The following is a 72,089-nucleotide window of genomic DNA, read 5'->3' as shown; positions in this document are numbered from 1 at the left end:
GCTAGATTCTTGACTTGTGTTTTTTTTTTTGTTTGTTTGTTTTTGTTTGTTTAATGATCAGTAATATTAGGAAAATCCCTCAGCTCATGATGTATCAGTTTTCCTATTGCTAAAATGAGGTAAGTAAAGTATTTGGAATTAAATACTAACTAATATTAAGATTAATCTGTGCTGAATTCACCATATACATATTAAAGAGAACCAGAACCAGATAAATTAAAGCAGTAAATATATATTTTATTTTAAAAATATATTGTTGCCTGGTGATGTGGTTCAGTGGTTAAGCATTGACCCATGTACCAAAAGGTTGCTGGTTCAACTCCCTGTCATTGCTCATGCCCAGGTTGTGGGCAAAATCCCCAGTAGGGGGCAAGCAGGAGGTGGCCAATAGATGTTCTCTCTCATCCACATTTCTATCTCTCTCTCTCCCTCTCCTTTTCTCTCTCTCCAAAAAATCAATAATGAAAAAAAAAAAAAAAAAAAAATGCCCCTTGTCCTCTTAAAGGAAAAAAAAAAAAAGTTTTTAAATGTATTGGAGGGGAAGAGAGATTCTAGAATAAAATTAAACTCAATTCTGAATACTAGCCTTGTTCCAAATAGAACAGGTAGGAATTTCTTCTCAAGTAGCAAGTGTGGGGGTGGGAGCAATTGGTTCATGGAAAAATACGAAGAGGAGCTATCAAGTCTATGGGGATTTTGATTGAATGACTTAACAGTATTCTTGCTAAAGACAAGTTAGAGTGATGTGATAGCACCTTGAGGACAGTAAGTATTAGGAGTTTGATCAGATATCAAGTGTAAAGAATTCTTACTAAACAGACTTAGTAGGATTCTTGCTAAGACTGGATACTACAGGGTAAGTGTTGTTGGGGACATGACTCAGAGGAGCCTGACCAAAGTTTGGTCAGTCGAAGAATCTTTGTCACATCCTGCAATTAACTTTTGCTTGTTTTAGCAAGTTTCTCTAATCTGGATGATACCTTTTAATTTAGGTGCGCTTTCTTCTCTTGACTATATCAAAGAAAAAATTCTGATTATTGAAGTTCCTTATTACTAACAACCATAGTTACTGTGCTTATGATGCACCAGCAATGGGCTAAGCGTTAATATGTTTGAGGATAGCCCAACCTGTGGCACAATAACAAATCTAAAATCTCACTGTTGTACATAGCAAAGGCTTATTCCTTCTTTATGTTATATGTCCACCATAAATTGGCTGCAATTCTGCCCTGCATCACGTTCACTCTGGTACCACGTGTGTAGACCTCCTCTGTCTGAAGTATTATCAATCTTGTGGAAGAGAAAAAGAGATATAATAGAAAACCACATGATTTCTCAAAATTTCTGCACACCTATGAAGCATCACTTCTACTCCATTATGACAGGCAATAACAAATTGATGTCATTGGCTTGGTATCACTGGGGAGGGGAAATAAATCTTCTTTACCATAGAAGCGTTCAATACTGTAATAAACAATACAGCCTACAAAGTGTGCTTAAATATATTATTTATATAAACTTTAAATCATGCTTGAGTGTAGGTATTTTTCTATTTTAAATATGGGAAAACTAAACTCATATTGGTTTTCAAACCCCGTAATCTTAACTTGTAATAATTTGGTCAAATATTGATAAATTAATTATATTCTTTTCTGGAGATCTCCTGAAAATGAGTAACAATGATATAACAATAGTAATAAAGATAATGATGCTAAGAAAAACACAAAATTAGCAATGATTTTTTTCAAAGACTGGGATGTCTTTGTCTCATTAAAACCTATGCTCTATGTGGCTTCTAAGCATTTAAATGTAGTTTTTTGTTTGTTTGTTTTTTAACGGAAAACTTTTTAATAGTAAATTAATTTTAGGTGGATGGGCTGGGTTTAAAAGGTGAGGGGATTAAACAAGGAAAACAAAACAAAACAAAAAACCTCGTAGGCAGACAAGAGTATAGTCATTACCAGAGAAAAGGGAGTTGGAGGGAGGCAGGAGAGAATGACTTGGGGATAAATGACAGAGACATGACACGGCCTGGTGAGCACACAATACAATGGACAGATGATGTATTATATAGAATTGTACACCTTAAACTTATGTAATTTTATTAACCAATGTAACCCCAATACATTCAATGAAAAAATTCTAATTTTTTTGTTTTATTTTCTTAGCCAAGGAGGTGGAGAAACAGTGAGTTAAAGTCAAAGTCGAGCAAGGAGAAAAGGGGGCGAGTGCAGCGCTCTCACCACAGAGACACTGGGAATTTACCATCGATCAGTTGTTAGAGTGTCTCGGTAGTTGTCTTGTGTTTTACATTCCTTCCAGCTTACTTAATGACTCATTTTGCCTTTTAATCTGCCTTTCTTAGATTATTAACACAGTAACATTGTTTATTGAAGAAAAATTGCAGGGAGGTGAATATTAAACAGTGTTGGTCAGCTCTCACCCACCTTTAGATGCCTAATACCTTGCTGATTCACATCAAGACCTCATTTCATAGTTAACATGGTTCCATGATCTGCATACAATATGGATTCTAAATTTTTTTTACTCTGGGATTCTTCAATGATTTTGAAATTGTTTTAAATGTGTGTGTGTGTGTGTGTGTGTGTGTGTGTGTGTATTTCCATATAGTAAAGCATAAGTTCCATAAGTAAAGCATAAAAATTAAATATATTTCACCTGGCCGGTGTAGCTCAGTGGTTGAGAGTCGACCCATGCACCAAGAGGTTGCTAGCTCTATTCCCATTCAGGACACATGCCCGAGTTGTAGGCCAAATCCCCAGTGGGGGGCATGCAGGAGGCAGCACATTCATGTTCTCTCTCATTGATGTTTCTATTTCTTTCTCTACTCCCTTCCTCTCTCTCAAAAAATTAATAAAGAAAAAAATTTCAATAAAAAAGAAATTAAATATGTTTCATATTCCTGGAGCCAGGACTTTCATATAAGGATGTGTGATCATTGATTTAGAACAAGTAAGATTCATACTAACCGCAAATACCCAGGTAAATGGTAGAGTGTTTAAGAAAACAAAGCACAGTTGAAATTGGTTGCCACTGCTCTATTACTAAATTATATTTACAATTTTCTTCAACCTCTTCTATTCCCACAATTTTACTGTTATTAGTCTAGGAAACAAAAATTTAAGACCCTCTGTTTCTCTCTCTCTCTCTCTCTCTCTCTCTCTCTCTCAGCTATAATACATTCTGTTAAATTTATTTCTTTTACTTTTTAAATTTTATATTTAAAAGACACTTCAATCTCATGTTCAGAGGTTTCATACTCAATTTAGTTTGTCCTTCAAAACTAGATGGAGTGCCATGCCAACACATATGGTAACTCCTGGAACAGTTCACAGTGTGAGCAGCTCACAGATAACCATGAAACCCATACTTTTTGTCAGTATTGTGAAGCAAAAATCAGTGATTGGAAATGAACTTGAGCTTGCACCTAAAAATCTGTGCAAAAACCCGTTTAGTAATTTTATAGAATTTTAGAGGTTACATATTCTGAATGACATTCTAATATATGGTACCCAAATCTTGATTGTATCTCACTAAAAGTAATATTTGAGTCATAGTGTTTTTGTTTGTTTGTTTGTTTTAATGCATGCTAGTTTTATGATTTTTAAATTACACTCCAAAACAAAGTTAAGCTTAATATCTTGTTCTGATAATTTTGCCTATATGCTTTGTTTTATTTTTCTTCAGAAGACAAGAATACTTGAAATTTACATCCTTAATATAGTTTCCAGTTTTCCATGTGTACTCTGTGTATTTATGTAAATAATTTATCAGCCTTTCTTGTTATTAGATATTTGTTGTGAAGTAAGCCAGTAACAAGCTAAATAAATTTTTTACATCTACACTATATGAGATCTCTATGTGAATAGGCTTTGATCTTTCAGAGGGAACACAGGTGATAAGAAACACTGTAGCAAATTTCCAGAGCCTGAAAGCTTTGGGCTGTTAACAATTGCCACTTCAAAGAAACTTTGACAACAAAGATGATGACAGCTAAGAGTGTATCATGAGGAGAGTTTATAGTAAACAAATGCTTCCTTTGATGCAAATTTGGTTTTATAAGGACATTAGTTATTACTAGATGGATTTTCAAAGGCTGCTCTACAAAGTCTGTTTTAGAAATTGCTCTGTGGCATTACTCCAAAGCCTTTGCTTACATATAAAAAATAATTATTTCCCTGGCTGGTTTGGCTTTGTTGGTTGGAGCGTCCATTGTCCAGTAGACGAAAGGTTGGGAGTTTAATTCCTGATCAGGGCATGTGCTTTGGTTGTGGGTTTGGTCCCCAGACATCAACGTTTGTTTGTTTTCTTTTCTCCCTCTCTCTGAATGAATGAATAAATAAATAAATATTTTTTAACTTACAAATGAACACAAAGAGCTATATGTGTCTTCCTCTTCTATGATTTGCAGATAATGTGTCATTCTACCTGAGAGAATCATCTGTTATGGCATAACTGATGTTTTTGGTCATTGGGATAATACACTTAAGAGAAGGTTCTCCACACCTTGGAAAGCTATTCACTACACAGCCGGTTATTTTCCCAGGGCTCACCTGTTCAGCAGAAACCTAGCCCCGCTCACTCTGCAGCTCTCATTCCTTGGTCTGAAGCTTCCCTCGAACAACCTGGGTGCTTGTATGTCCTTGTGTGCTTTTCTGACTTCATTAGTTTTCTCCAATATGAGCTGGTTACCTCAATTGTCTTCTTCCTTTTATCCAGTCAAGTTGGAGATTTATTGGAATTCTCTTTTCAAACTTGGTCTCCTTTAGTACTCATTTAAGCTGTAAGATATGAAAATTAAATTTGCAGATGTCTGCCTGCCATGAGCTAAATTGAATAGAAGCTGTGAGAGAATATCAATCTAAAATGGAACAAGAGAATACGAAAGGGAAAATAACACACATGCACTCTCAGAACAATGAAACTTAAAAACCAAGAGACTGATTTTTTTTTTAAATGTCTGATTTGCAAAACACCAAAACTTACCTCCTGACCAATGATTTTCCAAGACTCTCTCCCTATCCTTAAACCAATGAACCTACTGTTTGGACTCTGGCTGGACTTTCTCCTCTTTGTATTCCTTGCCTATAAATACACTCTACCCCACACCCTAAACAAATTCACCTACAGCTTGCTCCACTATGCCTTTCCAGAATTGCAATTTATCTAAAATTCTCAAATACATTGCATTTTTGCAATTTGAACTTACCTCAGTTTACCTCCTTTATTTAGGTCGACAAAGCTGACAGATCCAGGAATATAATGAGGAAGACTTTTTTCTTAAATTTCTTTAATTTTATGGAAAAGAAACATATTTTGTTTACCCACCTCCTTAAGTATACATTAGATATCTCACTAGGTCTAAAAGATACAAGTGAAACACTATGTTGCTTAAAAGTCACAAAGTAGTTGTTAAGTCTTCCTGGCTTCTTACTATTCGATAACTCTGTCTATAGGATTTCATGGCTGAATTGGCAGGAAGAAAACCATTACAGGTGAATTATCCACCTAATCAGTGTTAACATGTTATTAACATAGATATTACTGTCAAATTTGAAATTATTAGAAAATAGTTGTGGTGAAGGAGGTTTGAATGCCTAAAGATACAATAAAGATAATTGAAAAGAGATGCTAACCTAATTGTAACCTAATATGGGTGAATTCTTTTGAGATGATGTGAATATCTACATTAAATAGACATCTAGTTCTTTACTTTGGCCAAAATACAAATGACACTATTTAGTAGTAGATACAAAGAGAAAGTAATTTACCTCAAATGATTCTGAAACATTGGGTTCTTCTTATCTGTGTTTGTCATTAGCTATGTTTATTGTAAATCCAACCATTTACTTAGTGTATAACAAAATTATCTCTGTTATTTGCTTAAATCTTTATAAATACATGTGCATAATTTTTGTTTGATGCAAAAATATCAGTATGCCTCCTTTGAGTACGAAACCATGATATGAAGATGAGTTAGATATGAATCAAATGATCAATAAATTTATGTTTCTGTTTAAACAAAAATACATAAATACATAAATAAATAAATAGATAGAATAATACACTTAAAAGCCAACCAAGTAAAATATTTAAAGAGAAATATTTATAGTAAATATGTTAAAAAGTAGAATAGTTTTGTGTTACAATAGATATAAATCGGTAAAATCAGTACTAATAAATAAAAAATACTTTAAAAAAAGGAGCAATAAACATTTAATGTAGAAAAAAATCCAAATGTGTATTCAATATATCTATAAATGTTCACTGTCACAATTAATCAAATAACCGTAAATTAAAATATCTTTCACTTTTCAACTTGCAGATTTAAAACAATCGATAAAGAAAAAAATACATATAAACACATATAATAAGGAATCAGAAAAACATTTTCACAGGTTACTAGTATGAGTAAAAATTAGTCATTCTTTTGAGGGAGCAATTTACTAACATCAACAAAAGAGCCTTTAACATGTTTATTAACTTAATCTCACTTTTATTTCATTTTAGAAATTTTATTTGGATAATTTATTCCAAGTAAACTGATAGAGTCAGACATGAAGGCAAATATATATATATGCTACCTTTTTTTTCTTACTTTTTGATGTGTTGTTATTGTGGTAGTAGTGTAATATAAGACATTTATTTTATTAGTTCTGGTTTGAGCATTTAAAAACATCACACAAAGGTATTCATGCTAGTGAGTCAAAAACATTTGGAGAAGCAAAACAGAATGCATACATGAAGGACTAGGGTCAGGACAATGATGGGGCCAGAATTTAGGTAGATAGCCAAGAACCAAGAAGACACATATCACACAGAAATCAGAGCAAAAAGGGGCCAAAGCATGCAGGGCATTGACAGAAAGGGAGGAACAGGTGAAGCCAAGGAGGAGAATAAGCTCGGGGACCCATAATTAAGGAAAGGCACCACAGCTGAGGCGGTTTCTATTGCAGCCTTTCTGAGCTTTAAGTTTCCTGAAAGTAAGAATCGTCTTTTATTCCAATGCCTATTAAAATGCCTGGAAATAATAGGTGTTGAAAAAGTAGAATTGAAGTAATGAACTTTTTAGCCTTTAAGCTCAAGACAGCCTATTATGGGTCTTTCAGCCACTTAATATAAAACAAACAAACAAGGGAAAAAAACAATTTCCAAACCAAAATAAGTGATAATTATACAGATATATATTGTTTGAATGAAAGGCAAAAATGAGCATTTATTAATTTTATGCATGAAGGTAAATATTTTGTATTGATATAGCATCTAAGTGAATATTTTTGTGTTGTGACTTCATTTTTTAAGTTGATCCCCCCCCCCCAGACCCCCTTCCCACCCCTGGCCCCCTCTCTCCCCACCACCTTCACCATACTATTGTCTAAATCCATTAGTTATTCATATATGCATATAGGTTCTTTGGTTTATCCCTTCCTGCCCTCCCTCCCCCTTCCCTCTGAGGTTCATCAGTTTGTTCCTGGCTTCCATGTCTCTGGATCTATTTTGTTCATGACTTCATTTTGAATTATATCTTTATTATGGCACTTGTGCAATATTGTGTGCCTGTGTCTATATGTTTGCCTTTTCTACCACACAGCATGAGCCTCTAGGCTTAGAACATTCACACTCTTCGTCTTTACATTCTTAGCTCAAGGCTGTATGAATACTCCCCACCATTTTAAACTGATCTGAACACTATTGTTTTCTTTTGAACAACCACTCATTTCCTTTCTCAGCCCCGTGCTTGAGGCTGACTTAACTTCACACTTGACTCAAAGACTGGACCTGTGCCCCAGGCCTGAACAGCATGATTATTTCAGGAACAAGCCCATGATTCCACAGTAAACAATTGATAGAGTTCTTAGATGAGAGGCTTTTCTTTTTCTTTTAAAGAAATGTAAGAGTGATATAAGCTATGTTTGCACAACATAGAGAAATTCCGAGTGTGACACAGACAGAGGAGAGAGTAAATGGAAAGAGGAAGAGAGAGATAGAGACTTGATGATGAAGATACTGAGCCCTGTGATAGACCTCTGTCTGCAATCTATCCATGTCTTCTCAGTTGTATGAGCCAGTTCATTTCTTTTTTATACTTTAGTTAGCTTGAGGTACATGTCACCTACAAGTGAGAAAATCCTCAAAAATTCACTAGTAGAAATGAGGAGCAGCTATGAAAATATGATTGAGAACATCTGAATATAAACTCTATACTAGGTAATGTAATTGTATAAACATCAGTTTTCTTGGACATAATAATGAAAGTGTGTCTATGTGAAACAATGGTTTTTAAAAATGTGGTGAAATGGTTAGGAGTAAAGCATCAAAATCTGTCTATTTTATGTTTAAGTAGATTAACAACATAAAATATGTATTTATATGGAAATATAAAACAGACAGAAAATATTTGCAATTAGTGAATCCTGGTGAAGGACGCATGCATATTTGTTAATTACTCTATTAACTTTCAGTAGGTTTGAAATATAATCTGAGAGTAGGGAAACCAAAAAGCAATAATTCCTGAACAACATAATTGCTCTGTAATAAATGTTCAGCAAAATACATTTCTTTCTAATTTTTTCAAAAATTTACAAGTTCCTTTATTTATAAGAAATAATCAAATCTTAGTTAAATCAACATGATCATGATTATTTGAGCCATGCTAGTTTCACAGTGATTATACTATGTCATAATTTCTGTATTTGGGAAGTAGAAGTGAGTTATGTATCTGAAGTAACAGAAAGAATCAACTTGTCAAGTAAGAATCACGCTTCAGAGATTTTACCCAGTAGCAGCTTGATAGCTTTACTAATCATTCGAGGAAATAAGTAACTACAGTCATACCTCAGAGATACTGCAGGTTTGAGTTCAGACAACCACAATAAAATGAATATCTCAATAAAGCAAGTTCCACATTGTTTTGTTTTTCCAGTGCATACAAAAGTTATGTTTACGCTAGACTGTAATCTATTGTATGCAATAGCATTATGTCTAAAAAAGCACATACAGTCATTTAAAATACTTTATTAATAAAAAATGCTAACCATAATCTGAGCCTTCAACAAATCATAATCCTGATGCTGGCGGAAGACCTTAACTTCAATTTGTAAAATAAAGAGATGCAGTAACTGCAAAGCACACTGAAGTGCAGCAATGAGGTATGTGCCTGTGTACAGCTTACATGACTTTTCAAGGGACCCTATGAATCCTCATATTCTAGATTTGTTCACCGTACGCAACCTTAGACAAACCATGTACATCCTGCTAGAAACATTCCATAGCTAAAGACTCTGAAAATAAATATCATTAGTGCATTTGCCAAAAAGTCTTCCAATTAACATGTTTACAAGTTAAGTTTGCCCAGATTACCTTCCCTCTTTTTTCCCCCAGAATAAGCAACATCTCACTTTGAGAGAATAAATTTTAGAGTTATTGGTGACCATGTCTTCCTCATTCGTCACCTCCCCCTCCCATCCCCAAGACTTCTATTTATTACCTATACTGATGACAGTTTACCCACATCCTTGCTTTTGAGTTTGAATTAAGGACCTAATACAAACTCAAATTTTGAGTAAGGGACCTAATTACAGATCTTGCTAAGGATTAGGGGCACATTCACTGTAATGTGTTTGAATATGTTTATATGATAATGTGCAATAATTTTATATACATATATAAAACTGACACATATATAAGCAGACACATATTTCCAGAATCAGTAAAAACATAATTAATAATTATTGTGGTGCATTTGAGGCTTAATATTTTATGTTGTTTGCAAACTAATTAAAATGCCAATTTTGTGACTGCATTTCTTTTTTCTTGCATTTACTATGTTTTAATTGCTTACATCTCAGTAATGTAGAATTAACTTTATTGAATTTAATCTATTTCTTTGGCTACTGTCATGTTGGTTAGTGTCCAGCTTTCTTCCTAGAAATTAGAGAAAAGAAAAGCCACGGGCACCTCCTTCTACCACCATTCACTGTAGAATAGCAATGGCCTGAGAGAATTGCCCTTGCAAATGCCCATTCCATACAACCCTGGCACAGAGAGGAGAGCAGGGGTAAAGCTTGCCAAGGAGTAGACCAGTTCACTCACAGTCCTGAAAGGACCTGAAATGCTGGAGTGAAAGACACCAAAAGCTTAGAGCTAGTTGCTGAGGGTAAGGGAGCATACATTCTTGGAGATAATTCAGCAGCAGATGCAGAGAGCTGAGCAGCACACACCCAAAGATGAAGGGCAGTGAGCTACACTTCATCAAAACCCAACCAGTCCAGCCGGTGTGGCTCAGTGGTTAAGCACTGACCCATGCACCAAGAGGTCACCAGTTCAATTCCTGGTCACAGCACATGCCCAAGTTGTGGGTCAAATCCCCAGTGGGGTGCATGCAGGAGGTGATCAATCGATGTTCTCTCCCATCGATGTGTCTATATCTCTCTTCCTCTCCCTTTCTCCCTCTCTAAAACAAACAAACAAACAAACAAACAAACAAACAAACAAACAGAATAAGCCCTAAGAGAGCAACATTTGCCACCCCAAGATATACCACATTGGCATATTGATTATTTTGAATTAAAGTTACTTAAGAAACAACCAGTGCAAGAAGGATATTCTAACCATCCTTTATCCTTCTGAAATCAGAAAATTAATCTCTCTTGAAAAGTACCCTCCCAGCTTCAAGAAGGAGAGAGACATCCTTATCACCAGAGATAGAAAACTCAGGGTTAAGAAGGCTATGTAAAAAACTTTGCTTATCTTCTTGACTAATTAGTACCCAGGCCTAAGTTTCTTTGTCTTGTCAAATCTTCATACATTGATTTCTTTGCCTAAAAAGTATAAATGCTGCCTGTTTTGATAATTTCTTAAGGTCTTATATCTGTGAGACCTCCATATCTGCAAATTAATTTTTTTTCTATTAATCTGTATTGTGTCAATTTAATTATTAGACCAGCCCAAAAGAACCAAGAAGGTTTGGAGAAATCTTTTCCTCCCAGACAAAACTACCCCTATCCTCAATTCGTAGGTGCTGAAACCAGCTCAAGGACAAAGGCAGAAAAAGGAGAAAACATTGTGAAATGACTATTTACCTTTAAAACACTGAATTATATATCCTGAATTGCTGAAACAATACTCATTTGGAGTGAGAAAGTGCATTAAGTTGACTAGAATATATTGCACACCATCTGAAGAGTTAACGGCTGAGTTAGAGATAAGATTTGAGCAATAAAACAATAGTGCTTTTGCTACACTGTTGAGTCTAATGGACTCCTGTAAATTTTACATCTTCTGAATGTATTTATTTTTACATTTTTGTTGTTGAAAGGACAAATGTTTTGTGCCCTGTAATTGTGCACTGAGCAATGGATACTTGTAGATATAATCAGAAAGTATCTTTTTTTCCCCTGTTGTCTTTTAAAAATGTGCTTAGTGATAAAGTTTTCTCCTTATCCTTGGTTGAAAACTCAAGCAGTCCCATACTCTTATAATATATGGTCTCATAGGTGCATTAACGGTTTTTTTAAATGTACTTTATTCATATTAAAGCAGTTTATTTTTTGTTTTTTAATTCTCATTGGAGGATATTTTTCCATTTATTTTCAGAAAGAGTGGGAGGGAAAGAGAGAGAGAAACATACTGGTTGCCTCCCACATGAGCAAAGTACATGCCCTTGACTGGAATCAAACCCAAGACTCTTTGGTCTGCGGGTCGATGCTTTAACCCAGTGGTTCTCAACCTGTGGGTTGTGACCCCTTTGGGAGTTGAACGACCCTTTCACAGGGGTCGCCTAAGACATAACAGTAGCAAAATTATAGTTATGAAATAGCAACAAAAATAATTTTGCATTTGGGGGTCACTATAACATGAGGAACTGTATTAAAGGGTCGAGGTATTAAGAAAGTTGAAAACCACTGCTAACCACTGAGCCAAACGAGCCAGTGCTCATAGTTGCATTAAGAAACAACATATTTTCAATTCAGTTATTACATATTTCTAGTTCTTATAGTAATCACAATTTATACCTGATTGAAAATTAGATTTATCCTGTCTTTTCAAAGACATGCCATTTGCTGGCCTTTGTAGGAGGAGAGAATGGTATTGTTCTTCCCTTTCTGCTTGCACACCATTTTTTCCACTTAGCAAAAGTTTGTGGCCAGAACAAGGTTGAAGTAGCTTGGGGTAGGAGAGTTAAGGGAGATGCTAAAGTTGTGACCTTTTCTTGTCATAAGCAAGTTCTTCACTTTCAGGGCCTGCCAGATGTCTAGGAGTAAATGTCATTTGCAACAGCAGCATTTTTTATGCATTCACCTGCTAAATCAAGTAGCCATTTCATTTCCCCAGCTCATTATCTCTCTAGACTTCCTAAGTGGGGACACCCACAAGTCTAGTGTGTCCTTATTTGTGTAGTAAAGATGAATCAAGCTCTTTTCTGTTCTTGATTGACTGAAGTTCTACTTACCCCACCTTGTACCACTTGAAGAAGGTCCTCACAGCACAACCTTCTCCAAAGGACTAATCAAAGAATAGACTCTCTTTTATTCAGTCTCTCTCAATCTCTCTCTCTCTCTCTCTCTCTCTCTAAATCCTGACCGAAGATATTTTTTCTATATATCTTCAGATAGAGTGGGAGGGGGAGAGAGATAGAGAGAGAGAGAGAGAGAGAGAGAGAGAGAGAGAGATATCGATGTGAGAGAGACACACTGATTGGTTGCCTCCCACATGACCCCAACCAGAGCCAGGACCAAACCACAACTGAGGTACATGCCCTTGACCTGAATGGAACTAGCTACTCTTTGGCCCACAGGCCAATGCTCTAACTGCTGAGCCAAACCGGCCAGGGCTATTCAGTCTTTTTTGTACCCACCATGTGGATACAGAGGGGCCAAGAGTCAGTAATCAATTTTTGGCTAATCTTCCCCTACAAAAACCCCGGGTTAGTCAATATTGATTGTATTTATGCCTCATCTAAAACTGAAACAGGACAAGTTTGATATTTATATGTTGTCTGCCTATGTATCTATTATCTATCTATCATCTATCTATCTATCTATCTATCTATCTATCTATCTATCTATCAATCTATCATCTATCAATTATTTAACTTCTTTTATTATAGTATATATTGGTAGTTTAGAATAAATGTACTTGCATTCTAAAAACATCTTCTCATTTGCTATGTCCACAATTAAGAATTCAGGAAAGAATGTATTTTTTCATCTATAAAATGAGCAGAATTTGATTCACCATCTTTAAATTTTCTTTTACCTCTGACATTTCACATCCTTTGTCTCCTGTTTCTATCATGGATCCTCCTATGAGCAAATTCTGTTCTAGAAATAAAATTCTATCTTTCACAAAATGGCAAGGCATATGAGTAAGTCTCAGTAATAATCGCAGATAAGCTACACTGGATTTTCTTTAATTTTCTTATTGTATATACAGCCCTCCATAGGAGTGAGTTGCAGATACCCTAGTACATGAAAAGCAATATATGTGTGAATGGGACCTGTAGAGAATTAAAACGAAGAGTAGTGGCTTAGGATGCAAAAGGAGAATTAAAGAAAATGATATAACACTGCAGCAGAGTTATACCATTTAGATTTGTGATAAAATCTCAAAATTATACATTGCAACAAGGAATTATACCTCTATAAAATTCACTTTTTAATACTCTGTATAAAGGAAGCACATAAAAAAGAAAAAAGAGAAACATAAGGAAAGTAAGAAAAGAATCTCACAAGATTGAGTAGCATAAAGATGAACAAACTCCCTTGGCACTTAATAAATAAAGGATGTTCATATCCCTGAATAGCACTAGTCATTTGGACATAAGATAGGGACATGATTGTCTTTTCTGCTCCTTTTATTGAATTGTATGTCTGTATGTTCTGGTAGAATTTTTTAAAATGAGCTGTTTTTCTGCTTACTTATTTCAAACTAAAACCATCCACATAAAATTTTCAAGAACTCCAACCTTTAAATACATACATTTGTGTTTCCTCGTTTGTCTTTTAAACATGAGTGCAATTTTGTGGGCATGTTTTTAAAAACTGAATTTATCCTTTTAATGTTTACTCAGAATTTTCAATTCTGAAAATTATTTTATTCATTCATTTTTTTATATCTGAAGTTTCCTTTGACCATAAATGTCAACAAATCTAGTTCCTGCATTTTTCTATTTGGACTTACACATCTTCATCCTGTTTAGTGTTTTGTACTCTATATTTATTAAAGGTATCTTCTTTTCTATTTTCTGCTTTCAGTCCCTGGCATCATTACTTTACATTGCTTTGAAGTAAATATCATTGTCAACTACAGTCATTAGTTAATGATCCATTGTCTCTTAAAGGCGAGATGAGAAACATAGAGATGCTCCTGCTGAGCAAGTGAGAACTGGATACCTAACACATTATGGAAATGAAATAAAATGAAAAATCCAATTAGATACTCTTAGTAGGGGTCAAACGAAGTACAGGCTTTCATTGGTTGTAACATATTCACAGTGTCAGTGTGACATAGAAGAAAAGTATAATGCATTGTAGAGAAACAGATATTTATGAAGTGAGTCACTAACAATCACTGCATGTTTCTGCCAAACAAAACGTAATTGCTTAATTGAAAGTCAGCTTTCACCCATTAGTCATACTATCTCTATATTGCTCAGCATACTAATTTCAATATTAAAAATGCTCAATAACAATAATAATCTTTGCAGATTTTTCTAGCATGTTTGGTGTGCGAAGATTCACAGATCCTAATACTTAGTATTGAGTTTCTAAAATTAATTTGATGAAGTAAGAAGTCAAGAGCAGAAAAGAACCTTTTAATTGCAATTCAAGCTGAATAGATAATATTGAACACCCATTGTATTACTGAATAGCTGTACTGTTTCCTCATACACATTTATAATCTTATTCACAAACATCTCAAGTTATGATATAATTATTCTTTACAACTTTATTTATACATAATATAACTCTGGATAATGTTGACACAGGCTCTTTAATTTTAGGTCTTTGACTTATTCACACAACTTCCAGAGTTAATAGTATTGAGTAGGCCAGGACAAGTGGAACAGGGAAACTGAGACAGACAGTTAAATAAGCAATTTTCAGCCATCTAGTAAATCCTAACTTCCTTAAACCAAGGGCACTAAAGAGCAATGGTTTGCACTTCTCCTCCTCAACCAGAGGGTAAATAGCTTAAATCACCCTACTCAGGAGATAGATAGCAGAAATCCAAGTAGTGCTCTTTGCCAACCACACCCACAGACAGATGAAGGTAAGGGAATAAATCTCATTTCGGATCATCAGCCTAAAATTGATGAATTTGTTGAGATCCTCCCATAAGACCTCCCTTAAATGCCCAACTTTCAAAACCCCTCAAAGCAAAGCTACCAGTGCTCCACCTCCTGGAGCACATAGGTACCTTCCCCATGTCCCCCACTCCCCTTCTTTGTCCCCTGTCCCCATGTGTCTCCTAAAATCTAAAGGACGCCATGAGGCTTGCACGCAGGGCAGCCACGGTCAGAGGCAGTTCATCCCAGCAAACCCCTGAACCTGTCACCAAGGCCCCTTTTCCTGATGTCTTAGCCAAAGCAGACCAGCCTAAGCTCCTTTCCCCATCCCTTTCTTGTTTCACTGTCCTCAGCTTTAATAAACATCCTCTGAAATCCACTTGGACTCATATTGTGAAATTTTCCCTACACAAAGTCAATACCCCACGCATTACTGGCTGGCACTAGGCTAAACCTCTAGGGCCAGGTCCCCTTCCCTGTAACATTATAACCCTCCACACAAACACCACTGATTATATTAATAGGTGTGATGATTTAAAACAGCAACAGGAGGATGTTTGGTGACAACTTTTTATTATTTGTGTGGTTGTTTTCATATTCTGCTTCTAAAGATTGACTCACATAATCTTCTAGCAGAAATTTATTTCAATTTAAATGTCTTCTTTCTCACTTTTTGTATTAATCTCATCCTTTGTAATAAAAAAGCTAATTAAATTCTGATGTATTTTTTTTCATGCACCTACTAGAATATTATCAATCATACTATATGACTTATCAAAATTTTGTAACTCTAAAACTCATGTTGCATGTGGGTTTATGTATTACAGGAAGTATTTCTATATAGAGTGATTTAATCCTTAGCGAGATCAATTTAAATTCTAATTTTAGAAAGCTTAATCATTAGAAAGGTAGAAAAACAACTGTGACATAGAAGAGAGACCAGAGAAGGAGGCAGAAAATCAGAGGGAAAAATGTCTTGGAAGATAGGAACAATTCAGATGCTACAATTTAGATAGAGAAAAAAGAATTGCGCATTCTGGGCTCCAGAGGAGGAGGGACAGGTTTATGCACTGATCAGTGTAAGCGATTATGCTTGGATAAAGAAGAAACACTGGAAGGTTAATCTAATGTATCAAATTGACTGCTCATAATTTTGGTCAAATATTATTCTGAGTATTGCTGTGATGATATGTCAGGTTAAAATCAACATCTGAATTGGTAGATTGAGTAAAACAACTTGTTCTCCTCAATATGGGTGGGCCTCACCCAAATCTATGGAGAACTGAATAGAACAAGATATGGAGTAAGGGGGAATTTTCTCTCTGCCTGACTGTTTAGAGCTGGGACAGCAGTCTTTCCCGGTACTTACACCATCAGTTCTCTTGGTTCTCAGGCCTGTGAACTTAGACCGAAACACACCAGGGGCTCTGGTGGTCATGTGACCAGGTTCCTTAATATGAGTCTTAATACAGAATTTGGTGCAAAGAGTGTTTTAGAGGAACAGAATTTTAAGGATGAGTTCCATGAATTATTTCTGGGATTTTAAAACTGAACTGCCAATGTTACTAGATTTATAGACATTAATGGTTCTATTCCCAGTAGTAAAGAGAGCACTGATAGTTCATGGCATTTATCATCTATAGAGATACACAAAATATCTTCATTGGATCTGATCAAACACATAAGGATCAAGGAACTGGAGGACTATGTATATGATACTTACAAGGAGTTTTATTTTTATTTTATTTTATATTTTTATTGATTTGAGCAAATGAGAGACACAGAGAGATTTGTTGTTTCACTTATTTAGGCATTAATTGGTTGATTGTTGTGTGGTAAGCAGTTAGACAAACATGAGCAGAGCAAGGATAATGAGTCAGGTACAGAGAAGATCACCAAGACAGAAAGCTCTGGGTGCCTACAAAGGACAATTGTAGGATGGGACCTCATTCCCAGGGTGACCTTTCCTCTCCTAGCATATGGCTGGTCATGTAGTTTGCACCCCTGACCTTTCCTCCCTAGAGATAACATCTAGGCTCCAGTTGTATTTCAGCTCCAAGCTCAGGAAAGCAGCAAAACCAGCCAAATGACCCCAAGGCTGCTTTGATAATGACACCCTGCCCTGATGTTGACCAATCAATCAGTGGAGACTGGACCCTGAAAGGACACACTTGGAAAGCTGCTAAATATTCTATAGAGATCTTCCCCGGGACAGCTCCTAAAATCTCCACCCTTAAAACCCTTAGGATGAAGGACCCAGCACACTCCCTCCCCTGAGAGCATGCCCGAGCCTTTCCCTTCCCCCTTGCCTCCACATCTCCCCTCAGGCCCATTACTTTTACCTTCCTCATTTCTAAGTTCCATGTGCCCATTCTTTACCTTTATAACTTTTTTCCTAAGCCCATTTCTTCTGTGAATTACTTCTCCTACTTCTGTGATTTTATAAATAAATATTCTCTTATAGTTTGAGTCTTGGCTCTGAATTCTTTCTTTCAGGTCCAGTCTGACCCCGCTGGTTTAACACCTGGTGTTGTTCCTGCTGCTCCCAACACTTGTATGTCTGGTATGTCAAAGGTCTGAGCCGGCAGGAGATTACATCCACAACACAAGGCCAATGTAGAGCAAAACTGTTATTATACGCACCTGGGTGTAGACAGGCTATGCCCCAAAAGGGGTCAGCCTTGAATAGCAGTTGGGGTAGGTTATATACTCTACTTCTAGCTTCTGGCAGTTCCTGCCAACGTACACTGCCTGGCCCATTGTCCACTTTGCAGTTGGACTGGTCTGGTATCACATCCTGCATCTTATTGGGTGACTGATTTATTGTCTTGCGGATAAACCGATAATCCATACTCAACAGGAGGCTGAGCAAAGGTCACGCAAGCAACGCATTTTTCACAGTTTCCACCTTTCGCAAGCTTTTACCTTTACCCTTTGAAACATTACTAACCCATTCATTATGTGCCCTGACCACACGGATGGAACCTGAAACCTTCCGGTATCAGGATGACACTCAAACCAACTTAGCTAACCGGCCAGGGCCCTTATCAAGATATTTATTTGTTTTTTATTGCAGCAAAGCAAGCAAGAATTTATTGGCTGCAGCAAATGCACACTCAGGACAGTGGAACAATGACAGGCTTAGCATAGAAAAAGTAACAGAAAGCCTAGGCTAAGCTGGTAAATGGGCTTTAGAGACAGGTTTAAGAGGTTAACTCGGGATGAGCTGCTGATCATTGCAAGTTGCTCCCCTGATTGCAAGTCTCGTGGGGTCCCTTTGAGTTTAGAAGATGCATGGCTGTAGGGGAAGGACAAGAGAAAAGAAATGGTAGAGGGGTGCTCCCCAGAAGGACAGTGCATGTCAAGATTTTTAGAAAATTATTAAATATAATGAGGTTGACTGGACATTTCTAATGTCCCTGGACAAAAGTGGTAAAACAATCAAACAAACAAACAAATAAACAAACAAACAAACAAACGAGCTCAGTGATAAAATGAGCTCAGTAATTTGAATGACCAGCTCAAGAAGGTGTTTATAACCAGTAAGGTCTACTCATGCCGTGAATGAGACCTCTATCTCTTATAGCCTCAGGGCTGAAATGACTAAAATTTAAACCGCAACTGGTTAAGTTATAACGCAAGTTAAATTTCCAGGCTTAGAGGGTATCTTCTATTAAAGTGAGGACATTGATTTAGAAAGAATGGTATCCTATAAATTGGTTTGGGTATGTGTGGAACTGTGATGAAGCTAGTTACAATGAGCTCCTAAATTATGATGAGTCTTCTTTTCCAGTAAAGAGGCTTCTCCATCCCCAATGAAGGTGTCCTTTCCAACCACATTAGAGGAGGTATTAACCCTCCACTGCCTAAGAAAACTTTAATGGCTTCCGTGAGTCTATTGCCACTTAAAACAATGTTGATTTCCCTCAGGACCCACCTCATGCTTCCTCTTTGCTTTAAATATAACTAGATTTTGTCCCAACAGGACTCTACAGTTGAGAAACAAACTGTTGTCCACAAGGAGATGCACTATACTACAAAAGAACTACTTGAGTTTTCTAATTTATATAAGCAGGTAGGGTGTAGGATAATGGTGGAAGGAACGGAGTTGGATCAGATAGAATTTATTGCTATCAGCTCACTAAGAAGAGATTCAGCATTCAATTTTGTAACTTAGGAGTTAAGAAGGATCCCAATAGTTTGTTTGGATGATTGGCTGAACTGTGGACCAAAAGGTATCCCACAGCGAGCCTACTGGTAATGCTAGACCTGCCCTGGGTTTACAAGGGGGATTAAAATGCTTAGAGAGATTGAAATTTTATAGTGGCTTTATACTTTAAGATCTACTCACCTGTCCAGGGAGAGTCCAGGAAAGATGTTTCACCAATACTGTGCAAGATAAATTAGTGAGGGGGGCACAGCATTCTTGAAGAGCTCTGTGATTACTCTTCTATGTAGGTAGAATGGACCTTACAGTGAGAACTGAAGTCACTGAAGTAGAACACTTCAATGCAGTAGGAATAATTGGTTTCCAGCGGGGCAGGGGTCATGTAGTGATACTCAACCACCAAAGGCAAAATAGGTTTAGACAGAGAAGTAAAAGTACCAATCAGAATAGTCTGACTTGCATAGACTTATGGTGTTGGCTAGTTGATCATAATATTCCTAGAAGCAAAAGAGATAGGAAGCCTGCTAGATTCTTACCTGAACTGTAGAAGGTACTAAATTTTAAATTGATTTGTATAAGCAGAAAAAAATTTAGGTCAAGTGAACAAAAGTTTAATTTGAATTATGAAAACAAGGAGCAGAGAACAAGGATGAATGGCATTGTTGCTGATGATGCAATGAATCCAGAGCCAAAAGGATGTGCACAAAGGCAAAGGAAAAGTAAGATGCTGCATAACACATCCATTGTTTCATAAAACCTTACGAAACATGAACCAAGATAAACTGGAAATTAAAGCAAGAAACGGAACGTCCAAACATTGCAGTGCTTGCTGTTGGTGAACTAAATGGACCGGGGTGGGTCATTTTCAGTTCGGCAACTACAAAACATCCTACTCTGGAAATGACAAACTCAGAAGAAAAAGAGTGGCTTTAATACTGAGGCAAAATGTGGCTCAGGTAGTTAAGAACTGCAATGCCAGTTCTGATCGGATAATACATATCAGACTTCTAGGAAAACCTATTAGCATAATCATCATTCAGGTCTATGCTCCAACTACAGAGGCTGAAGAAAATGACATTAACATTTTTGTACAAGTATTCAAAAAATCATTGATCACACACCAAACAGGACATGCTGATAATTATAGGGGACTGGAATACAAATGTAAAAATAAAGCAAAATCAAACATCATTTGAAAATGTGTACTATGGGTCTGAATCAAGCAGGAGATGGGCTAACAGATTTCTGTGATGTGAACAATTTGTCTATTGCAAACACATGTTTCGAACAACCAAACAGACAACTGTACACATGGTCATCACCAGATGGCTAATATGGAAACCAAATAGTCTATGTAATTGGAAGCTGGAGATGGAGAAGCTGTATCCTCTCTGCCAAAACAAGACCAGGAGCAGATTGTGGCACTGACCACAAACTACTCATATCAGACATTACAGTAAAGCTAAAGAAGAACACTAAAATAATTGTAGTGCCAAAATATGATAAAATGACGTTTCTGATGGATTTAAAGTACACATGAAAACATCTGGACTGTTAAACTTAGCTGACTAAGAACCAGAAGGACTGTGGATCACAATTAGAAATAGTATTAGGGAAGAAGATGAAATAGTAATGCCATAGGTAAAAAGGCAGGAAACATAGAGATGGCTCAGTGGTTGAGCGTCGACCCATGCACCAAGAGGTCACTGGTTCTATTCCCGGTCAGGGCACATGCCCCGTTTGTGGGCCTGGTCCCCAGTGGGGGCCAATCGATGTTCTCTCTCATTGATGTTTCTATATTTCCCTCTCCCTTCCTATCTCTCTAAAATCGGTAAAGAAAAACAATTTTTTTTTAAGTTGTTAGAGACAGACAAGAAGCAAAAGCAAAAAGTTGACAAAAGCAGGACTCAAATCCTGAACCCAGTTTTTCAATGACTATTACATGGAGATAAAGAAAATTGCACTCAATGTAAAGAGATAAAACATAATGACATAAAAGACAAGAAACATAGTTCTCTACCAGAAAATTCAAGAAATAAGAGGGCATTAAAATCAGGACTATGAATGTTGAACGCCTACAGAGGTAGAAACATTCTCCTGAAAATCTATACCAAATGAACAAAAAATTGACACACCTTTAAAGACAATTCCTATGACAAAGAATCTATAATTCTAGAATGAAAAGTGAAAGCTGCCCTGAAAATATTGGAAAGAAATAAGTCACCAGGGGAGATGGGATACGATAGAATTATTTCAAACTGCAGAAACTGAACTTGTCAAAATTCTAACAAGAATATGTCCATAAATATGGAAAACAAAACAATGGCCTACAGACTGGAAATGTTCAATATGCATCCCAGTATTCAAGACAGAAGATGCCAAAGGGTGCAAAATTATAAGGTCATTGCATTTCCCATGTAAGTAAATTGATGCTCAAGGTGCCACAACAAAGGTTTCTGCCTTATATGATGCATTTGGCAGATATACAACTTTAACATACATGCTCAAAACATTGAAGTTGTTAGGTTTTTCTTACCTTGGTTCAGTGATCAATTCAAACGGAGATTGCAGCTAAGAAAGCAAGACAAGGCAGAGACTTGGAAAGGTAGCAATTGAAGATATTTTATCATAGATGATTTTACATGTAATTAATATTTTAAAACTACAAATGTGAAGATGTATACATCAGATTTCTACAATTTTAACTTTCTTTGATTTTCTTTTTTTTTAAATACTGATATTTGTTTTGTTTTCTCATTTTTGGTTGTACTTACTCAGTTTTTCTCTTTTTTATTGCACTTGCCAAAGTTTTAAAATTTTGTTAATTAAAAAGATTTTTTTTTTTTAATTTAAACTTTTAAAATTTATTGATTGGTTTTCTTTCCTTTATTATGCATATTTTGAGTTTACTTTTATTTTGGGATATAATTTCTTATGTATTTTGGCTAATGCTTACTTTATTTCTTATTTACTATTGAAAACATTTAGGCTATTATATCACTTTTCAGTAGAGTTTTGCTTTCTTCTATACATTTAATAGATACTGGTTTTCATCATTTTAAGTTCCAAAAAGTCATATATATTATATATTGATAAGCTGTGAAATTTTAACTCTATTTTCCCCTTTATATGATCTTCTAAAAATTAAGAGTGTAGTACAAAGGTATTAAAAAATATTAGATGCCAATTTATTTTTATAGTTATGAAAATAAATTATTTTTTATATATTATAAAACTATAATAACTAGCAAGCAATATAAGGCGGTTTATAGATCGCTATATACTGCTCTGCTATATAGTTTGGAAGGTTCTGTCATCATGGACATATATAATATTTATGGGAGGGATATATAACTTTCACATAAATTTTAAAGGAATGCATAACCTAAAATAGATCAATAATAGCTTTTCCGTCTTGTATTTCTGGCTATGCCAGCCCCCTAAAACTGAGAAATTTCTTAATTCATCTCTCTCTAATATTATTTCTGAAAACCTTTCCTTTCATATGCAGTATTTTTGGTTTATATAGTTTAGTGCCATTTGATTATTAAATGTTCATTTTATATTGTATATATTATGAATATCGAAAGACCATTTCTCTGCCCGAGTTACCAAAAAAACATTATACTGAACAGAGTTAAACAGGCAAAAAATCCTTTATTCAAGACAATTACAATGCTAGAGAGAGACAGAATTCGAGTCTCTTGAAATAAAGTCAGGAGAGTTTTACATGCCGCGGTGAGCTGGTGGGAAGGTGCGCTGGATGCCAGGGGAGAAGGGCTGTTCAGTGTCTGCATTTGCTACCTGCAGCCTATTGAAGTTAAACTCTTACCTTCCCACAGAGACTGGAAGATAGGGAGGCCATCTCTCCTATAATTATATTTCAAAAGAATAGCTCCCAGGTCCTTGAGAAAGATATCTCTGGGTTATAAAACTGGCAAGAGGCTGGGAGATTTCCATCTCAGACAGGTAGAGAAAGAATTTACAATTGAAAATTTTCTTAAGTAAATGCTCTAAGAAAATGGAGTTCAAGGGCCTGGGGTCAGAAAGAAGTTTCTTTAAGTTTAATCAGGCTGAGAATTTAAAGCTCTTTTGGTCAATGTCTCCTTTTCTTCCTCAAAAAAACAGGTTCTTTTAGGAGTCAGGTATTATTTCCGATCTGGTAGCAACCACCCTACCACTGGCAGAAACCCCAGTTTATGGAGAATGTCTTGCTTTTGGTTTCTAGAGTGTTTGCAGGCTTTTGCTTAGTTTTATGTTCCAAAGCTCCTTCCAAGGGAAATGTGGCAGCACAAGGATAGGCCAATTGTGTTGTCATTCGATTTGGTAGAATCCCATTGGATGTCAACTAGAAAGACCCTCTTGTTTTACAAATGAGGAAATTGAAACTTAGAGACTATCAGAGCTGGCCTGAGATTCCAAAGCCAGTTAGGAAAGGAGCTAGAATGTTAATTTTTGTCAAATGCCTTTAGTGATAATAGCTTCCTTCTATTGCTGCTTTAAGCCAGCACTCAATATTAGCTCAACTTATGTTTCCTTCACTTTTTCTCGTCTTCCTGGACTGTATTGTGATATTTGATTGATTATTTTATACAGATTGAAATATGCTGCTATGAAAAATCATCCTTATCAAATTTTACCTTTTTTACATTCAGTGCAAATTAAACTACTTGTTTTGCTATGAAAATATCCTTGTTCTTTTGCCTAAAAATCAGTAGTTATGAGAAGTTTTACATTATTTGGAAAATGGGTGGCTTAACAAGAAATGTTGAATTTTTACATATAAAGATTTTAACTTACTGTCATTAGTAGCAAAAACATTGTACTTTTTTGAAAATATATTTGAGGAGCCTTTTAATAAAGTGCGATTTTAAAAATAACTTTACATTATACATGCATATTGTACCCCTTACTTACACAAGACTTAAATTATGCTATTATAATAGGCATGCTTAACAGTATAAAATTATGTATATAATCAAAGATATTAGGTATTGCTGCCAGAGAAAATTGTATTCTTTCACAGAGTCACAAGAAAAGCATTTTGGGAAACTCACACATGGGGGATGAGGTTTAGTGGTAAGGTTCATTGGGGTGGAAATGGGAGGCTTCCCCTGAATTCCCAGTATCTCATCTCCATCTGTCCCAATGTGGGAACATTCCAATATCATCTTCATTAAGCCCAAAACAAAGGCCAAGTTCCATAGATCTGGTCCACTGGTTCTAAAGCATAATCCAGTCCAGGCTTTATCACCATCCAGCTACCTCAGCTTGTTTTCCAGACTCTGGCAGAGCTTGGAGTCCATGCAGCCACCAGCAAAGGGGGCTGCTTGTCCCATGTGGCTGCTATGGAGAGAAGGTGGGATGAATGGGGCCAACATGCATGTTTCAGTGGGCGAGAGAGAGATCTCTTTTAGCTGGGATATTATCTGGCCTTGGGAAGGACCAGGTGCTTTTTCCATAGACCCAATGGACTTTCCAAGCTTGGGAGGGCTCTTGATGGATCCACCCCCAACCAATCTATTGGGGTTGTATCTCTTACCCAATTCAATACTTTCCTCAGGCTAGACTGACAGGCTTTATGGTCACCATTTCGGCTTCCATTGAGCATGTCCTCACCTCCCCCTTTGTGTTCTATCTCTTGCCCCAGTGATCTTCAGGGAACACACGGGTGGGTCCCTGGAGAGTGTGTGAAGCTGTAACTCCTAGGAAAGTAAGCAGGCTCACTCTCCCCAATTAATTATGCTTAATAATGTCTAATTTTCTTTGCCCCCTTCCTTTATTAATATTTAGCTACTTACACCAACATTATCACAGAAAATATAGCAATACATTTCTAGAACAAGAAAGAATATTTGAAAATATTCTTTTTTAAATGCCAACCATTATCAAACGTTATACTTGGAATTCCTTTTAAAATAAAAACATTAGGTGTAAGTAAATGTTTTCAGAATATATATTTATCTGTTTTATTGATTTTAGAGAGAGAGGCAGGAAGAGGGATGAAAAGAGAGAGAGAGAAACATCAATGTGAGAAACATCGATCCCACGCAATCCTCCACCTAGGACCAAACCTGAAACCTGGGTATGTGCCTGACCAGAAATCAAGCCATCACCCATGACCTTTCGGTGTATGGGACAACGCTCCAACCAACTGAGCCACACTGGCCAGGGCAGAACATAGATTTATTTAAAGGAAAATATTAAGTACTTGTTGATTCTTTACTAAGTTGTGGAAAAACAAGCAGCTTGAAAGGATTTGCTTTTTATACTGCTAGGGTTGTAAACTTTTTTATTTCCCTCTTGTCTTGTCTTAAATTTGTGAACCACCATGAAATGGCATTTGTATTACTGATAGTGAGATTTTATAAGAGTTTTGATCTCTGAACGCATGCTTGTTAACATTATGATTACTTTTATCCTATTTTAAATAGGGTGAATATTAACTCCATTATCCAAAGTGTTGGGTATATCTCAGACTGAAAAATAAAATAAGGTTGGATAGACTATTCATTTTCATCTAAGAAAACCCCACCCTGAATTAGCTTTCATATGTACCTCATTTTAAAGTTTAGAGAGTATATTGTAAATTTGGATTTTATATGGGGGTCTTATGTCACCAGGAAACAAGGGAAGGCATTCGGGAAGGACAGAAACAAGTTGAGGGAAACTCCTGGCAAGTGGAATGAGGAGGCAGGAGCGGACGTCTCAGGCGGCCAGGCTGCTAGGTCCTCTCATCAGAGCCCCACTTCCACCACAACCAAAGGCAAACAGTTTATGGCAGACAGCTCTCGTGGTGCGTGGTCACAAAAATCAACAACAAGGACTGGCTAAAACCAGATTAATCCAAGGTGAAGGAAAAACTGAGCAGAAATCAATCTCAAGCCCATTATATCATCATTGTAATGAAAACTGACTCCACAAGTAGAAGGGGGCTGAGGGAGACCAATGCCATGACACTTATGGAATGTACCATGTTAGGAATAATACCTCCTCTCAACCAGAAGGTGGAGTCAAAACTTGGCACCACAAGCCTTGGATAGTTTGGCTTAGAGGTTAGAGCGGCAGCCAGTGGACCAAAGAGTTGCAGGTTTGATTCTGGTCAAGGTGCACATACCTCGGTGGTGGTTTGGTCCTCAGCGTTGGTCAGGGTGGCAACCAGTAAATGTATCTCTCTCACATTGATCTCTCTTTCTCTCTCAATCTCTCTCTCTCTCTCTCTCTCTCTCTCTCTCTCTCTCTCTCTTCCTCCTACTCTATCTGAAGATAAATGGAAAAATATCAGGTGAGGATTTAAAACAAAAATCAACAACAAAAACAAAAAAAACTTGGCACCGCAAAGCTGAGAAACATCCCACTCTTGGAGAGACATAGAATCCTGGGAATTGACTGACCGTGTGAGCAATGCACTCACGAGTTCAGCCACATTCACTGGACATGTGTATAGGCTTCTTTCACAGCAATGTGTTCTAGCCTATTTGTCTGTACCTGGATATAACTGCTTCCACCCTCACGCAGACTTGGATGCTAACTCCCACTCGACCCTGAATTCTTTCCCGCAGGAGTCAAGAGCCTTGAAGTCCAGGACTGTTCTGGGGAAGGGCACAGGACAAGTCTGATGACAGGATGAGAGGGAAAAGGATGAGACATATTTTATAGCAGAGACAAATTGAAATTGATCTTCAAAATTATACTGGCCTGGAGGAAGCAGCAGAAGGCATTTCTGTGGGGAAAACCACACCAGCAAAATTAAGTATATTAAAATAATTTAGATATTTAAGGAAAATAATGTATATTTGACACATTAATAAAATAACTTTAAATGTATTAAAACTGATATCTTAAAAAGATCTCTCTCTATATATATCTCTCTCTATATATATATCTCTTTCTGGAAGTATGCTTGTCTACTTTTATATGTGTGTGTATATTTACCTGTTTTCTTGAATTTTATGTGCTATAACATGTTACTAAAGATTTCTGGTGACTTTCTATATTACCATTAGCTATGGGTAAATGTTCTTTTATTACCAACTCAAAATCAGGAATGAGTGAAGGTTAACTTTTACTTAGGTTATTGATGACTTAGACCTCTCTCCTGATCAAATAATTCAAATGAAATCAATAATCTTTTCTTAGAAACTTATCCATCCTACAACTTTAAATAAAAAATAGAGAGCTTACATTATACATAATAATTATTAAGATTCTAGCAAAGAATGACTAAAATATGATTAGCTAACTTTATTAAAAATACTGTGTACTGAATAGCCACAATTTCTTTGATACTTTTTCTCATTTTTTCATTAAACCATAGTTCCATATCTAAATAAGGCTATCCTAATTTATATGCATAGCCTACCACTATTTGAAAACATTGCATTGATAATAAATCTGTCTATAATGAATACATTGAGAACTATTTCTGGGGAAATTAAAAAGATGGAAACATAAATTTACATTAAAATAATAAAATATATTTAATGCATTCTACACTTTAAATATATGAGTTTAACACACTCAATTTGCCCCAAAGAGTAAAACATTCTAAGATTTTGAATTGGTTCCCTGTTTTAATACATTGAATTCTCCATTATAAAAGCAATAAAATGTTCACCTATCTTAATATTTTACCAAATCCTCTCTTTATTATTGCAATCAAATACTTCTGAAGTGTTTTAAATTGAACTTCTTGGTAATTCAACAAAGTGTATGTATAGAAAATTATTTTTTATAATAAATGGTATATATCATACTTTTTTGTTTATTGAAATACTTCTAATAACTACATAGTAGCAATGATCTTGCTGTGAAAAGTGACAGTTTAATAATTGTACAAAATTATTTTAAGAAAATTGCATTGTGATAAAACTATTTATAGTATTTATATTTTTTATAAATTACTGCCCAAGCAAAAATAAGAACTGACAAAATAAATTGCATCATTTATTTTAGCATCTGTTGTGTTTGGAATTTAACACTATTTTATACTCATATTAATTGCCTAACTCATAATTTCTATTTAAAAAATCAATCTAATATAGAAAACTAACACATTAAACTACAAGCACTTATGTTCATTTTTTCACTATTACCTAACCATCAGTTATTCGATAGCTTAATTTGTAATTATTCATTTTAGATTTGGTTTATATTATTACAATTGTATAAAAATATAATCTTTCTTATCATTCATTATCTTTATGTCTTTAATTACATATTTTGTACCAACAACATTTTCATTGATTGGACAATATGAAAACAATATATATCATTTAATAAAACCTCTTCTACTAACATTTATTTCTTATAAAATTATTTATCTTAATAGTATATTTTCTTTCAAGGAAAATATTAAACAGCTGGGCAAACTTTTAATTTTTATTGAGATATAAATAGCATAAAATTATTTGTTTCAGGTGTATAATATAATGATTTGATATATGTACACATTGCAAAATGATTACCACAATAAAGTCTTGTTAATATCCATCACGGCATATAATTACAAATTTTCTTTTTATTGTGATGAGAACATTTAAGATTTACTGTCTTAGCTATTCTCTTACAATAATACTATCTATACAGTACTATTAACTATAATTGCATGTTGTTCTAATTTATTTTATAACTGCATTTCTGTACCTTTTTACCCCTTTTACTTTGCCCATGTTTTACCCTACCAATCTGGAAACCACCAGTCTGTATCTGAATCCCCAAATCCTCAAATCCCCAAATGAAGGCGGTTCTTTTCTATTTCTGGAACAAAAACCAAACATAGCCATGCTCCACATAAGATACTTCAAAACTATTATTGACTGCTCGTATTCAACAAGTCCCGCATTTCCTCCTATTCTTCCAAAATTTATTCTGCTCACAAAACAAACAAACAAAAAACCTTGCTTAGTCCAAAGTTCCCTGCATTTTTTTTTTTTTTTTTTTCTCAATAGGTTCGCAGGAGGTTGCATAGGAACTCCCAGGGAAATCTGATGCACTGTCCTTCCTATCTCCCCACAATGTTAACTGCTTATACAATTATAACACAGTATAAAAGCCAAGAAATGTACATTGTGCCATCAACAGAGCTCATTTAGATTTCACCAGTTACATATGCTCTCTCTCTGTGTGTGTATTTCTTTGTGTTTTTCCTTCATGTGTAGCTTTGCATTACCACTACACAATCAAGATACTCAATCATACAATCAACAAAAGACTTTTTTGTGTTATCCCTTTATAACCACATCCATCTCCTCACCTCCTCATCAAATGCTGGCACCCATTAATCCATCTCTATAATATGTTATTTTACAAAGTTTACCTACGTAGAATTATCCCATATGTTATTTTTTTGAGATTGGCTGTTTTCATTCAAGATTTGTTCAAGTTGTAGTATGTATCGTTAGTTTATTCCTTTTTATTTTTTCACATTTAAATTTTCAATTACCATTTATATTCAACATTATTTTGTGTTAGTTTCAGGTATATAGTGCAGTGGTAGACAATCCTATTCTTTACAAAATGATACTCTGATATTTTAAGTACCCATTTGGTACCCTACAAAGTCACCACCAGATCATGCTAAATGAAATAGTTCATTCTTTTTTTATTGTTGACTACATTCCATGGCATAAATGTACAGCAGTCTGTTTAAGCATTTATGTACTGGAGCTGCTATGAACTAGATTGATAGACTAGCAGCTAAAGTGACTGCATTATTTTACATTTGCACCAGCAATGTATGAGTGATCCAGTTTCTTCACATCACCGCTTGCATTTGGTATTATTTTTTATTTAGTCATTGTAATAGTTTAGTGATATCTCACAATGGATTTACTTTGGGTTTCTCTAGTGCCTAATAATATTGAACATTTTTTCATGTGCTTACTTGTCATCTCTATATCTTCTTCAGTGAAATGTTTTTGTATGTTTTCCAAATCCATTTTCTAATTGATTTTTTTTAGTTTTCAGAATTATTTATATATTATATAGGCCTTTGTCAGATGTATGATTTATACATATTTTCTCTCAACTTATCATTTGTCTTTTGACCCTTTTAAGAGGATTTTTCTCTTTTTTTTATCCTCGCCCAAGAACATTTTTACATTTAACTTGAGATAGAGCAGGAGGGAGAGAGGGAGGAAGAGAGAGAGAGAAACATCAATGTGAGAAAGACACATGAAGTGGTTGCCACCTTCACCACCCCAACCGAGCTGGGGACAAACTGCAACTGAGGTATGTACCCTTAGTGGGAACTGAACCCCGGCCTCTCTGGTTCGCGGGCCGACGCTCTAACTGTTGAGCCAAACTGGCCAGGGCAAGAGGATTTTTCACAGAGAAAAAGTATTTCATTTTGATGAGGTCCAATTGATTAATTTTCATTTTCAACAAATGTGCTGTAAGTGTCAGATATAAAAAACTCTTTGCTTAGTCTTAGGTCCCAAAGATTTTATCTTATGTTCTTTTCTAAAAGTTTAATATTTTATATTTAAGTCCATGGTGTATTTTGAGTTAATTTTTGTATGAGGTATGAGGTTAGGACCAGGTAAATTTATTTGCAGATGGATCCTAAGTGTTTCAATACTACTTTTTAGCAAATATGTTTCTCTTCCGTTGAATTAGATTTGCTCTTTTTTCAAAAATTAATTGGACATATTCGCTTGGATTCATTTTCTGGGTCCTTTATTGTGTCCCATTTATTCATGTGTCTATCCCTCTGCCAAATCCGCACACACTGTCTTGGGTACTATAGCTATATACTAGGCCTCAGCATGAGAAAAAATGATTCTTCTCGCTTTATTATTCTCTTTCAAAAATTGTTTTGGGTATTGTAGAATCTTTCTCATTACTCTCTCTTTTTAAAATCATTAGTCTTTAAAACTTCACCTGCCACATTGTTAACATTTCCATCTCACCACTAATAGTCATTGTTTCCTTATATGTTTTAAGCCTTCTGACTTTCCTATTCATTATACTTTGACTAACAACTCTTGTGGAATCAATATTACTATTTAAAATTGTGTTTACCTTCCTAACACAAAATCAATTTTTTTCTCTATTGTCTTATAACTCCTTAACTTTTAAACAATTTCTATTCTTCTTTCCTACCAATTTAATTTTTTATTCTCCTCATATTGTGAAAGGTTTAAACAGTTACCATTTGCTCAGTCCATCATTTGTTACTATAGCTTTCACTTGTCTCCATGCCAAATTTCAACTGTTGGTTAGCCACTTCTACAGTAAATTCATAGACAATCTAGGCTGTGTCACCAAAACCAGAATATCTATCTTCTTGTCTGGCTAATTCCTGATTTTCAGTAATATCTACTTACTATCTTATCCTCTTTTATTACAGCTACTGAGAAGCCCAGAGAAGAATCATGAAGTAATTTACATTCTTTGATTCTCTATAATTCTTCTATTCATCATGTACTGATTTATTTTCTTTTTTTTTTTTTAAAGAACAGTTTGTTAATTAATTAATTAATTTATTTATTTATTATTTTTTTTAGAGCGAGGAAGGGAGAGGGAGAGAGAGAGTAAAACTTGGATTTGAGAGTGCAATGTCGATCGGCTACCTCCTACCTGCCCCTTACTGGGGATTGAGCCTGCAACCCACATATGTGTCCTTGGCTGGGAATCACACTGGCAATCTCCTGGTGCAAGAGATGATGCCCAACCAACTAGGTCACATCAGCCAAGGCATGAATTGATTTCTTAACTTACTCCTTCCAGAGTTTTCAAAATGTTCCACTTTTTGTAAAAGCCATACCTCTACTCATTAAGTCCTCTCGCTTCCTCATTTTCTCACAAAGTTGCCAATATGATTTACTTCAACTCTCTTCTCTCTATCTCAAAATATTTTTCTTTGTTTTTATTCCCTATGTTTGTGCATTCACTCTACCGTATTTAAAGAGAAGTATTCACTTTATTCCTTCTCAAATTAAACTCTTCTACTTTGGATCTTGGATTTGGATTTCAAGAATATCAAATATAAGTGGTGAGTTATATCCCCACTAAAATGTGAATTTAACAAAAAACTATTTATATGTTTTAATTAAAAAATTAAATTACAATTAAATTTAATTACCTCAAATTAAGGAAAAGTGATTTATATATTTTTATTTCATTTATTCATGACTCTATAATATATGTCTTTGATCACCAAGGTTCTACTAAATGTCTCTGAATAATTCATTAAAGCATTAAAGTCATATTATTTTATCTCATTAAGCTCTAATTTCACATTGTACTTAATTGTATTTATTAAACTCTTTTCTTTGCCTTCCATGAATTTAATATATTTTCTCTTTAAATTTTTTTTTTCTTTATTGATTTTAGAGAGGAAGAGAGAGGGAGAAAAAGAAATAGAAACATTGATAAGAGAGAACATCTACTGGCTGCCTCCTGAACACCCCACACTGGGGATTGGGCCCCCAACCTGGGCATGTGCCCTGACCGGGAATCAAACGAGCGACCTCTTGTTGCATGGGTTGATGTTCAATCACTGAGCCACACTGGCTGGGCAATTTAAGGTTTTTCCACTTTTTCCCATGTGCAACATTTTTTTCTCTATACCTTTTAGCAAGTCTTATTTCCTCTATTTCTTATAAATGATTATTTCTTACCCAAAATTCTGTTCTTAGGTTTACTCTTTTTACTCAAAAAATGTTTTATTTGTTTAATCTATTTCTATAATTATGTTTTCACATTATATTTTTTTATGAAAAATTAATTCTAAATCTTACTAACCTCTCTCACAACATTCTCTCACATTTTCATCAGCCTTTTAGAAGATCTCCCATTTGGATGAACAATTATCAACCTTTCTAAAATCTACTCTCATAACACTTATTCAATTTGTGTTCATAACTTTTCCATTATGAGAATCTCTATTTAATTACTCTTGTACATAAGATTATTGAAATAACTTCCTTTATTATCTATCTTTTCTATCTAAATCTCTTTTATACATCCTAATTGATAAATCATCACGTAATACTTCTCACATCATTTAAAAATAAGCAACAATTTATCACTGCCTACTAACCTAATTTAAAATTTTATTTCATGACTCAAGATCAATGAATTTTTTTATCTTAAATATCCCCCTAAAAAAACCTGAAGGATCTGAGAAAAATAAATAAGAAAAAGAAAAAACAAAACCAAAGACTATTAACCTCACTGATGCCTGGACTCAGATTGTTTAAGGTTTCCATATCTGCTCTACTACTAATCTAGGTAAATTATCTATGATTATATGTCTCAATTTTTTATTTTCCATTTATAATTACTGAAAGATTTATGTGGGAATTTAGGCAGAAGTTTCAGCACAGTCTCTAGCATATAGGCAATTAGTAATGTGAGCCATGATTTCTGATTTCAAGACCACTGTAATACTAGATGGGCTCAGAGGTATTTATTCTTGCATATATTCAGACACTTTCAGAATATCACAAGGTGTGTACAAAGAAAAAGCGCTTTTACATTTTACATGACTATAATTTTAAAGATGAAATTTGAACAGAAAGTAAAAAATGTAATATTGTATTATTTTTATTGCTATGATTTTTTTTTAATTCTAAGACACCAAGTTTCATGAAAATTGTATTGTGCTTTGTTTTCTTTTCATTTTTATAACTGCAGAATAAAGTTTTGTAAGGAAGCAAAATGTGCCACCCCAAAAGATGCCACTTTGGCATATTGATTGTTTTGAATTAAAGTTACTTTAGAAACAGCTGGTGCAAAAAGGACACTCTGACCCTCTCTCTGTCTTCCTGAAAGAAAGAAAAAAACTTACCATGTAAAAAATAATCTCTGTGCACCAGGGATAAAAAATTCAGGGCTGAGAACACTGTGTAAACAAACTACTTAATTTCTTTGCTAGTTAGTACCCAAATTTAAATTTCTTTGTCTTGTCAGTTCTTCACAAATTTAGTGTCTTAATCTAACAAATGAAAAAGCTCCAAGCTTTGGTCATTTATTTAGGTTTCATATCTATGAGTCCAGTGTACATACAAAATTAAACTTGACTTTCCCCTATAAATGGTCTCATGTCAATTTAATTCTCATATCAACCAAAAGAACCTAAAAGGGTAGAATAAAATATTTTTTCTTCCTTGATAATATATGTAGGTGTGACTTTTAAAAAAAAATTTTTAACCTATGCTTTGTCATATATTAAGAATATATGACCACTCATTGATATCAGGTCTTTAGTTTATGAACTTTTTCTTTAGCTCTTATTTTTTATCCAAAATACCAACAAAACTCAACTGTTCTTTCTATTATCTACTATTGAATTAATATAAACAATACCAATAAGGTTGTTGATTTTGTCTTGTGCCTCATAGTACAGGGCAATTTGATGGCTTTTTTTTTTTTTGGATTATCTTTTAATAGGGTGTAAATTAATCTGGATTTATAAAAAGTTTCATTATAGCCTGGGCGATGTGATTCACTGGTTGAGAATCAACCCATGCACCAAGAGGTCACCAGTTTGATTCCTTGTCAGGGCATATGTCCAGGTTGTGGGCCTGATCCCCAGTGTGGAGCAGCAGGAGGCAGCCAATCAATGTTCTCTCTCATCGATGTTTTTATCTCTCCCTCTTCCTTCCTCGCTCTAGAAATCAATAAAGACAAAAATATTTTTAAAAAAGAGTTTCATTATTATTTTCTGTTTAATATGGTCACTTGAACTGAACATATTCTGAGGGTATTTTCATAGTTTTGAAGACTACTTTGAGCATTTCTCCATTCAACTAGAGGAGCAAATACTGCTAGATTTTCTGATTTATTTATTTTGTCACATTTATTCTCTCTGTCTCTCCCTCTCTCTCACACATATACAACCATGAACACATGTTACTCTCTCACATAAACATGAAGATAGAAAATATATTACCTATATATCTCTCACTAGATATTTGTAAGGGTTAAATAAGAAGAGTATTTAACGTATTTCACACAGACAATGGTGCACAATAAGCACATTAAGACAGCACTGTTATAAAAGAACAACCTGATCATTAAAATATTGTTTAAAAACAACGGTTTTCACTGTGGTGTTTTTTTATGAATACTCTTTGAGAAAAATATTAAGGAAAAAAACTATCTTCCCTATTTTAGGGAAATATTTCATGAAAGAATTACTAACATTATCCCTAAAGTCCTTCCAAAATTATAAATCTAAATTGAGAAAATTAGCATCAATTTTCTCATAGAGTTTTTATGAGTAATGATGGAAACTATTCATGTAATAATGATATTGAAAGAAATTATACTATAAACAGTTCTAAGTATTACTATAATGATTCTCATTCTGAATTACCTGGTTATACAATAGAGGTAAAAATAAGTAAAATTACATTAAGCTTTATTAGATACCTGAAAAGTAGAAAAATGACTCTGTACAATATTAGCATCTCATTGATTATTGTCTTATCAGATTAAAATTTCAACTGAATTTTTCAATTTAAAGTACTGTAGGTTTTCAGAACTAGTCACTCCCAAATGTGTCTCTGTGATGTGTGGTTTATTTTGAGCTAAAGGCAACCAAGACTCCAGGAGCTCAAGAGCATCCTCTGCTCTGACCACCTTCCCTTTCACTACCTGAAGAATTTAATTTAGGAGCCTTGCCTGTAGTAAGAGATTATCAAAGATAATCTTTTTGATCTTTCTATATGGCAGGAAAAACTACTAATTACTGAACATCTGCTCTTATTGTCCTACAATGACTCTTTGCAACCCCAAGGCACCTTCCCTCATCCTTAGTTCAGAATGCCACACACACCTCGTTTTAATATTCTGTCCCTGAGTCTCTCGTGTACATGGGGTCTCTGACTCGTATATGTGGGCTTCCCATGCATACACACATAAATTACAGTTAAATTTTCTTGTTAATATATCTCACGTTCATTTAATTATTAGACAAACCAAAGGAACTTTTGAAGGGAAAGAAAAGCTTTGTCCTATCCCACAATACTGAGATAAACTATAAAACTAAACAAAAATAGATTATAAATAACAAATTATAAAGATATAAGGTTTGTCTGGTGTTGCTCAGTGGTTGAACATTGACCCATGCCCCAAGAGGTCACCAGTTCGATTCCCAGTCAAGGGCACTCCAGTGGGGGGCATGCAAGAGGTGGCCAATCAGTGTTGTCTCTCATCAATGTTTCTATCTCTCTCTCCCTCTCATTTCCTCTCTCTATAAAATCAATAAAGGAAAAAAAAAATTAAAGACAAAAGAACTCAGGACAGTGGCATAAAATATACTTATTTATAAATATTGGCCAGCTAATTAAATAAATAAATAAAATTCTTCAACAGTTTAAGAAAATTTACAACTTTAGAAGTGAAATATATTAAATATTCATTCAGATTCTACATTTCTATGTGCATACACACACACACACACACACACACACACACACACACTGACATTTTTTTTTTTCCTACTCATTGTCCAGGATATCATCAAGTTTAATATTGTAGAATTTCACATAAAGTATTTTTGCATGTTTGTCTCTTTAGAAAATACATTTATGTATTATAAAAATTCAACACCAACAGGAATTCCCAATTTGGGGTGCAAGGAAGAATGAAATTTTATTCAGTGTTGTGACATACAAGGCTGTGACGGTACCGTGGCCACGGAACGGCTCCGCAGTGTCACAGCTGAGCTGTGAAAGGCGTGGCTGTGCCGCTCACAGCAGCGAGGAGACCCTGCGCTCAGGCCTCAGGCGGCCTGGGGCGAGGTGGCCCTCGGAGAGGCGGTCTCTAGCTAAATATCTCGGCCCTACTCTGCTGTGCCAGTTCTGTTTCACTCTGGTCCAGTGAGACATCGCTGATGTTTCATTTTGGTGGTTCCCCTCCAGCCTGAGAACATGCGGTCTTCAATCTTTGGTTAAAAGGGACAGTGCCCACTCCAGAGAAGAGCTGATTTACGTACAGAAGTTGCTGCCCTTCTCGCTGATTGGCCCCTCTTCCACTGAACGAAAGGGCTGCGACATTGACAACATAGAGCGCCAGCAATGTCGTTGCTGGGATCTTTTTAACTACAAAAAATGAGAGTCATCTAAATCACCAAACATAGAAGATTGGTTGATACCAAACCTCGAGTAAACAGAGCAATGTTGTGCTAAGTAAATGTAAAAAAAAAAATGAGGAAAACATATATATGAACGTCTATGAAATGTTTTTCACATATATTGGTAAGTAAGAAAGAAAACCTAAGTTCAAAGAAATATATATATATATATATATATATATATATATATATATATATATATATATTGACCTCCTTGTGTGAAAAGCAGAGAAAATAAACAACTGTGTGTGTGTATTTGTAAACAAAGGGCGGTGATATATCAAAACAGATAAAAGTGATTTATCAGTGAGGCAGAGAAGAACAATGTGGAAGAGATAGGGAATAAAAAACAGTTTCCTAAATATTACTGCTGTTCTACCTGTGTTAAATGAATCAACATAGATACAGGGAAAAAACAAACTTTAAAACAATGTAAACAAAAATAACTGAGCCCAAATCCATTTCAAATTCATTATATTAGCATACTGAAAGTAGAATGAGCATGACCTAAGCCAAGTAACTTTTGACATAGTACTGTAACAGTATACACTCAATGTAAAAAAAAAAAAAAAGCAAATAAAAATTCACTCTTTTTTCCTGGCATTATATGCTGCAATAGGACAGATACAGTAATTCTAAAATGGCTAATGATTTTATGTATATTGTCATATTGAACAAATGAGTAAATATAATAATGTCTCAGGAGCTAGAGTAATGAAAAAAATTGAAGATGCAAATAAAGAATGAGGAAACTTTGAAAGGCAAGCATCAATCTACATTAGCTTTGTCAGACAAGGGTCCTATAAGCAATGACATCCCAGCAGCAATAAGCATACCTAGTATTTCCAAACACCATTGCTTGGGTAAGTAGTATTCTTTAAGAAATAATTGAGGTAAGAACAGTACAAAATGAACCTGAAACATCTCTTTAAACACACACACACACTCACACACACACACACATAAACACACACACACAGAACTTAAAATATAATGAGTGCATAAAGGAAGACCTAGATGCCAGCTTTAAGGGATCTAACTAGCCATATCTGTAATATCACAATAAATAAGAATAATCTCATTAGTGTCAGCAGCTAGTTAGTTATTAACAAAAGAGAAGGAGCTAGACTGGCTAAGCCTAATTAAGTCTGGCAGGAGATAAAACAGTAAGGGTGAAATTCTTTTACTAAGTACATAAGCAGTAGAAGCCAGATGACAAGGCAGAACTTTCAGGCATGTGCAGTAGGTGCTAAAAAGACGAGATAGAATAAGGGGACAGAATGCTGGAAAACCAAAAAAAGGGGTTTGATTGGAGGAGAGCCCAGCAACAGCCCATGAAACATTAGGAAGAAGATAGGTTAGTTTGAAGGAAAGCTTACTTTTCCCCAAACCCAAGGAGACATAAATAACAAAGGCCTGGGGCTTGCATAAATTCTCTCTTCTTAGCAGTTGCATGGGACAAAGTGCAGCCCTGAAAATGGACCAGACTATAACCGAGACTAAGCAAGACTTCTGAAGCTTCGGATGTCAATGCTGGAGAAATGACACAGCATCTCTGGGCCCTGGCCCTCCTCCTGGTCTGGGTGCATCCCCAGAGGCTGGGCTTCTCTACAATGAGATGGAGCTGAGCCACTCGGTCGCGGATGCGACATTGGCTATCTGGGGGCAGTCCTTTGTTTTTATCCTAATAAATCTTGCTGTTATGCTTCCAGTCCTCCTATGTGTGGGTCCCCAAAATGCATTTATCGTGACTCTATAGAATAATTCTATTTCCCCTGGCAACAATCTATATTGTAAATAATTGAATAAAATAATATATTTGTTCATACTAATAACAGGTAGATAGATCTTGTTATTGGCATAACAAATCTGTTCAGACAGATTTTATTAAGCTTATGCTCAAGCACAAGGGAGGCAGCACAGTGAAAAGGAAGGTCCCCCAAAGGAACTCAGGGCTGCTCTGCTTGGCTGCTCATCTAAGCTGGGGACAAAGAAGGCTTGTGAGAAAAGGCGAGCTTGTGAAAGTTCAGGAAATAAAATTTTTCATGTTATGTGGCATTTCTTCTTCCTGTTGGGTGCTTGGCAACTACGTACACACCTGAGCTGTGGGGGTAAGATGGTGGTGTAGCTCATTATCACCGCCCAGGGAAGGTGGTAAATGGCCAAGCCCTGATCAACTGGGCACATATAATAGCAATGTCCACAGCTTCGTGACCCCTGGTCTTTACTTGGTTTCCTTGCTACCCGGTATCGTTTCATTCCCAGACCAAAGTTCCTATACTGTCTCAATATGAACTATCAAGTAATGAAAAACAGCATAACCTTAAAGAATATTATAAGTAAAATAAGCCATTCTGAAATGGCTACATATTGTAGAATTTCAAGTATATAATATCTCTGAAAAGACTAAATTGGAGGCAGTAAAACCATCAGTGGTTGTCAGGGGTTGGAGGAGGGGGAGGAATGAATAGGCAAAGAACAGAGAAGTGTGGGGGCAGTGGAACTATTTTGTGATACTATAAAGGTGAATACATAAAATTACTATTAAAGAAAAACCACAGGCCTAAAATGGCATCCCTCATGCTAAAAGCCCATGACACCCAACCAAGACTTAAGACTTAATCTAACTGTGGTTTTAACCTCTTCCAGAAACATAATCATAATCAACCAGTCTGGAATCTTTCGGTCAAGCACCAGTAAGGTGCCGTGTCACATGGGCCCCCTGAATCCTCCACAGAAAGAAGAGGTAATCTGAATGATATGCACATTTCCCCTTCTCTCCCCCAAAGAGAAGATATCTAGGTCCAAAAATAATCTTGTTTTGTTTTTTTGTTTGTTTGTGGTTGTTTGTTTGTTTTTGTTAAGAGATCCCTTGCCACACCTTTCTTCCTATAAAAACTTTCCATTTTGTACAACACTTCAGAGCACCCTTCTAGTTGCTATATGGGATGCTGCTTGATTCATGAATCCCTTAATAAATCCAACTGATACCATTGTACTAATCTGGTGATTAATGAACAGGAAAGGAGTAAGTGGGAGACTAGATAATATAGGCATGTCATTTAGACAGCTCTGACAGAAGCTGCAAGTTAGATGCATCCCCAGTAAAATCTGGGTGACATGGGAAGGTGCTTGCCTGTTGATCACACCTGAAAACAGATAATTGGCCAAAACAGGCATGGCCACTACAAGGGCTCGAAATCCTAGCTATTTAAACTCTCTTGCTTGCCTGCACTCCTGGCTCTCTTGTTACAGGGAAAACATTTCCCTGCATTTACTCATGAGGCCCACAGCCATGTGGACTCCACAGGGTGGACCGATGGTCTGTGACTAGCTTAATGATTGATGCCACTCCAGACTCACCCCTACCAGTGAACGGAAACTCTGGATACTGGCTCTGCTTCTAGCTTTACTAAAACCCCAGCTGCCCCATTTTCAGGACTGGCTTAATGGAACTGGGACTTCAGAAACTGACAGATGTAACCAAATGCAAATAAGGTTAACTCATTGTCCCATGCGAATCTTTGAAAATTCTTTTTCTCGGGGTATCATAAGAACCCCACTTCCACTAGCAATGGAGAAATTCCACCTGTGCAACTCTCTGATAACACAAGTAATTTCTCAAATTTACTCGGTTCAATTTTGTTTTATTCTTTAACTTTAAACATGTGTCCAAACCCATGGAATGTGCAATTCCAAGCATAAATCCTAATGTAAACTATGAACATTGGGTGATTATGATGTATCACTGTAAGTTTATTGATTGGGACAAATATCTGATGGGGAAGGTGGAAAGTGGAGGAGGTTATGTACATTTAGAGAAAGAAAATACGTTAGGTATCTCTGTACCTTCCTCTCAATATTGTTGTGAACCTAAAACAGCTTTAAAAATGTTTATTAACAACAACAAAAAAAGAAAAATAAATCTGGCAAAATAATCAATGCCTGTAAACAGACAGAGTAGTTTCAGAAGCCTCACCAAGAAAGCTTTATTTAATGTTTCTCTGGGCTAAAGCACATTTAGGAGGCGACTCCCTGCCTTTCCATTGTGATCTCCCATTCCATTGCCTTTAATCTATGAAACTTGTCGTTGCAAATTCTTTCTCTGTCCCTTTAAGATGTAAATCTTCTTAAAGGCTTCCTGATAGTTTTCAAACACAGGACCTTCTTTCTAAATGACTTGACAGCCATCATTTGAAATATAATCATCAGAGAAGACAGTTCAGGTATCTCCCAGTTTCTGTGGGAGTGCAAAGTCGAATTTAGGCAGGAGCCTTCTTCCAAGTAGTAAAGCTGTCTCCTGTCATTAAGACACAAGGAAATATATTTTTCCTTTAGATAAGGCCAGTTAGGAAAGACAGAGGGCCTATGACCCACTCAAACTCACCCCAGGTCTTGAACATTCTCCAGCCACTTTTTCAGCAGAGTTCTGACCCCTCTACTCTTCACAATAATTGTCCTACCTAACCCTGTCCAGTGAAAATTTTATCAGATAGAAGATATTTTCACTGGTTTCAAATATCTTTACCCAAACTATTTTTAATTACACATGAAAATATTAACTATACAAAGGAGAAACTAAGTGTAAGAACTAAAGTGTATGCCATATATTTTACTATACAGATGTATCCACAGACACACAGAGAGAGAGGGAGAGGGAAAAGAGAGAGAGAGAGAGAGAGAGAGAGAGAGAGAGAGAAATAGAGATACTGATAGCATAATAATGCAATTATGGCAAAATGTTGAAACTTGTTCAGATACCAGTAGTTTGCCCTGCTCTTATAAATAGGTTTCATCTGATAATCTCTAATTATGGGCAAGGCTTCTAATTTAAATTTTTCTAGGTAGTTATGGGATGAAGACAGATGTTTCTCCTAAACCCACTGGGTCTTTGTTGCTTTTAACACAAAACAATTCATATTCTATCAGATAATTGTTTGGATTGCTCTTCTCTGTTGCTACTGAGAGTGGGGTTCTTGGGGTACTGCTGGAATAAGCATTTCCAGAGGCCCCCATGGGAGGATGAGATGTGGTAGAAAGCTCTATTTGCATGGAATTATATCCCAGGTGTTTGCAAAATCTCGTTGCCCTTATACTAGTCCTGGAAGAGGTGCCACTGGAGATTCAGCAGAGTTAAAAGCAAAGCCAGCATCCAAAACTTCTGTTCCATGGTAGAGTTGAGTCTAGCACAGTATAAGGATAGTTCCAGTCCATCAGTCCACTGTGTGGCTTCCACATGGCCATAAACCATGTGGATGAATGCAGGGGAGTGCACCCCCTACAACAACAGAGCCAGGAGTATGGACAAGCAAGAGAAGGAGAACCCCTTTGTTTAGGAGTTTAAATATCAAATCTTCCTGTATTTGCATGCCCATTCTGGCCAATGACCTATTCCCAGGTATGACTGAGAGTCAAGCACCCTCCCCTACATCACCCAGACTTTACTGAGCATGTGTCTATTTGGCCTTCCTTTTGCTCCTTTCTAGTTATTAATTAATTACTGAGTTAATTACAATGGTATCACAGAGGCACATCTTGGGGTGACTCATTCTGAAACCCTATAGGAACAATTGCTTTTTCTTTAAGAGGTCTCAATTCCATCACGACAAACTTGATTTCACTTTCAAGAAACCAATTCACAGTATCAACCCCTAATCATTTAGTTGTTTCTGGAACCACTGGACATGAGTAGATACTTTGATCCTAGAAGACACAAGCATCAAAGCAATGTATTAATTAATTCCCAAATCACTTCCGTAAGCAGAAATTGCCAAAATGAAATAATTTATGTCAGGGGAACTAAAGTGGAGCCAGAGGCCTTGAAGAAGCTGGTCTTGTACACATTCTACCCAGCATGTCTCTCCACGAATTTTGAAACTTGTCAGTAATGCCTGGACCTTATCCCTTTCTTACCATGACAATCTGATCATCTACATTCTTTACTTTCTTTTTTTTTTTTTATCCTCACCCGAGGACATTTTTCCATTTTTTGTTCAGATAGAGTGGGAGGGAGACAGAGAGAGAAACATCGATGTGAAGGGACACATCGAGTGGCTGCCACCCGCACGATCAACCAGGGCCGGGGACAAACTGCAACCGAGGTATGTGCCCTTAGCGGGAACCGAACCGGGTCTCTCTGTACCGCAGGCCGACGCTCCAACCGCCGAGCCAAACCGGCCAGGACTACATTCTTTACTTTCAAAGGAGCCAATCCTTTTGCCATCCAGCCTATTTCATTTGTATATTAAAATCAAGCAATCTCTATTAAGATAACCTAATCAGAATCCTGCATTTACATAAAGAGAGTCAAATTAAGAGTCAACACAGGTAACCCAAGCCTTTATAAGTCCTGCCTTTCTTTGTTTTCCTAAGAGCATACTTTTGGATGCTACCTGAATCTGTGTTTTCTGGTTGCAACCTCTGACAAACAAATAAATGCTTCTTATTTTTATTTTAGTTTAAGCCTCTTTCGTGGTTTACTCTGTATTTAAAGTTACAATTAATTTTCTGTTGTATTTTCATCTTCAATTATGCCTAGCCTCATGGCTGAATAAAGTAATTGAATTTAAAAAAAAAGATTAAATGGAAACATAAAGATATAACACAGAATATTCTGAAAATCTAATATAATTTTTATTTCATTGTTAAAATATAAAAGGCTCACCCAGCCAGTGTGGCTCACTGGTTGAGTGTAAACCTGTCAACTGAGAGGTAACCGGTTCTATTCCTTGTCAGTGCACGTGCCCAGGTTGTGGGCAAAATCCCCAGTGGGGGGCATGCAGGAGGCGGTCAATCAGTGTTCTCTCTCATTGATGTTTCTACCTCTCTTTTCTTCTTCCTTCATCTCTATGTAAAGTCAAGAAAAAAAAGTTAAATAAATAAATAAAAGGTCCAAAATGGTGTCACTCATGTCAAAAGCCCATGATACTAAAGTTAGATTTAATACCTGATTTAATTGCAATTTCTACCTCTCCCAGATATATAATTGTAATCAACTTGTCTGAAATTTTCTGGTCAAGCATCAATAAGGTAATCTGTCACATGGACCCTCTTCATCCCCCAAAGAAAGAAGAGGCAATCTTCATGATAAAATAGTGTCATTTCCTTTTCTCGTAAAAGAAGTTGTCCTGGTCTAAAAACAGTCTTTCTTTTCCTTTCTTAACATCTCTTTTGCCACACCCTTCCTCCTGTAAAAACCTTCCATTTTGTTCCACCCCTCAGAGTGCCCTTCTCCTTGCTAGAGGGATGCTGCCTAATCTATGCATCACCTAGTAAAGCCAACTAGAACTTCAGATTTCCTCAATGGAATTTTATTTTGAACATTATTAAGTTCCCAGGGATAAGGAAAGTTTAAAAAGTAAAACATTTGATTGAACTTAAAATCTGAAACCAATGTTTCAACAAAGATAAGTTCAAAATCCATTTTCCCAATTTGTAACATGTACACTGACCCTCCTGAAGACTTGGACGAAATCTCTCAGCAAGACGCTGACTTTGACATTTTTCATTGACCACATCTAAAGAGAGGTGCAGCTATACCTACTGCCTCCCCTCTGCAGTGACATTTCTGACACTGACAATTGCAATGCCTCTATTAAAACAAATTTATTCGAGGTGAATGTTTTTTTCTTATCCAGTATTTCTGTTTTAGTCAGTTTGGGCTGCTATAAAAAAAAAAAAAAAAGTGCCATTGATTGGGTGTTTAAAAACACAAATTGATTTGTCATGGTTCTGGAGGCTGGAAGTCTTGAGATTAGCGTGTCAGTATGGCTGGCTGTGGTGAGTGCCCTCTTCAGGTTTGCTGGGTTGCGAGTCTTTTTGTATCTTCATTTAATGTAAAAAGAAGATGAGAGAGCTCTTTGAGGTTCCTCTCATAAGGGCACTAATCTCAATCATGAGGGCTTCGCCTTTGTGGCCTAATGACGTCTCAGAAGTCACATCCTAATACCATCACTTCAGTGGTTAGACTGGGGAGAAGACACACCTTCAATTCATTGCAATAACTCTTTATTTCCTAATTGGTTTCTGGCACTTCTTCAAGGAATTGAGTATGTGCTTTATTTACTAATATAATATTAATACACTCTTACGTGTAGGTATTTATTTACAGTCCTATGCCAAATGGAGGATGTTTTCTGACCTACTCCTAATATGCATGGTGCCCAGGAGAACAGTACAAGAACCATTTTACATACCATTTCCCTAATGTTTCTTCTCAACATACAAGTCTGAGATCGACAACATGCCCTAACAAAGTACCCCTCCATGCCTCATCTCACAGTTGTATGCTAACAGCATCCCATTTTAAGCTCCTCAAAGAAAAATGAGGCTGAAAGTCAAGGCATACATTTAGCTTTCTCAGAATTTAAGAAATATCAACCAAACTGTGGGCTGTGGGCAGAGCCAGCTTCTGACCCTTGGGTCTTTCCTCTGCACTTCCACTCACTTGCCTTTTACTCTATTATCAGCTAGTAAAGAGTAACCACTTGGCCTTACATTAGATTTAGGAATATGTGTACCTGTTATCTTGCACCTTAAGGCGGAAAAATTGTGGAAGGGTTTGTGCAGTTCTTGAAAATGTGGGTAGAATATTCCAAGGTTCTGAATATGCCTTGTGTATAGCTTATGGAAAACCAGAATGGGAGTTATAGTAGAATTACTTATTCCCTGAGTTTAAAGGTGGTTCAGATTTTAGCCACTACCTTTTACTATGTCATGTTTTATACCCAAGAACCCTACCCTCTAAGGAAGTTGTTTCCCTCTGTAATTGAATGGAGAGCCAACTGAAACCAACTCTGAAGTCTCTGTGGAACACATGTACCTAGATATTTAAAAGAAGTATTGTAACACATTGGAATGTTCAAAATACATGTGTAATGAAAATTATCTTTCTTGGCATCAGCTGTCCCCACATACTAAGGTCTTCTCAACCTCTATTTGCTAAAGTAACTCATATCCTTGTTCACATATAGCTGTCTCTCTCCATTTTTGTCATCTCGCTTTGACTTTCATGGCTTCACTTTATTGCAGTTTTTTCAAATATATTCGTTAAAAAGTTGATCGAGACAATGAAAATGATACAGCGTACACTCGGTTGTCTGAGTCAATTATACACCCCCTGCATTACAATTAAAATTAAAATTACTGTACGTATGTCCTGTATATAGGCCTATATATTCAAGCACCCTCACAAATCCTTCAACCCCAGGTGCAACCGCTGGACCACTCCTTGTGTGTGGATAATAATTTTATCCAAAAAATCTGGTGAGGTGAAACCAAGCCAATCAGAGCGTGCTGTTCACTGATTGGCTTTCGTATCCTGGCCACTGATTGGTTCAGCCTCATGCAAGTTTGTTCCTCTCATACACACTTCTACATTGCTAGGCATTGGAAGCATCTTTGCTCTTGTGTTTTTGATTTCTGAGAACTTTTATCTAAGCCCACGATGGCTCCTAAACCTTCTAAGCCTTCTGACGATGAAGCTAAGTGCTGGAGGAAGATGCTTACCTTCCAGGAGAAGGTGAAATTCTTGAATATGACCAAAGATGGCAAGAAAATTGTGGAGATGGCTCACCATTACAACTCAAATGAGTCCACCATTCACTCCACCTGTAAAGATGAAAAGAATATCCATGCAATGGCTACTGTCTCTTTCAACAAGGAAGCAAAGCGTGTCATAGTAATAAGTTCATAGTGGAAACAGAGTCTTCCCTAGCCATTTGGATCAGTGACAGCTGCAAGAAAAACATTCGGTTGGATTCACTGGTCATCCGGGAGAAGGCGAGGCAGCTCTATCAGCGCTTGACAGCAGACGAACCTCAACCAGAATCCTCTTCGGCAACGTTCATGGATTTCACGGTGAGCAAGTTAGTGGTTGTGTGTCAGAACTGTGTGTGTGTAATTAAATGTACAATAATAATAGTATGATATTTGTAATGTCTAATATGTCTTAATTTCTCATATTTTGTCTAATATTGGGTAATACGAGTGTAATGGTGACTAAAGGGTATTTCATGTCTAGAGGGCTGTAATAATGTTAAAAAAATGTATTTAGGTCATAAACATGTTTTCTATGTTTTAACTGCAAAAATATTCTATTTATAAAGAATCTTACTTCGCGGAAATTCATTTATTGCGATAGAGTCTGGAACTGTTTAACACGATAAACGAGGGCCGACTGTAGTAAGATTTGTGTCTGGTTTTGTAAGATCAACCTTGTCCAGTTGCAAGGTTCATCTTATATCTTCCATGATGTGGCTAAGACTAACTCTGTGGATCTCCAGGGCTTGCTTGCCAGGGTCAAGTAGGCTAGTATTTGCACATTACTTAACCAGAATCTGTTGGAGGATCCTTTGCTCATGGGCTTTGTCAAAGCCAATAAGGCAGCTCCACCTTTGCCTGAGGCAAGAGTGGCCCCGCCTGACTTTGCTGAACCCCAAAACTTCTCATAAGGGCCTTCATGTACATCCTCGTCTTCTATAAATTCAGTTACTTTCCAGTAAACAAGGTTGGCATAGGTTGCGGTGAAGTGAGATGGTCAGTTTCACACGTGATCTACGGCTCACAGGCATTCACCTAGACAGCAACAGTGAAGCAGCCACTCCGTAAGGAAAACTCAGTCTCACTGCCCAATTTAGGCTTTATAAACGATCAAGATCAAAGCTTCCTTATTATATGCTCAAGTCCAAGGTCTCAGCCACTCTATTTATTTTGTTCTATTAATTTTCATTTCCATATCTATTTCCTGAGACACCCAGATCAATGCAATAAATGTGTGTTTTAAGAGCCCAGTTATTACTATCTTGTTTTCCTATATGAGTGATCATCCAGTTGAATAATCTTGTAAGTAGTAAAAGCTGCTGAGGACAGAGATATTATTTTTATTTTTTTTTATCCTCACCTGAGGACATTTTTCCACTTTTTGTTCAGATAGAGTGGGACAGAGAGAGAGAAACATCTAGATGAAAGGGACACATTGAGTGGTTGCCACCGGACAACCCAACCAGGGCCGGGGACAAACTGCAACTGAGGTATGCGCCCTTAGTGGGAACTGAACCTGGGTCTCTCTGGACCGCAGGATGACGCTCTGACTGCTGAGCCAAACTGGCCAGGACGAGATATTATTCTTTGTATTATTTTTATTTATTTATTTTTTTATCCTCACCTGAGGACATTTTTTCCATTTTTTGTTCAGATAGTGTGGGAGAGAGAGAGTGAGACAAACATCGACGTGAAAGGGACACATCAAGTGACTGCCTCTCGCACAACCCAACCAGGGCCGGGGACAAACTACAACCGAGGTATGTGCCCTTAGCGGGAACTGAACCCAGGTCTCTCTGGACCGCAGGCCTACGCTCCAATCCCCAAGCCAAACCAGCCAGGGTGAGATATTATTTTTATTGTTGATAAACTTAGTATTGAGAATATGTTTTGTTTTTTTTCTGTGTAAGAAAAGACTTCATAATACTGAGCACCAGAATTAGCTCGCATGCTCTCTGTGATCAGCCAAATCTTAAGGAAAAGACAAAGAGAAATAAACCAGGTGAATCATGCCTACTTTCTCCTTCTAAAGTCACTCTTCAGACCATTTGCTGTCCCATTCCCGACCTTCACCTCGAGGGAGAGAGCATGTAATAGAGAAAGCAGAAATGTTTTAATAATAAAGATCTCTCTATACTACACCAGGTAAAAAACATCAGGACTGGTATGCAAAATGTAAAAGATGTTACATTTTCCAGAAAATCAAACAGAAACAAAGAGGAAAATGATTTGAAGCTGAACACTCATTATTTAGCACAATCTTACAAACCTCCAGCTTGCTAAAACTTTCTAGTTCCAATTTTCATTAGGTCAATTTAAAAGAAAATAGTAATTGGTGCTTTTAAACTAATGGAAAAAGTATCATGACCTTGTACATGAAAGGTGTTCCTGTTGACAGGAATACTCACCAGAGATTTTGTAAACAAATTACTGCCTGCTTTCTTGTATCTCTGGATCTCTCTTAGATGAGCCTATTAGTCAATTGCAAGTCTTCTTAACAAAGTTGGATTTTATTATTTATTTTTTTAAATTTTGACACATAGGTAATTTAATTTTGCAATTAAATTTGATATTCAACTAATACTCTTTGTCTAGATTTAGCCTAATAATTTTATATAATAAATGTCAAATTCTAACCTAGCCAACCAAGTACTTTCTAACATTTCACATGAAGCATCCTCTGCCTTTTAGAGGTCAACTTTAAAACATCAGGGGTATTTGACTTTCTCTGTGCGACTTATTTCACTTAACATAATACCCTCTAGGTCCATTCATGTTGTCGCAAATGACAGGATTTCAAAAGACAAATACCATATCATTTCTCTTACATGTGGAATTTAAAAAAACAAAATAAATAAATCAACAAAACAAAACTGAAAAAAAGTGCATAGATACAGAGAACAAACCAAGGGTTGCTAGAGAGGAAGGGTTGGGGGTTGGGCAGAAAAGAGAAAAGGAATTAAGAAGTACAAACTTTGGGTTGTGAAATAAGTCACAAGGATATAAAGTACAGCTTAGGGAATGGAGTCAATATTATTGTAATTGCTTTGTGTACAATGATGGATGGCTACTAGACCTGTGCTCACTTTGTAAGGTATATAAATGTTAAATCACTATGTTGTAAAACTGAAATTAACAATATGATATTCCAACTATAATTACAAATAAATTTCAATTAATTAATTAATTTTAAATACATCAGGGGGAAATAGAACACTTTTTATATTTCTTATTATTCTTCCTGGGTTGGTCATTCATAAACTAGATAGATGATAGATAGATAGATATAGATAGATAGATGATAGATAGATAGATGATAGATAGATAGATAGATAGATAGATAATAGATAGATGATAGGTAGATAGATAGATAGATAGATAGATAGATAGATAGATGATACATAGATAACAGATAGATGGATAGATACATGATACTTAAATAGATAGATAGATTATAGCATAGGTGATAAATAGCTATAGATGTCTTTACTTCTTTTAGTTTGATAAATTCTGAGTTTGTTACTGACTTATCAGGAACATTTTATTTTATTAACCCTAAAGCTACTTGGGAAGTTGAATTTTGTTGAGTTAAATCCTGATCTGAAGTTTGACAATAACTTAATACATAAATTTGAACAAATGTTTAATTTCCCTGAGTTCCTTTTTTTTTTTTTTCCCAACTGTAATGATTTCTCAGCCCATTGCCGCTCCAACTCCATGTAGATATATTGCTAACAGGCAGCTAATTTCAGTAGTGAAGCTCTGGGATCATGTTTGAGACTCATACACCCGGGACAAACTTAATAACATTCTTTGATATACAGTTTTGTAATTTTAAAAATAATATTGTGGCCCTGGCCGGTTTGGCTCAGCGGTTAGAGCATCAACCTGCTGTCCGGAGAGACCTGGGTTTGGTTCCCGCTAAGCGCATGAGCTTCGGTTGCAGTTTGTCCCCGGCCCTGGTCGTGTGGGTGGCAGCCACTCAATGTGTTTCTTTCACGTCGATGTTTCTCGCTCTCTCTCTCTCCCTCCCATTCTATCTGAACAAAAAAATGGAAAAATGTCCTTGGGGGAGGATTAAAAAAAAATAATAATAATATTGTACATGATATCATTTCCTTCCAAGAATCAGAGGAAGGAGAAAATACAATAAGATTTTATAAAAACATTTTTGTACCTGCAGAGCATTAATTATAAGAAATAACTTCTGTATTACAAAGGTGGTGCTCGTTACATTATTATATAATTTGCTGACTAAAATTAATTTTTTTAGCTATAATTTCTACTTAATCTCATCAGAAGAACTTCCAAAACTTATTTAGTGCCTGAAATTGATATTATATATTTGCAAGTCATTATTTTCGCACCTTTGTTTCTGACAGAATAGTCTTTGTTCTACTAAAGCTGTCCCTCTGTCCTCCTGGTCATCTTGGATCTGTGGTTTAGGACTTAGTAAGGCATGCCATGGCTTTCTTGGTGTGACTAAGCAAAATGATAGAGCAAGTAAAGGTACTGTTTTGACATGAAACTTAATAAATTTTCTTCTATTTCTGACGCTCCTTTTTTTTGGTTTGGTCATTGTTTTTTATTTTATTATTAATTAACTAATTTATTTTTGTTGCAGATGTTTCTCCTTTTTCCCCCACTGATTCCTACCTCCAGCTCCTTCCCTGCCCTGTCCCCAGTTTTGTTGTCTATGTCCACTGTTCATACACACATGCATATAATTTATGTGGTTTATCTCTCCCCCACCACACCCTGTTCTGGGGAATGTCAGTCTGTACTCCACTTCCACATCTCTGGGACTACCCCATCCCTCAGACTATTATGTTCATTATATTCCACAAATAAGTGAGATCATAAGATACTCGTCTTTCTCGGTTTGGCTTGTTTCACTTAAGATAATACTTTCTAGGTTCCTCCATGTCGTCTCAAAGGATAAGAGATATTTCTTTCTTATAGCTGCATAGTACTCCATTGTGTATATATACCCCAGCATTTTTATCCATTTATCTACTGATGGACATTTGGGCTATTTACATATCTTAGCTATTGTAAATAGTGCTGCTACGAACATGGGGGTACATATATTCTTTCTGATTGGTGTTTCAGGCTTCTTAGGGTATATTCCTAGAAGTGGGATCACTGGGTCAAATGGAAGTCAATTTTTAATTTTTGAGGTAACACCATATTGTTTTCCACAGTGGCTGCACCAGTCTGCATTCCCACCAGCAGTGTACTAGAGTCCCCTTTTCTCCGCACCCTCACCAACACGTTGTTTGATGATTTGTTGATGGCGGCCATTGTGACAGGTGTGAGGTGATACCTCATTGTTGTTTTAATTTGCATCTCTCTGATGATTAGTGATGTTGAGCATTTCTTCATATGTCTCTTGGCCATTTGTATGTCCTGTTTGGAGAGGTGTCTATTCAGCTCCTCTGCCCATTTTTTAATTGGGTTCTTTGTCTTCCTTTTGTTGACTTGTATGAGCACTCTCTATATATTGGAAATTAACCCCTTATCTGATACATCATTGGCATTGATGCTCTCCCATACAATGGGTTGCCTTTCCATTTTGATGTCTGTATCTTTTGCTATGCAGAACTTTTGAGTTTGATGTAGTCCCATGTGTTCATTTTCTCCTTTGTTTCTCTTGCCTTAGGTGATGTATCAGTGAAAATTCTGCTGCGTATGATGTCTGAAATTTTGTTGCCTACAGTTTCTTCTAGGATTTTCATGGATTCATGAGTCACATTTATGTCTTTTATCCACTTTGAGTTTATTCTTGTGTATAGTGTAAGTTGATAGTCTAGTTTCATTTCTTTGCAAGTAGCTGTCCAATTTCCCCAACACCATTCATTAAAGAGGCTGTCTTTACTTTACTGTATGCTCTTGCCACCTTTGTCAAATATTAATTGAGCATATAGCCGTGGGTCCATTTCTGGGTTCCTTGTTCTGTTTTACTGGTATATATGTCTGTTCTTGTTCCAGTACCAGGCTCTTTTGAGTACAGTGGCTTTGTAGTATAACCTAAAATCTGGTAATGTGATCCCTCCAACTTTGTTCTTCTTTTTCAAGATTGCTGTGGCTATTCAAGTCTTTTTTGGTTCCATATGAACTTTTGAAGTATTTGTTCAAATTCTGTGAAGTATGTCATTGGTATTTTGATGGGGATTGCATTAAATCTATAGATTGCATTAGGTAATAATGACATATTAATGATGATAATTCTTCCAATCCATGGACAAGGTATGTGCTTCCACTTTTTTATATCTTCCTCTTTCTTTTTTCAATGACCTGTAGTTTTCTGTGAATAGGTCCTTTACCTCTTTGGTTATGTTTATTCTTAGGTATCTTAATTTTTTTGCCGCTTTGGTAAATGAGATTTTTTTTTAGTTTCTCTTTCTGTGAGTTCATCACTGATGTATTAGAATGCCATCAATTTCTTGACATTAATTTTGTATCCTGTTACTTTGCCAAATTCATTTATTAAATCTAGTAGATTTTTGATGGAGTCTTTGTGGTTTTTTACATATAGTATCATGTCATCTGTGAATAACGACAATTTTACTTTCTTCTTTCCCATTTGGATCCCTTTTATTTTTGATTCCTGTCTGATTGCTGTGGCTAAGACTTCCAGTACTATGTTAAATAAAAGTGTCAAAAGTGGGCATCCTTGTCTTGTTCCTGTTCTTAAGGAAAATGCTTTTAATTTTTGCACATTCACTATGATGTTGGCTGTAGGTCTTTCATATATGGTTTTTATTATGTCAAGATATGATCCCTTTATTTCCAGATTGTTTAGCTTTTATCAGAAATAGATGCTGGATTTTGTCAAATGCTTTTTCAGCATCTATTGATATAATCATATGATTTTTATCTTTCATTTTGTTTATGTGGTGTATTACATTTATTGATTTGCCAATATTCTACCAGACTTGCATCCTTGGAATGAATCCCCCTTGTTCATGGCGAATAATTTTTTTGATGTTTTTATGGATTCAATTTGCTACTATTTTGTTCAGGATTTTGGCATCTATGTTTAGTAGGGATATTGGCCTGTAGTTTTCTTTCTTTATAGTGTCTTTTTCTGGTTTTGGAATTTGGATTATGCTGGCCTCATAAAAATTTTAGAAGTCTTCCTTCTTCTTGAATTTTTTTGAAATAGTTTGAAAAGAATGGGTACTAGTTCTTCTCTGATTGTTTCCTAAAATTCCCCCTGTGAAGCCATCTGGGCCTGGGCTTTTGTTTTCTGGGAGAGTCTTGATTACATCTTCAATTTCTTTTGTTGTTTTTGGTCTGTTGGAGTTTTCTATCTCTTCCAAGTTCAGTTTTGGGAGACTATGTGTTTCTAGAACTGTGTTCATTTTTCTTAGATTGTCAAATTTGTTGGCATATGATTGTTCAAAATTTTGGTTAACAATCCTTTGTGTTTCTGTGGTGTCAGTTATTATTTCTCCTCTTTTATTTCTGATTTTGTGTATTTGGGTTCTCTGTCTTTGTTTCTTGGTGAGTCTAGCTAAGGGTCCATCAATTTTGTTTATCTTTTCAAAGAACCAGCTCTTTGTTCCATTGAATCTTGAATTGTTTTTCTGGTCTCCATCTCATTTATTTCTGCTCTGAACTTTACTATTTCCTTCCTTCTACTTGCTCTGGTTCTTTTTGTTTGCTTTCTAGTTCTTTAAGTTGTGAGGTTAGATAGTCTATTAGAAATTTTTCTTGTTTCTTGAAGTAGGCCTGTAGTGCTATGAACTTCCCTCTCAGAACTGCTTTCGCTGCATCCTATAGATTTTGTGTTGTGGTGTGTTCATTTTCTTTGCTTTCTAAGTAGTTTTTAATTTTTTTCTTGATCTCTAGGGTAACCCAATAGCAATAATATGCTATTTGCCTCCATGTTTTCAAATGTCTTTGCATGTTCTTGTTGCAATTGCTTTCTAGTTGCATGCCATTGTGATCTGAGAAAATGCTTGATACGACTTCTATCTTCTTGAAATTGTAGAGACTTAGTTTGAGTTCTATCATGTGGTCTATCTTTGAGAATGTCCCATTTGCACTTGAGAAGAATGTGAATTCTGCAGTTTTGGGGTGTAATTCTCTGTAGATATCTATTAAATCCATTTTATGTAGCACTTCATTTAGTGTCTGTGTTTCCTTGTTAATTTTTTTTGTCTAGAAGATCTATCCAGTGATATCAGCAGGGTATTGAAGGCCCCTGCTATGATTGTATTGCTGTCGATTTCTCCTTTGACGTCCTTCAAAAGTTTCCATATATGTTGGTGCTCCTAAATTGGGTGCATGTATGTTTACCAAGGTTATATCTTCCTGCTGGACAGATCCGTTCAATATTATGTAGTGTCCTTCTTTGTCTCTACTTTTCAATTCTACTTTATCAGATATGAGTATTGCTACCCCTGCTTTTTTTTTTTTTTTTTTTTTTTTTTTTGCTTTCCGTTTGCTTGAAAGATTTTTTTCCATTCCTTCACTTTCATCCTATGTGAGTCTTTTGTTGTGAGGTAGGTTTCTTGCAAACAACATATAGATGAGTCATGCTTTCTTATCCAATCAGCTACTCTGTGTCTTTTTATTGGAGTATTCAAACCATTCACATTTAAGGTGATAATTGTTATGTACTTATTTATTGCCATTTATGTTTAGTTTGGTTCTATTTTTCTTCTACTAATTACAGCAGTCCTTTTAGCATGTCTTGCAGTGCTAGTTTGGTGTTAATATGTTCCCTTAGCCTTTTTTTGTTGTTGTTCTGGAAAGCTCTTTATTTGACCTTCTAATTTGAATGATAGCCTTGCTGGATAGACTTGTCTTGGATTCAAATCCTCGTTTTTCATTACCTTGATTATTTCATGCCACTCCCTTCTGGCCTGTAGTGTTTCTGTTGAGAAGCCAGCTGAGAGACTTATAGGGTTCCTTTGTAGGTAACCTATTGCTTATCTCTTGCTGCCTTTAGGATTCTCTCTTTGTCTTTAATTTTTGCCATTTTAATTGCTATGTGTCTTGGTGTGGGCCTGTTTGGGTTCTTCTTTCTTGGGGCTCTCTATGATTCTTGAACTTGAATGCCTTATTTTTTCACCAAGTTAGGAAAGTTTTTGGTCACTATTTCTTCAAAAATATTCTCTAACCCTTGCCCATTTTCTTCCTCTTCGGGGACTCCTATGACCCGAATGTTATTACATTTCCAGTTGCCCCACAGTACTCATATACTGTCTTCCTGTTTTTTAATTGTTTTTTCCCTTTGGTTTTCTGATTGGGTGATTTTTTCTACCCTGTCTTCTAATTCACTGATCCAGTCCTCAGCTTTCTCTACTCTGCTCGTTAGTCCTTCCAATGCGTTCTTAATTTCTGCTGTCATTCTTCATTTCGACCTGGTTGGTTTTCAGTGTTTCTATATCTTTACTCATGGTGCTGATGTCCTTACTCATTCTGTTAAGCTACCTCAAGATCATGGCTCTGAACTCTACCTCTGATAATTTGCTTGACTGCATTTCATTGATCTCATCTTCCATAGAGTTCTCTCTTTTTTTTCATTTGGGATTTGTTTCTTTGTTTCACCATTTTGGCTATCTCAGTGGGTTTTGGAGCCTGCCTTATTTTTCCTGTTGGTGTTGGTATTCTGCTGTTTGTGGCTCCCTGTACTGGGTTTGGATGAGCCTGAGTGGGTCCAGGTTAAACACCACTGTCAAGTTTTACTTTCCTGTGTTGATTTGCAAGCTCAGGAAAGGTTCAGTCATCCTTTGTCTTTTTCCTGGTGACTGGTAGTTTCAGTGCCTTGGAATGTAGTCCTGGTGTTCTGCATAAGAGGATTTCCAGAGTGTGGGATAGATGCTGGTTATTAATGAGCCTCAATTTGCATTTCTTTGCCTCATGTGGGAAAGGCTGAATCTCTGAGGGTGGGGCTGCTGCTTTTCCCCACAGCTTTGGAAGGAACACACTGGCCACTGTGCTATGTGGCCAAAATTCAGCAAAATCTCTGAGTGTCCTCCAAATCCTGAGTGTCCCCACAGATTTCCAGCCTAGTCTGTCCTCCCTCTGCTGTAGCCCCCAGGTGAGTGACTGTTGCTATTTTAGTGCTCTGTCCTGGCTCTCTGGGCTGTGGAGTGGGCTTGGTCTTTATTCCCCAAGGACACTGCTCACAGCTAAGACTGCTGCTGTCTGTGGGCTCCCAGCCCACCACCCTCTCACACCTCTGCAGATCCTACCAGTGTCCCTGGTTACATGGCCCTGTCCTGCTGCTTTTCTGTTGCTTTTTTCTGAGGATTTGTCACTATTTTAGTTGTAATTTCTGTTTGGTCCTGGGAGATCTTCTGCATAGTTTCTGTTCATTCCACCTCCATTTTCACATCCTCTAAGCCTATCGTGTGTAGCTGGGTCGCACAGGCCTTCCTGGTGCCCCCACACCCTGCAGGTCCTGTGGGTAGTTGGGTCACATAGTCTCTTTTAGGACCTGTCTCTATGCCTATGTTATGGGCTGTTGGGTTTCACAGGCCTCCTTGGTGTTTCAGCACCCCACAAGTCCCGAGGGTAACTGGATGGCACAATCCCTGCTGGGTTTTGCAGGCCTCTCTGGTGCTTCATCACCCTGCACGTCCGAGGGTAACTAGACCGTGCAGTTCCTGCTGGGTTGTAGAGGCCCCTCTTGTGCTTCAGCATCCCGCAGGTCCCTCGGGTAATTGGATGGCACAATCCATGCAGGGCCACACAGGCCTTTCTGGTATTTCAGCACCTCACAGGACATATGGGTAACTAGATCGCAGTCCCTGCTGGGTCGCACTGGCCTCTCTGGTGCAGCACCCCACAAGTCCTGGGGGTAACTAGATCGCAGTCCCTGCTGGGTTGCAGAGGCCTCTCTGGTGCCCCAGCACCCTGCAGTCCCTGAGGGCGGGCAGCTGGATCACTCCAGTCTCTCTTTGCTCTGGCTTCCCACTGCTCTTGTAAGCTACTGGACCACACAGGTTCTGTGGAGCCCCAGGTTCTGCCGCTGGCAGCTGGGGAGTGCTGCTGCCCCATAGGGCTCAACTCATGCTCAGCTTTTGCTATAGCTTTGGGGGATGGGTTTCAGTTGCTGGTCGGTGCTTCTGTTGCCTAGGGATGGATGTCTGCTCTCCTGCCTATGTTGCTGGGGGTATATCTCGACTCTGATCGGGCTGCTACTATGGGGGATGGTGCTGGGCTCTGGGCTGTCTGCAGCTTCCGTGACCAGCACCTTGGGAGTTCCACTACTGCTGACACTCCTTCTAATGGTGAAATGTTTAACTGACAGTTTATAGATCTCATTGCCTAAGGAGAAGTGGGTCACCAGCTTGGTTACCCTTTATAATCACGAGGTCCAGATATCCATCTAAATCTCTAGTAAATCAGAAGTAAAATACAGATATGGTTTACTGGCCTTTATTACATGTCTGAATTGTTTATTTGTGTCAAGGTCAAGTTTTCCTAAATTATTATCAATATTTAGTGGCAGTGGGAGGGACTTAGTATTTGACCACACTTTAAAACCAATTCCTTGGTGTCTTCATTCCCAGAAAGCAGTGCAACCTCTGCATTTTTTTGTATCTGGTATCTGACAGGAGCAACCTTTAATCATAAATTTTGTTCATCAGCAATAATCAATCCTGCTCTTTCTCATTTATCCAGACTTTTAATAAAGTTGAACTTTATTTCTCACTTTCTATAAAATTCTTGAAATGAGCATTGTTTTTGACTTGTTTCGGTGGCATTCTCTGTTGTATATTCTTAGAGTTAAACTGCAATCTTATTTGTTAATAGCCTAGATTGTAACCTCTCCATTTCATCATATAATTTTGGGTAGAACTATTAATTTTGTGTTGGAAGTTTCTTGTTTTATTTTCAATTCAGTTCTTTTTTTCTCCCTTTGAAATGTAGGTTATTGAAAAGATATTTTTTTCTAATAAAAAACTTACTGTTCTTAAACATCACTTTTCTGCAATGACCAAACTGATATAAGAGAGGATTATAGAGTACTTAACTACAGATTACAGTTCATTCTTAGGATTAAAAATTTTGAGAACTTACAGTAATTGTTAAATGGATTAAGAATCCAAGGAGTTAATGTCAGTAATATATGTGTACCCTCCCTGTAAAGGTGCAGAAAATACATTATATGCATGTTCCCAAAAAATGCATCTCAGTCATTTTCTTTTGTGTATTAGTTTTTTATGGAACATAATTTATATGTACTGGAGACTTCAACATCTGTATCTATTTCTATAATAATGAAAAAGAATAAAGTAAATATAATTTTCAAAAATTCTCATTTGTTACACATTAACATTAAAACATCAATATATACTTAAACTTGATATGGTATGTAAAATGTTAATATTAAATTAAAATCAGAATTAACACATAGATCAGGAAAATATAATTTTAGTAAAGTAAATAATACATTTCTGCTTTATTGTCATTACAGATTAAAAATGTATACTTACCCGTATACATATGGTCAATTAATTTATAACAAAGAATCCAAGAATATCTAATGGGGAAAGTAAAATTTAATCAATATATAGTGTCAGGAAAATTGTACAGCCACATGTAAAAGAATGAAACCTTGCCATTATATATACTAACATAAAAATTAAGTGAAGTGGATTAAGGACTGAAACCATAAAACTTCTAGAAACAAATATAGATGGTAAGCTCCTTGACACAGATCTTAGTGATGATTTTTTAATGTGATAACAAAAAAAAAAAAAAAAAACCAAAACCAAAAATAAACAAGTGAACTACATCAAACTGAAAAGTCTCTGCATAGCAAAGGAAACCATAAGCAAAATGAAGACAACCTACTGAGTGAGAGAAAAATTTTGCAAATCCTATATTTGATAAGAGTTTAACATCCAAAACATATAAAGAAATATAACTCAATAGCAAAAAAATCCTAAACCATAGGATTAAAAAAATGAGCAGAGTATGTGCTAGATATTTTTCCAGAGAAGACAAACAAATGGCCACTGGGTACATTTAAAGATGCTCAATATCATTAATCATCTGGGAAATGCAAATCAAAATTACACTGAAATATTAGAATAACGATTATAAAAAAAGATAAGAAATAACAAGTGTTGGTGATGATGTGGAGAAAGGGAAACCCTAGTGCACTGTTGGTGGGAATGAAGATTGATGTAGTCACTATAGAAAATGTGCAGAGTTTTTCAAAAAGTAAAAAAGTAAAACTAGAACTACCATATGATCCAGAAATTCTAATTCTGGGTATTTATTTTTAAAAAAAGAGAAACACTAACTCAAAATGATATATATGTGTACACACACACACACACACACGTATGTATATACACAATAGAATTTTGTTCAGCCATAAAAAAAGAATGAAATCTTGCCATTTGTAACAACATGGATGCATTTTGCAGGCACTATGCTGAGCAGAATAAGTTAATAAAGGCAAATATTTTATGATCTTTCCTATATGTTTAATTCTTTTAAAAGGGCTCATAGAGAACAGACTGGTGGTTGCTGGAGGTGGGAGAAATTAGTAAACTAATTTTTTTTTGTTTATTTGTTTGTTTTTGTAAATACTCACTTGAGGATTTTTTTTTCCATTGATTTTTAGAGAGGTGGAGGGAGGGAGGGAGAGAGAGAAACTTCATTGTCAAAGAGATATAAATTGGTAGCCTCCTGCAAGCATCCCAGCCAGGTCTGGACTTGAACCTGCAACTGAGGCGCGTGCCTTTGACCGGGAATCAAACCTGTGACCTTTTGGTGCTCAGACCGATGCTCTAACCACTAAAAAATACAGAACAGAGCTAAACTGCTGTTTGTTTGTTTTTTAGTTTTAATAAATTGAATAATTTATTAAAAATACATATTCACCCTTCATTCATTTAGTCAATTATTATTTTATTTTTTCCAGTTTTATTGAGGTATAATTAATAACTAAATATTATATATATTAAAGAGTATACTATGATGATTTAACATAAATATACATTGTTAAATGATTACTGCAATCAGGTTAATTAACACATTCATCATCTCACATGCTTACATTTTGTGTGTGTGAGGATAGATGCTTAAAGTTTACTCTCAGCAAGTTTCAAGTGTACAGCACAATATTACTAACCATAATAATACATATTTATTCCCCAGAGTTCAATCATTTTTTTTTTCTTTATTGATTTGAGAGAGAGAGAGAGGAAGGGAGAGGGGGTGAGAGATAGAAGCATCAATGAGAGAGAATATTAATCAGGCCCACAACCTGGGCACGTGCCCTGACAGTAATCGAACCACGACTTCTTGGTGCAAGGGTCGATGCTCAACCACTGAGCCACATTGGCCAGGCTTAGTCATCTTATAACAAGGTTTGTGCCCTTAGATCAGCAGCCCCCCCATCTTCTTCACCCCATAACCATTGGTAACCACCATTCTGCATTCTGTTTCTATTAGTTCAATTTAAAAATATATATATATATTCCACGTATAAATGAGATCATGCAGCATTTGTCTTTCTCCTAGATTATTTCACTTAACATAATGTTCTCTAGATTCATTGATGTCACAAATGACAAGATTTTGTTCTTTTTATATAGCTGAATATATATAAATATGTTTATACATCTTTTTTTAAAGACCCAGAAGTGGAATTGCTGGATCATATGGTAGCTCTATTTTTAGTAATTTAGGAATATTCACTCTGTTTTCTATAATGACTACCAATTTTACCTTCTCACCAACAGTATAAAAGGGTCTCTTTTTCTCAATATTCTTACCAACACTTGTTATTTGTTATTTATTTAATAAAAGCCATCTTAACAGGTAGGAGGTGGTATCTAACTGGTTTTGACTTACATTTCCCTCATTTGATTAGTGATGTTCTGCACTTTTTCATGTACCTATTGGCCATTAGTATGTCATCTTTGATAAAATGTTTATTCAGGTCCTTTGTTCATTTTTTAATCAGGTTAATTTAAAAAAAATTATTGAGTTGTGTATATTTGTCATATATTTGGCATATTCACTTCTTACAGATAGTTTGCAAATATTTTTTTCCCATATCATAGGTTGCTTTCTCATTTTGTTGTTTCCTTCTTTTGTAGAGCTTTTTAGCTTGATATAGACTCACTTGTTTACTTTTGCTTTTCTCGACTGTACTTTTATTGTCATATCCAAAAAAATTGTTGCCAAGGCCAATATCAAGAAGCTTTTCCCTATGTTTCTTCCTAGAAGTTTTATGGGCTTACATTTAAGTCTTACATTTAAGTCTTACATTTAAGTCTTTAATCCATTCCTATTAATTTTTGTCCATGTTTTAAGTTAGAATCCCAGTTTTATTGTTCTGCATCTGTATATCTTGTTTTCCTAACACTTTTTATTGAAGGTACTATCCTTTTCTCTTTTTGTCTTCATAGCACCTTGTCAGAAATTAGTTGACCATACAGGCTGCGTTTATATTTGAGTTCTCTATTGTGTTCCATTGGTCACATAGGCGCTTATGTCTATTTTAATGTCAAAGCTGTCAAAAATAAAAATATTTTGATTCCTATAGCTTTGTAATATAGTTTGAAATCAGAAAGTGTAATCCCTTCAGCTTTATTCTTTGTTTGTCTTTTTCAGGGTTACTTTGGCTTTTTAGGGTCTTTTCTGTTTCCATAGAAATGTTAGGCTTGCTGGTTCTGTTTCTATAAAAACTGCTATTAGACTTTTGATAAGAATTACATTAAATCTGTGGATTGCTTTTGGTATTATTGACATTTTAATAATATTCATTCTTTTTATCTATGAACATGGTATGTCACTGCATGGGGTGAAGTGCTGTATTGGTAAAGTACATGAAGAATTAGGGTCCCTCATGAGCCAGCTGGGGGAATCCACAGACAGGACATTCCCAGTGGCTTGTAGGTGGTTTTCCCTTTGGAATCCATAAAGCAGTTGGTAGAGTGCACATCTCTTTGTTGACTTCTGGGAGCCTTGGCTGCAGTTCTACCAGCCTCTTTCTATTCCCCCGTCATGTAGTCAGTGTAGGTCTCTGACCTCAAATGGGCCAGGAACAAACGCAACTGAGATATGTGCTCCTAGAGAGAACCGAACCCGGGCCTCTCTGGTCCGCGGGCTGACACTCTAATCGCTGAGACAAACTGGTCAGGGCAAGAGTAGGCCTTTTTGATAGCAACCCCCACAGCTGGGGAAGCCCGATGCTCATCTACGTGTTTTCTTTCCCCCCATTCAGAGAAATCACAATCTGAGATCTCTCTTGGCAGTAAGTAAAAAAATTGTTCTTAAATGTGTCAAAACTCAATTTTTTTTTTTACCAAAATTGCGCTTGAACTTCTCTGTTAACTTCCACAAGGCACTCGGGTCTGTGGCACATTGTCAAAATCAGAGTTCTTTGGGAGAAGGATGGTAGAAAAGTTTCTTCTATCACTTTTTTAACCCAGTCAACTCTGGGTGGTTCCACATCTTCTCTAAACAAGCCAGGATGCAAAGCATTATTCATCTGCAAAAGACGAAGAGGAATTAGAGATGGGGCTGTCTTCTCCATGTATACAGTTCTGTGTAATTCGTACTCCAATCACAAAGGAGAAAATAACAATATAAATTGAAGATAGAAAAATTGTTAAATGCTGCAGAGTTTAGAGGAATGAGGTTATTCAAAAGTTATCTTTACTTGACACAGTAGTATAGCATGCCACATTTCTTACATTTTATTATTTGATATCGCAAAATCCTACTGAGTCCAAAATAATATTCTGTAGTGCAAAACAGATCCATGCTCTTGCCCCTAAGTGCTTTCTTTCTTTTTCTTTTGAAATTTCTAATCATGCATTCTGTTTCTGTACTGTAGAGCCAGCATTACACTCATCAAAACGTGGGCCCCTGAGGGACGAATGGAACTGTACTGTCTCCACCAGACAGTTGTTGATAATCAAAGAACTCCCCAATATCTGCTAGGTCATGCAGGAAGTTATGTATTTTTCCTTTATTGCACTGAATCTATTCAGCCAAATTTGAGGTGCATTGTAGTGCAGTATAATTGTATTAACTGTATACCCACTCACTTAATTCATATAGTAAGTCTTTAAAATATGTCAGCAAGGCATTCTCAATCCATGTTAAATGTTAGAAAAGTAAGACTGAGAGTTTCTGACTTGATAAAGTCATGCAGCGAACATGTCACCACAGGTCTAGGACCACATTTTGGTCTAAACTTTCTGCTAATTTTCCAATAAAAGGAACTCTCAAATGTAAATCCTTCCATAGTTTTGCCCCTCTTTTACTATTAAAGGCTAGGTAAGCATCCTTTTTTAACTTCCACTTCATCTAAAAACCAGTCTCTGAAATCACACAACAGTGGCCTTAATAATCTCCTTGCCGATGTCTCCTACTCCTGCACACTGTTTCCGGATTAAACAAAAACAAAACCATCAGGTCACTTCTCAGATCAAATCACGTATATGAATCTTCACTGTCAGCATAGAAATACTTTTGTCCCACTGCCCATCGGTATTCAAGCCACATCTGATTAGTTTTTTTCCTAGACACTGCCATTCCCTTTCTTCTAAAGAACAGTTAAATGTTTGCTTCATTCCAGTAAAACAAAGAGCTGAGAAAATATTTAAAAAACATTTGTTCCATTCTGGTTTATGTAGTTACTACTTTTAGTCAAACTCTAATACAATCTATAGGGGGAGAAAGGGAAAATTTGGTAGTTTTAATTGCCTGATAATGTATTTTTTGATTGACATCAATTTGTCCTTGGTGACATTTTATTCTTTCATTGTTCTTTATTATTAAATGTATTATGACATGCGTGTCAAGAAAATAATCTTGGAGCTGTAAAGATCATAACTGGATGATGACACTTTCAAAAAACCTTGTAAATTTTTATAAATGACCTTTTCAAGGAGCTGTCAATAAAAAAGCTTTAGGCAATAAATGTAACAATTTATTCTATATCTGTCTATCTACACGCATTTGTATATTTCCATTTACAATGAAAAAAATGTATTTAGGTTGCCAGAACTACCACTTAAGATTAGTTTATTAAAAGCATTTTTATATAAATTTTAAAAATATATAGGCAATGCTTTTTTCCCCCATATGTAGAACATACAAAATGTACAAGATGTGTATAAATGTATGAATATATAAAGGGAGAAGAATGTAACCTAAATAGGGCGCTTGTCTCAATGCTCCAGGCATGCTTTTCAAATTCTGTGTAACATCACAAGGCAAGGGGGAAACACTGTCACTTTAGCTATGGAGTTTACACATGCTAATGAGTACACATTCTGGCATAAATGTGGTTAGAAATGTACTGTGTCAAAGAGATTGATCTCTATAATAGTTAATGAATCTGAAATGAAGAATAGAAGATACAATGTTATGAATCCAATTTTATTGCATGAAATTATATTCGCCCTTGGCAAAGCAGCTTGTTTATTGGTGCTCATTATAGCTGATACAGTAATGTAAACTACTTTCATCTAGAAATAAAGGTTATCAAAGATCAAACGTAATGTAGGCATGAGGAGTTTTCATAACACTTCAACATGCTTTTATTACTGACTATAATACAGCATTACATGTAGTGTAAGTATTAGCATTACAATTATATTACCAACACCTTACCTTTAGTTTTAGTGTCAAAAGAAATTATATTTAGTCAAGCTTGGATAATAGTGTACCTAAAAGCAGTATTGAAAATCAAAACTAAATTCATGGAAAATATTCGAAAATGCATAGGACAGATTTATTATTCACATTGAATACCATTATCCATAGCACTAATGGAAAAAAACAAAACAACATGACATACTAGCCTGATACTGCTTTAATCTCAAATTACTGGGAATCCTCTTAGCCTAAAGAATCACAGGCAAGCCCATTCGATGTGGCTCAGTTGTTTGAACATGGACCCATGCACCACGAGGTCGCCAGTTCTATTCCCAATAAGGGCACATGCCCAGGTTGTGGGCCAAATCCCCAGTGTGGGGTATGAGTCTGTCTCTCCTTTATTGTACCCTTCTCCCAGTGATTCTGCTATGATTGGGTCGGTGGTTCCCTGGGGAGTGTCAAGTTACAGCTTCCTGGTGAAACTGCCCAAATGACATCTCTATAATATCTGGCTTCTCCCTTTGCTCCTTTCCTATTACTAATAACTATCTAATGACAATGGTATCAATAACAGTGTCTTAACATTTATTAATATTTGAAATAGTCCAGATGATGTAAGATTCTATTATTTTCAATAATAGATTCTCCTGTTCCTGCTTCTTTGCTTTTGTTTGTGTTCCCTCCAGAGCCTATGGCCTGCAGACCCCACAAGCGATGGACTGACGGACTGCAGTGAGGAACACACATTAAGCCAGCCTGATGCTGTATTGGACTCTCCCAAGATGGAACAATACTCTGTACACTGGCTTTGATTTTAACCCTGCTAAAGGCAAAATTGGACTTCTATCTTAGGGGGGGGACAAAAGAAAATGAGACCTTGGAAACTCAGGGATGTAATTACACAGAAATGAAAATCACTCATTTTCCCTTGCAAGCCTCAGAAAATTATTTTTTGGGGGGATATTGCACTCCCATGAGCAACAGGTGGGGACAAGAACCACCCTCTACTCCCACCAATAACAATATTAGTTTAAAAAATACAGACTGTTTAGGCAAAAGACAACTAAAAGAAGTTTTCATCATCTAAGAATAATTAAAGAAATAAAAAAATAAAATGGCATTGAAAAAATACTACAGAAAAATGTTATTATCATGCTAATAGCTTAGAGGGAGACATATTGTCAGAAATAATACTTTACAAGTTGCAAAACAAAATTTGATAAACGTGCCTGATAAGTGCAATAAAAAGTAAGAAAAGCCCCGCTGGTGTGGTTCACTGGTTTAGCGTCAACCCATGCACCAAGAGGTCACTGATTCGATTCCTGGTCAGGGTACATGCCCAAGTTGTGGGCCCAATCCCTAGTGGGTTGTGTGTAGGAGGTGGCCAACCAATGTTCTCTCTCTTCAATGTTTCTGTTTCTCCCTTTCCCTTCCTCTCTCTCTGAAATCAATAAAGAAAAAATATAAATAAGAAAAAAGTAGAGAGACATTGATGGTGTCTGTATCAAAGAGTTCCTATGAAGAGATAAGTGATTACTGGTATATAAAACAAACTGAATGCATTTCAAAGGCAGAATGTTAGTGAAAAGGTAACAGGTTGAACTAAATAAAGAACTGTAAATTAGCATCACATTGGGGGCAGTAAGGAGGAGAAGTGGAAAAGAAGAAATTGAATACTGATTTAAAGAATAAATCAAGACAGAACTAAGAAAAATGTACACTTCAGAATATATAAGACCATGCATATATACATATACATATGTCCTTAAAAATCATGAAAGATTTTAATAAGGCAGATGTCATAGTAATACTTTCATTAAGGAATATTTTGCTGTCAACAATGTGAAAAATGTACTGGATGGTAGCATTATTACCGAGTATTAGTGACTAATAGCTCTAATACGCCTTTATGAAATTACAAGGGCGGAGTGTACAGGGAGGAAATCAATGGCAGCAACGGTAAAGAGAGAATGTAAATATTGAAGAGATAACATCTAGATTTGCCAAACAACTTTAAAATAGAGATTTAGAAAAGAAGAGTACTTAGAATGACTTCCACGTTTCTTACTTGAGGAAATAGGTTGATTCTGATATTTTTTCATTGAGAGATAAAAATTGACAAGATGAATATATTTTGAGGGACAGGGAAGGGAGGAAAGCTGGGGATATTATGGCTTCATTCACATAATGATCTTGAGATGTGGAGAGATGTAGTCAAATCAACATGTATATTGGAGGCAGGAAGGAGAGACTGATTATTGGTGTCACAGTTAAAAATTGACATTGAAGCAATAAGAATAGACGGGGTTCAGCAGGGAGAGTGTAATTGGTGAGTCCTGGCATACGGTTGTCCTGGGAAGAGTTTCCAAGTCATTCTGGTCATTCTGAAATATGTCTAGCATTATGCTTCATAGAAACCTGACAAAACTTAGTGTCTAGATAGTTAGGACACTGTCTATCCCAACATTTTTACCCCTGCTTCCCACAATAAAAATTGATATTTAGATGGGGGGCACTTATTCAGACAGAAGCAATTGAACAATAAAAAAAGTAATGCCCAAGGGGTCAAAAAATAGAATGTCATGAACTAACTAACACATCGAATTACTTTGGGCACTACCAAGTGATTGCGAGCCATGATAAAGGCTCAGTCAGTTATAAACCTCAAAGTAGGAATAAAATGTTTTGAAAAGGTGGAGAAATATGATCATTAAGAATTAGTTCTTATGACATGGGACTACATCAAACTAAATAGCTTCTGCACAGCAAAAGAAACAATCATCAAAATGGAAAGGCAACCCACTGTATGGGAGAACATCATTGCCAATGATGTATCAGATAAGGGGTTAATTTCCAATATATACAGAGTGCTCATACAACTCCACAAAGGAAGACAAAGAACCCAATTAAAAAATGGGCAGAGGAGCTGAATAGACACCTCTCCAAACAGGACATACAAATGGCCAAGAGACATACAAAGAAATGCTCAACATCACTAATCATCAGAGAGATGCAAATTAAAACAACAATGAGGTATCACCTCACACCTGTCAGAATGGCCGCCATCAACAAATCATCAAACAACAAGTGTTGGCGAGGGTGTGGAGAAAAGGGGACTCTAATACACTGCTGGTGGGAATGCAGATTGGTGCAGCCGCTATGGAAAACAATATGGTGCTACCTCAAAAAATTAAAAATGGAACTTCCATTTGACCCAGTGATCCCACTGCTGGGAATATACCCTAAGAAGCCTGAAACACCAATCAGGAAGAATATATGTACCCCCATGTTCATAGCAGCACTATTTACAATAGCTAAGATCTGGAAATAGCCCAAGTGTCCACCAGTAGACGAATGGATCAAAAAGCTGTGGTACATATACACAATGGAGTACTATGCAGCGGTAAGAAAGAAAGATCTCTTATCCTTTGAGACGACATGGAGGGACCTGGAAAGTATTATCCTAAGTGAAAGAAGCCAAGCAGAAAAAGACAAATACCACATGATCTCACTTATATACGGAATATAATGAACATAACAGTCTGAGGAATACAGTAGACCCAGACACATGGAAGTAGGGCACAGACTGACATCCCTCAGAAGAGGGGATGGGGGGTGGGGGGGTGGGAAGAGATAAACCACAGAACTTATATGCATGTATGCATGACCAATGGACATGGACAACTAAGCCGGGGATGGGGTGGAGGGGGGGTGGGGTGGGGGGTGCCAATGGGGTAAAAAGGTAAAATATCTGTAACAAAAAAATAAATAAATTCATAAAAAAAAAAAAAAAAAGAATTAGTTCTTCTGTCCGTCCAGTGTGGCTCAGTGGTTGACCATTGACCCACGCACCCAGACATTGCTGGTTCAATTCCCAGTCAGAGCACATGCCCAAGTTGTGGACCACGTCCCCAGTGGGAGCATACAGAAGGCAGTCAATCAATGTTCTCTCTCATCGATGCTTCTATCTCTCCCTCCCTCTCTCTTCCTCTCTTTCTAAAATCAATAAAGAAAAAATAATAATAATAATTAATTCTTTCTTTTGAGCAACCTGGCTATAAATGAGAGGAATGAGCTATGAGATAACTTTTTAGTGTAAAGGGAAGGGGAAACAGTCATATGCAAGTGGAAGGAACAAGAGAGAGTAAAAAGCAATTAGTTTATGATATAAAGAGAAGTTCATTGGTGGAACAAGATTCCTGGAAAAATGCAGTTATGAGATTATCCACTGGAGGAAAAAGTGGGATTTTGAGTTTAAATGCAGATTAAAGCAGAACAGGAGAAAATTCTTATGTAGGAGCTTTTATTTCCTTTATAAACATACAGGCAGCACCATCTGTTTAGAATGAGCAGGAAATGATGACCAGAGGAAATCTCAGGCAGAACAGTGAACACTGAAATAGTGATTTCAAGAAAAGAAAGGGTTTGCCTCTCATGGACTCATTACCTTGTCAAGAAACTAACTTTGAAATCATGAATTTATAATGGTATAAAATATCTTGTGCATTCTAGGAATGCCACCAGCATTTATCTGTTTCATATGCAATTAAATGTTGCTACAAAAATCTTATGTTGTATTATATTGCACAAGTTCTCTTTTACCCTTTACTTTAGATTTACTTTAATTTTTAATGCGAGAATGGATGAGGAATTTGTGTCTGGTATATTTTAAAATCTATTAAAATAATCATGATCATTTCCTTTAACATAGTTTTGTTCATTTTATTCACTTTTCCTACATCTAAGCCATCTTTGCTTTCTGAAAATAAGTGTCACTGAAACCAAAATTAGAACGAGGAGGAAGAGGAGCAGGATTAAATATATATAAAAGAGAAACATAACGATAAATGTTGCCTGTGCCTAGTTTCATCTGAACTTAATTGTATGTGACTTTTACTATTATTTTCATTCTAAAGGTAGGCTCCTGATGGCCATCAAGTGGTAGAAATGAAGATGGTCTAAAGCTTTTGAGTATGTGTGTGAGCTACTTAATCCATCTCTTCCATATTATGTCAGATACCACATACTGATTTGGGGGGCATTGGGAGAAAAATTCACTCTCTAGCATTTCTGCACAGATGAACAGCCAGCCCATCGTCATACCACTTAGAGCGTGTCCTCGGACAAAGCCGAGAACGGTGCACTTCTTCAGTGAGACTGATTGATATCGTCAGTCTCTTGGCTAATTCAGTCCAACATTCTAACTTTTTTTCTCATAAAAAAGTCTTCAGGGCCCCATTTATCTGAGTAACAGACATAGTTTTTCACTTTAGTTTCCCAGGGTGGCACATAGACAGATATAGTTTTTAGCATACTCCGGTTTTAATCTCAATGACAAGAAAATGTTTGGGAAATTATTGAAATCTGGCATATGCCTGCCACTGTGCTGAAGCACAAAGTATGCCCACCTTTTAAAAAAAAAATATATGTATATATTAAATATCATATCAAAATGTTACTTTCTGTGTTTTATATTTTTATTATTTTTAAAATAAGTTTTTATTGATTTTTTAGAGAGAGAAGAAGGGACAGAGAGAGAGAAACATCCATTGATCGGCTGCCTCCTGCACACTCTCTACTGGGGATTGAGCTTGCAACCTGGGCGTGTACCTGCGCGCAATAGATCTGGGACCTCTCAGTCCATGGGAGGACGCTCAATCCACTGGGCTCAATCCATTTTTATTTCTTTTCAAGGCTGTTTTCTTAATACTATATATTCTGGAGGTAATCTTCTATGATTCAAAACGTACAAAAAAATAATTAGGAATTTCCTGGATTGGAGATAGATTAGGAGAAAGTTGTTATTACAACAAAACATCCAGATTTTTTAACAAATCCTGTGGTTTATATTAGATAGTGATCTTTGAGTGTAGCTTAATCAGATAAAAGGATGCCTTTGTTTAAATTTGAAATTTATTTTATTTTATTTTAATCCTCACTGGAAGATACTTCTCTATTTATCTTCAGATAGAGTGGGGGTGGGGGAGAGAAACATAGACTGGTTACCTCTAGAAAGCTGCACCCGAGGTAGATGCCCCTGACTGGAATCAAACCCTCCGCAGCTCGACACTCTAACCCTGAGCCAAACTGGCCAGGGCTGACATTTATTTTCGTTTCCCCATACTTCAGCCTAGCATTTAATTTTAAAATTTTAAAAACTCCTTTTTTTTTTTTTTAATTACTGTAGTCAATGAGGAAGCAGAGGCCAAAGACAAATGGTTTTGCTCTAGAAATCTTGGATTTACAAGAAATAAAACAATAAATCAATTTGAAATGTCCTTTTTATTTTGTTTTCTTTAACTGACACTTTTTCACTTCTCAAAATAATTAACCCTAGCTATACCTGCTGAGTGCACCCCACAGCTGCAGATACTTTGATA

The sequence above is a fragment of the Molossus molossus genome, unplaced genomic scaffold, assembly GCF_014108415.1.
Source record: "Molossus molossus isolate mMolMol1 unplaced genomic scaffold, mMolMol1.p scaffold_m16_p_9, whole genome shotgun sequence".
Classification (NCBI taxonomy): Eukaryota; Metazoa; Chordata; class Mammalia; order Chiroptera; family Molossidae; genus Molossus; species Molossus molossus.
Note: the sequence above shows the minus strand (reverse complement) of the source record.